The sequence below is a fragment of the Callithrix jacchus genome, chromosome 3, assembly GCF_049354715.1.
Source record: "Callithrix jacchus isolate 240 chromosome 3, calJac240_pri, whole genome shotgun sequence".
Classification (NCBI taxonomy): domain Eukaryota; kingdom Metazoa; phylum Chordata; class Mammalia; order Primates; family Cebidae; genus Callithrix; species Callithrix jacchus.
Genome location: NC_133504.1, coordinates 30,448,191 through 30,509,138, shown reverse-complemented (window position 1 = coordinate 30,509,138; position 60,948 = coordinate 30,448,191). Strand labels below are relative to the sequence as shown.

The 60,948-nt window shown below is 41.0% G+C and overlaps 1 long non-coding RNA gene and 1 pseudogene across 1 annotated transcript; one reads left to right on the top strand and one right to left on the bottom strand.

The window, feature by feature from the left end:
- Positions 1-1,065: 1,065 nt before the first annotated feature.
- Positions 1,066-27,721, bottom strand: LOC108590037 (uncharacterized). The gene is made up of 5 exons (XR_008479882.2): positions 27,341-27,721; positions 22,073-23,101; positions 20,532-20,661; positions 10,395-10,536; positions 1,066-3,112 (listed from the first exon to the last, which is right to left on the bottom strand). It is a non-coding gene; the product is annotated as an uncharacterized LOC108590037 (long non-coding RNA).
- Positions 27,722-33,125: 5,404 nt separating this feature from the next.
- LOC128931484 (tripartite motif-containing protein 60-like) lies at positions 33,126-42,788 on the top strand (annotated as a pseudogene).
- Positions 42,789-60,948: the final 18,160 nt, after the last annotated feature.

The window sequence follows — 60,948 nt, the reverse complement described above, 5'->3', positions numbered from 1 at the left end:
ACTGGTGCGTGCCTGGAGTCCCAGCTAAACGGGAGGCTGAGGCAGGAGAATTGCTTGAAACCGGAAAACCGAAGTTCAATTGAGCCAGGATCACACCATATCACTCCAGCCTGGAGATAGAGCGTCTCAACAATAACAACAACAACAGAAAGGCTGGGGGGGAGGGGAGGGAAGGGTCAAAACATGAAAGGGACCAGCCTTTACAATTTTCTTTGGTCCACCACCCTTCATCTGGTCTTCTCACTGACTCACCTCTGGGATCCAAATTGGGGTGGCACCATTACTACTGATCCCCTTAACTATCATGACGAAGCTGTGTAAAAAGTATCTTCCCTTGCGTTCTGAAAATGTTGAAAATTACAAATAACTTTTTTAATAGAAAAATAATTAAGCTGAGTGTTGTTTCTCACCCCGGTAATCCTCGCATTTTGGAAGGCCGGGGCAGGCAGATCACCTGAGGAATTTGAGATCAGTGTGGCCAACGTGGTGAAACCCAGTCTCTACTAAAATACTAAAGTTAGCTGGGCGTGGTGGCAGGCACTTGTAATCCCAGCTACTGAGGAAGTTGAGGCACCAGAATCTCATGAACCTGGGAGGTGGAGGCTGCAGTGAGCTGGAAGCATGCCACTGCGCTCCAGCCTGGGTGACATAGTGAGACACCGTCTCAAAAAAAAAAGAAGAAAAGGAGGAGGAGGAGGAAAATAATTTTAAAAATACCGACTCAAAATATTTAAAGAACACAGATTTGGTCCCCTTCTGGTCTCATTCACCTCTCAGTGAATAAAGATAGCTCTATGTCAAGGATCTGTTCTGATATGTCAACAAGTGTATGTGCGCTGGTTATTGAGTTTGGTAGACTTTGGAAGAATCTTTGGCCTTGTCATGATAATGTTGAATTATGTCAAATATCTGCAGTGGTAAGGGATGTATCAAGGCTGTTCGGTCTTAAATGCCTCAATTAATAGCAATAAACACTGGAAACAGAGACTGGTATCAGGAACGTTTCTACCATGCTATACTCAACACCGAATATTTCTTATACAAAGTAAGGACAAATAGACATTCAAATCACTGAGTGCTTTATTGCACAATTAAGAAATGTGTAACCACTTTATTACTTTACAAGGGTAAAACTGATCTGTAACTTTTACGTGAATGTGCAAATTTGCACTTGAAAGTTTAGACTTCTATTGAACAAGATGTATCTTGACTGTATCTTTTTTAGTGCAAAATATACAAGCAAGCACATGTTTTAAATATAAATATAACTGAGAATAGTCTATGTTTCTAGTCAAATGCACTTGTGGAAAGTACCATTCATCCACAAAGATGCTTTTAATAAGCTTTGAAAGGGAGACAACTCCACAGTGTTGTCAGATTTTCCATTTAAAATTACATATATAGTAACCCCAACCTTTTATTTTAGAAAAATAAGGGTTAATGGTTTATGGTTTCTTCTACTCTGTGATGTTTACAAAGTAAAACTTCTACTCAAGAGATGAACTTGTGAAACAGCATAGTGGCACATGCCTGTAATCCTAACATTTTGGGGGACCACGGAGGCAGATCACTTGAGCTCATCAGCCTGAGTTTGAGACCAGACTGGTCAACATGGCAAAACCCCATCTCTACAAAAAAATACAAATTTTAGCCAGGTGTGGTTGTGAGTGACTGTAGCCTCAGGTACTCGGAAGGCTGAGGTGGAAGGATCAGTTGAGCCAGGGAGATGGAGGTTACACTGAGACTAGAATGTGCCGCTACACTTTAGCCTGGGCGATAGAGCCAGATCGATCCTAAAAAAAAAAAAAAAAATCCTTTAATAAATACAAATTAAGAGAGCTTGCTTTACATCTGGAAATACCTAGTGATCAACAAAAATTAAATTTAGACAGGACAGTTTCCTTTTTGAGTAATTACATCCCTAAATTCCTTCTGATTTTATATTTCCACAACTCAGCATCTCAGGATGAACAGCACCAAGACAAAGACTACTAGGATGATGAGCTCTCATCTTTTAGATACAGATATCACCCTGAATTGGACTTCACTGGCATAACTGTATTTTAGATGTCAACTTTAAGTAAGCCTGTTAAAGGAATTATCTATACAAATTAATAAAGGATACAGCAAAACTTCAAAGAAAATCAAACATTGGCTTCTTATAATTAAATGATGAGAAAGGTTCAAAAATGAATGGTTCCGGCATGAGTTCAAGACCAGCCTGGGCAACAGGGTGAAACCCCATCTCTACAAAAAAATACAAAAATTAGCCAGGTGTGGTGGCGCACACTTGCAATTTCAGCCTGTATTTGGAAGGTTAATACATGAGAATCTCTTGAACTCAGGAGGTGGAGGTTACAGTGAGCCAAGAGTGTGTCGCTTCACTCTAGTCTGGGCAACAGAGTGAAACTGTCTCAGACAAAATAAAAACCAAAAAATGGTTTCATTTTAACATAAAATGAACTGCAATTAGGACTTTATGCTTTCTTTTAACTTCAAATGAACAACATTACTCATTAAATCAAAGACTTATACTTTCATTAACATTAAAGCCTATCATAAAATTGGTAGCAATTAATGGCTTTTATTAGTCTTTCTCTCTATATAATCAATGAATCAATCATTTTCTCCTTATTGTACATAGCCAAATGGTCAACGAAATTAATTTCAGATTAAGCAGTTTTTAGAAAATTACTGAAACATATACAAAGTTAATACTTAGGGAGAATTATAGGAGTATAAAAGGAGCATCTTAAATTCTTGCACTTTTTATCATGAAAAAATTCTAAGACACTAAAAGTTTTTTTCCTTTTAACCCATAAGAGAATAATAATGTGCAGGAAAAGATATTTTTGTTATGTAGGCCAATAATTTGGGCTTCAGATTGGAATCCTTTTGAATTTATGTTATTTTCCCTCTCAAGAGAAACCAAGAAGAATAAAATTCTGTGAAACTAGTAAACCATCCCAGATGCCTTCAAATGCTCCTTGTTTATATAGGAACTTCCAGGCAATCAGGCTGCTGCCATCATGAAGTGCTTTTGTGTGGCTGGGTATCTTTCCTTCACTCTTCTTCTGATAGATCCAGTAAAGTTAGCTAGAGAGATCTATATCTGGGAGGCAAGCAAGAAACAAATAAATTAAAGAAATATTATCAGGAACAACAATGAACACATGCTTAATTTTTTAAAAATAATGTTTTGGAAGTTTGCCAGTGTTTTTCAGTGCTGAAAGCAACTTTATATATTCTTACCTTTCAATAGAAATGCAGCACTTATGTGTCTTCAAAAGGCTGAATTTAACTTTTATTTTATCTTATTTTATTTATTTACTTATTTATTTTGAGACAGAGTCTGACCTCCTTCTCCCAAGTTCAAGCAATTCTCCTGTCTCAGTCTCCCCAGGTGCTGGGATTAAAGGCATGAGCCACTGCTCTTGGCCTGAATTTAAGCTTTTAAGAGACTTTTTACATTAAATTTTTTTTTACCTAATAATCTTTATTTGCTCAGTGACCCACATTAGTAATCTCAATCATTTCTCTTAATATTTGGGATTTTTATTCTTGATGTTTGTACCAACTACAAAAGCTACATGAAGCACACTAACAAAAAGAACCAAAATATTAAGTATTTTATTAAAGAGATAAATGTTTCCTAGGTACCTTTTAATGCTGTTAGACTATTTAATAATTATTGTTTAGCAAAAAGTTTTAAACATATATTAGTGGCAAATATAATTATCTAATTTTCATTTAAGAGTAAAAGGCAGGCCAGGCATGGTGGTTTATGCCTGTAATCCCAGCACTTTGGGAGGCCAAGTCAGGTGGATCACCTGAGGTCAGAGTTTGAGACCAGCCTGATCAACAAAATGAAACCATGTCTCGGCTAAAAATGCAAAAATTAGCTGAGCGCAGTGGTACATGCCTGTAAGCTCAGCTATTTGGGAGGCTGAGACATGAGGATTGCTTGATCTTGAGAGGCAGAGGTTGCAGTGAGCCGAGATCATGCCACTGCACTCCAGCCTAGGTGACAGAGCAAGACTCCGTCTCAAAAAATAAAAAACAGTAAAAGGTTTCCAAATGTGGTGGCTCACTCCTGCAATCCCAGCACTTTGGAAGGACACAGCAGGAGGATCACTTTAGCCTAGGAGTTTGAGACCAGCCTGGGCAACAGCAACATACAGTAGGACCTCGTCTCTAAAGATAATTTGTTTTTTAATAAAAATAAATAAGAGTAAAAAATGATCTTTTATGGGAGGAGAATTATTAGTGTCACTAATTCCCTAGGTAGTTTTTTTGGCCTCCTCCTGAAGACATGAAGGCATCTTCTTGCTTTATTTCTGGAAGCTTCCACCTCCCTTTCGCTGCACATCTCACAGTCATGGTGAGGTGTTAACTATGATTAATTTAGCAATACAAATACACAGATGCCTTTTCTGGAATTATCTCTCTCAACTCAGACTGCTTAAATTGGAACATAAAAATGAAATGGGACCGGGCATGATGACTCGCACCTACTGGGAAGGCTGAAATGAGAGGAAGGCTTCAGCACAGAAGTTTAAGTAAGACCAGCCTAGAAAACATGGCAAAAACTCATCATGAAAAAACATTTATGTGTGCCTGGCATGGTGGCTTATGTCAGTAATCCCAGCACTTTGGGAGGCTAAGGCTGGTGGATTGCTTGAGCCCAGGAGTTTGAGACCAGCCTGGCCAACACGGTGAAACCCCATTTTTAACAAAAATACAAAATTTAGCCTGGCATGGTGGTGCACACCTGTATTCCCAGCTACTCAGGAGGCTGAGGCATTAGAATTTCTCAAACCCGGGAGAAAGAGGTTGCAGTAACCCCAGATCATGCCACTGCACTCCAGCCTGGGTGACACAGCAAGACTCCGTCTCAAAAAAAAAGAAAGAAAAGAAAAGAAAAAATATATATGTGTGTATGTGTGTTGTGTAAAAAGAAATGAATAAATGAAAATGAGATGAAGTTTTTTGCTTATTAAACTTGCAATATATACATATTTGTCACCCAGGCTGGAGTGTAGTGGCATGATCTTGGCTCACCACAACCTCTGCATCCTGGCTTCAAGCTATTCCCCTGCCTCAGCCTCCTGAGTAGCTTTGATTACAGGTGTGCTCCATAACACCCAGCTAATTTTTTGTATTTTTAATAGAGATGGGGTTTTGCCACATTGGCCAGACTAGTCTCAAACTTCTGATCTGCAGTGTTTCACCTGCCCCAGCCTCTCAAAGTTCTGAGATTACAGGCATGAACCACCATTCCCAGCTAAAAAATTGTTAAATAAATTAAAGTATTACACAGCAAACTATTCTTTATCTTTCTTCCTTTTTTTTTTTTTTTTTTTTTTTTTGGTGACCAAACAAAAAATAGACCCAAGAAAATATTGATTTAAGGCAAAGAAAGCAGAAGAGAAAGAGAGGAACAAAAAAAGACAGGAGACATATAGAAAAGAAGAAGAAAAATTGCATACATAAGTTCAACCATGTAAATAATAATATTAAACATGAACTCTTGAAATAATCCATTCAAAAGGCAGATACTCTCAGACCGGATAAAACAAAAACAAAGAAACATGATCTAATCATATATTCTTTGTAAAGGCATATTTCTGATTCAAGGACAAAAATAGATTGGAAGTCAAAAAATGGAAAAAGACATTATGCATGCAGCAACTGTGGGAAAGCTGAAGTGGGTATACTAATAATGTCAGAATTTAAAAAATTAACACAAAAATGGTTACTAGAGTCATAGAAGGACATTTATAATACTAAAAGGGTCAGTTGAGGAAGACAGAACAATTATGAAGATATATATACCAAAAAACAGAGGCCTAAAATATGTGAGGCAAAATCTGGCAGAATTGAAAGGAGAAATAGATGATTCAACAATGGAGTCAAATTAGAAATCAATAACAAAAGAAATTTGAGAACTTCTTGAATATGTGGAAATTAACAACACACTTCTAAAGAACTCCTAAAAGACTCACAAGGGAAAAAGAGAGCACTTGGAGATAATTGACAGTGAATACTTAGGGAATACAGCTAAAGTAGGACTTAGGGAGAAAGTTATACCTATCAACGTCTACAGTAAAAGAGAAGAAAGATCCCGATTGGATACCTAACGTTTCACTTAAGACACTAAAAATATAAGAAGAAACAAAACCTAAATCAAGCAAAAGCAAGGAAATAATAATGATTACAGCAGAAACGAATGATCTGGAGAGTGGAAAATCCATAGCAAAAATCAACAAAACCAAAGTTTTCTCTTTGGAAATAGCAACAACATTGATAAACTTTATTTAGGCTGACCAAGAATAAAAGAGAAAAGACTCAAACTACTATTCTGAAATGAAAGAAAGGACATCGCTATTAACCTTACAGAAAAAAATAACAATTATAAGAAAATACTATAAACAGCCAGGCGCGGTGGCTCAAGCCTGTAATCCCAGCACTTTGGAAGGCAGAAGTGAGTGGATCACGAGGTCAGGAGTTCGAGACCAGCCTAGCCAACATGATGAAATCCTATGTCTACTAAAAATACACAAATTAGCCGGGTGTGGGCACACACCTATAGTGTCAGCTACTTGGGAGGTTGAGGTGGGAGAATTACTTGAACTTGGGAGGCGGAGGTTGCAGTGAGTTGAGACCACAGCATTGCTCTCCAGCCTGGGTGACAGAGTGAGACTCCATCTCAAAAAAAAAAAGAAGAAAAAAAGAAAGAGAGAAGTAGATGTAAATCTTTGTGATCTTCAACTAATTTTTTTTTTGAAAAAATATATAATACCTAAAAAACAAGCTACCCAAGAAAACATAGCCTAATTTGACTCCAGTAAAATTAAAAATATTTTTTCGTGCCAAGGACAACACCAGGAAAAGACATCCACAGAATGGAGGAAAATATTTGCACATTACATTTCAGATAAGGGCCTTGTATTCAGAATACACAATATACAGACAAATATTCCAACTGAAAAATGGGCAAAGAATTTGAATAGTCATTTCTCCAAAGAGACACATATATTTCATAAGCACATGAAAAGATGCTGAGCGTTTTTAGTCATTATGGAAATGCAAATTAAAACCACAATAAGTTGTCCTTCACAGCCTCTGGGATAGCTACAATAACAAGTGTTGGCAAGTATGTGGAGAAATTAGAGCCCATATCTACGGCTGGTGAGAATGTGAAATGATGCTGCTTCTGTGGTAAACACCTTGGCAGTTCCTCATATGACCCAAGAATTCTTCTCTTATATTCCCAGAGAATCGAAAACATATGTTCCAACAAAAACTTATACACTAATATTTACAACAGAATTATTCATATTTGCCAAAGAGTGGAAATGACCCAAATACTCATCAATAGATGACTGGAAAAACAAAATGTGGTTTTTCCACACCATGGATTTGTATTCAGCCATAAATCGGTGTGGAGTACTGATGCATGCTACTACATGGATGGGCCCTGAAAACATTAAGTGAAAGAAGCTAATCCTAAAGACCACATATCACAGGATTTCATTTATACGGAATATCCAGAATAGGGAAATCTATAGGGACAGAAAGTAGGTCAGTGGTTGTCTGGCACTGGAGAGCTGAGGAGAAATGGGAAGTGCCTGCTAATGAGTGTGGGGTTTCTTTACGGGATGATGAAATGTTCTAAAATTGATCATGGTGATGGTTGCACGACTTAGGAGTATAGAAATAGCCATTAAATTGTACACCTTAAATGGGTAAATTTTCTGGTGTATAAATGATATCTGGAGAAAATTAAATATGCATGTTCTCACAATTCTAATTCTAGGAAAGTTTTGTAAGAAAATAAGTGAGTGTATGTTCGAATATGTATTCATGCCTTTTCACTGCAACATTGTTCAAAATAGCATAAATACTACAAAACATAAATATTGATCAATAAAGTCAAGGTAAACAAATTAAAGCTATCCATACAATAAAATGCACTCATCCCTCAGTATCCATGGGAACTGGTTCTAGGATTTTCCGTGGATAAAAAAATTCATGGATGTTGAAGTCCCTTATACAAAATGGTGTAGTATTTGCATATAAATTACACCCAGCCTTCCGTATACTTTACACTGTTTCCAGAATTCTTATAATAGCTAATGCAATATAAACAATATGTAAATGGTTGTTATACTGTATTGTTTAGGGAATAATGACAAAGAAAAAGCTTGAACATGTTCAGTACAGATACTACCATTGTTTCTCCCCCAAATATTTGCAATCTGCCATTGGCTGAATTAATGAAAAACCCATGGATATGGAGGGCCGACTGGACTAGTGTCATTCAAAACTCCTGACACTTAATACCCAGGTGACATGTTGATAGGTGTAGCAAACCACCATGGCACATTTATGTAACAAACTTGTGTGTTCTACATGTGTATCCTGGAACTTAAAGCAGAATAAAAATACAACTAACTCACTGTCTCCATATGTACAAATAAATACATCTAAATAAAAGATAAAGCAGTAAATGGATTTCATATATGTTTAAATAATGTGTATATATGTCATATTTGTACACATATAATTTTTGTGTATATAAAAATGTTGCCATTAGAAAAAACCATGAAGACTAAGTAAAAAAATTAACTAAACTCCAGCACAATTTTGATATAAGTGAAATGTGATACCTAGAGAACTTCAATCCCTCCATATCCCCCACCCTCACCCCCATTCCCATCCCACCCCAGCAAGGTTATTTTGGCCAGTGTAATAAAAAAAGTTATTGGGAGACTGAGGCAAGAGAATCACTTGAACCCAGGAGGCAGATGTTATACTGAGCCAAGATTGTGTCATTGCATTCCAGCCTGGGTGATAAGAGCAAAACTCTGGCTGAGTGCAGTGGCTCATGCCTGCTATCCCAGCACTTTGGGAGTCTGAGGCTGATGGATTATCACCTAAGATCAGGAGTTCAAGACCAGCCTGATAAAAATGGTGAAATCCTGTGTCTACTAAAAACACAAAATTAGGCAGATATGGCAGTAAATGCCTGTAATCACAGCTACTCTGCAGACTGAGACTGGAGAATCACTCAGGAGGTGGAGCTTCCAGTGAGCTGAGATTGTGACATTGCACTCAAGCCTGGGAAACAAGATGGAAACTCTGTCTCAAAAAAAATAAAAAAGAAGTTAGATATGGTATACACACACATACAAACACTCAAGTGAAGTGACACTCAATCAACATTTTGATTGTGTAAGAAAAAGGTGAAGAGTAGGAAAAAAAGCATGTCTAGGGAGAGAAAATAACGTAGTGGTAAGGAACATACATATTTGACAAACTCACAAAGAAGCACTTTTGCGGTTTACAGTCAGAATTTTATTTCAATTGTAGGAGTAATGAGCAATTACTGAAGGACCTGAAGCAGTATGGAAGCCATAATATGAAGATGGAAAAAAAAGAAGCAGAAGAAAATGTGAGGAGTTTGCTGCAAGATAAACAGTAGTTGAGTTCGTGTGACATGAACTGGTGACAAATTGGGAACTGGGAGACTGAACATGTACAAGTGTACAGTGGCCAGATCCTGTATTAATGCTTTGACCCACAATCTGCAGCAACCAGCCCAGGAAGCCAAATCACAACCTCTGCAGCAGCTGGTCCCAGATGGTCAAGATTCCGTCAATAACCACCAGCTTCCTTTTCATCCCTCCTCCCTGGATTCTAACTTAGGACTAACTGGAGAAAACCACATATGTTCCGCAAATTAAATGGAATATCCTGCTTCTAGATAGCCTGGCTTCAGCTTTCCCATGCCAATGATCTCCTTAGTCACATCATACCGAAAGCCTTCCCTTTTTCTCACAATGAAGCGTTCCTGCTTCTCCACATGTCTTGGTCCTCTGCCAAACTCAAGTGATGCTGGCTGACTCCCTTGCTATGTACACTCTGAATAAATAGCCCTGGCTTGATCTCATTTGAGTGGTCATCTTCTTTTTCTTTTGTCTCAGGAGTATGATAATTAAGTGTAATGAGGTAATTGGGGCTACAGAATAGGATGTAACAGAGCAGGAGAGAGTGGAGATACATTTTATTATACCTTGCAAGGTAGAACAGCTTGCCTGGGAAGCAGAGGATTAGGTGAGAATTTAGTGGAAATAAGTAAGTATGGTGCCCTGGAATTGAAGGAAGAACTTTAACTGGCTGAGTACCCAGTTGCTAAGTTCTATTGTGAAATCAGGGAGAAAATGAAAATTTGTCAATTGTTTAGACAGATCAGACCAGGCACACTTGCTCAGGCCTGCAATTCCAGTACTGTGGGAGGCAAAGCCAGATGGATAACCTGAGGTCAGGCATTGGAGACCATCTTGGCCGACATGGTGAAACCCTGTCTCTATTAAAAGTACAAAAATTACCTGGGCGTGGTGGCACATGCCTGTAATTCCAACTACTCGGAGGCTGAGGCAGGAGAATCTCTTGAACCTGGGAGGTGGAGGTCGCAGTGAGCCAAGATGGCACCACTGCATGCCGGCCTGGGTGACAAAAGCAAAACTCCATCTTAAAAAAAAAAATTAGAAAGTAGGATTATTCTAAAAGAGGTGTAAGACAGATTAAAGTGGATTTAGATGTGAAGACAGATTAAAGTGGATTTAGATGTGAATGCAAAATAATGGATTGAGGACAGTAAGTGCAGAAAAATCATGAGACCATTGACTGAGGGATACGTGGATGTATGTGGGTGTATTGTTTGTTTTAGTATATAGGCTTATCACCATCTAAACCTCTAGGTAAATAAGATGATCCAGAGAGGGAAGATAAAGTGAAGGTATAAGTGGCAGCTTGTAATTCCTCAGAAACCTTAGGGAGAGAAGGGGACCCACAGCACATATGAAGGAATGGCCATGCCTTCCATAATATCAAGAAGGAAGAGGAAGATGGGGGTGGGTAAGGTGGGGAAATGGATTAGATGGGATTCATGCTAAAAATACATTTTAGATTCCTGAACATCATGGTAGAGAACAGCTAGTTTAGCTATCTATAGAAAGAATTGTTACATATTTTGTAAGAAGAAATGTGTTTTTAAAATGAAGACAGCTGGCCAGGCATAGTGGCTCACACCTGAAATCACAGCACGTTAGGAGGCCCAGGTGGGTGGATCACCAGAGGACAGGAGTTTGAGACCTGCCTGGCCAACAAATGAAACCCCATCTCTACTAAAAATACAAAAATATTATGTAGGTGTGGTGGCATAGCCTATAATCCCAGCTACTCAGGAGGCTGAGGCAAGAGAATCACTTGAACCCAGAAGATGGAGGTTGCAGTGAGCTGAGATTGTGCCACTGCACTGCACTCTAACCTGGGCAACAAGAGAGAAACTCTGCCTCAAAGAAAAAAAAGAAAGAAAATGTTGAAACTTTAGAACATTGTATACATCTATGAAAATATCCAATTATTATAATACCTTTTTATTATATAAACATCACATTTATGTATTTGATATATAAATAAATATATTTATTATTAAGGCATTATAATCTTTTTCTTATATTTTTTTAGATGGAGTTTCACTCTGTCCCTCCGGCTGGAGTGCAGTGGTGTGATCACAACTCACTGCAGCCTCAACCCCCTGGGCTCAAGCAATCCTCCCACCTCAGCCTCCTGAGCAGCTGGAACTACAGGTATGCATCACCATGCCAGCTAACGTATTTTTTTAATAAACATTTTTAAATAAATGTTGCCCTGGCTGGTCTCAAACTCCTGTTCTTAAGTGATGCTCTCACCTCAGTCTCCCAAAGTGCTGGGTTTACAAGAGTGAGCCACTGTGGCCAGAATGCATCTTATCTTTACGGAAAAGTTTTATTTAATAATTAAATTAGGGGCATTAAATTTGTCTTCCAAGCATGACCTTTGGACACTGGACTGTGATTAATTTAGAAAACAGTAATTTTCTGTATTTCATTTAGTTTTATGCAATATGTCCTGCAGATATTTCAGTCCACACAGGAATGCCCATATTTAAGGCAGTTCTTGGGCCATTAACATTAAGCAAAGGCTTGTACATTAAGCTTTAGGGCCTAAACCTTGTCTTCACTGAACTCGCAGTTTAATACTGATAAAAATCTAAGGAAATAAAGTAGAAAGTGACAAATGGCTTTAAAAGCCTGCTGATAAAATGGCTGTGATTGTTATCAGGATGACGATTATTGTAAACTAACTGAATAGGGTGGGCCTCATGAGGAAAATGAGCTTTACAATGACTCTCAGGGTGGGAGAGAGTTTGGATTGATGAGACAGGGAATTCCTAGAAGAGGAAATACCTCCACCACAGAGATAGAAAATCAGAGTTCCATTCTAGAAATATTAGAAAATAAATCTGAAAATGCATGTTTGTGTCTAGTGAGAACAAGGCTTAAATTTATTATCTTAAATTAAAAGATAAGTAAAAGCTTCATTTCATCTTTTTCTTTTTAAAGAGACAGGGTTTTGCTCTGTCACACAGGCTGAAGTGCAGTGGTGTGATGTCAACTCACTGCAACCTCCGCCTCCTGGGTTCAAGTGATTCTCTTGCCTCAGATTCCCATGAAGCTGGGGTTACAGGTGTCTACCACCACACCCAGCTAATTTTTGTATTTTTAGTAGAGATGGGGTTTCACCATGTCTGTCAGGCTGGTCTCAAACTCCTAACCTCAGGAAATCCTCCTGTTTCATCCTCCCAAATAGCCAGGATTACAGGTGTGAGCCCCTGCTGCCAGCCCATTTCATTTCTTTTAGCAGCATTTATGAGACTGGGCATGATGGCTCATGCCTGTGATCACAGCAGTTTGGGAGGCGAGGCAGGCAGATCACTTGAAGTCATGAGTTCGAAATCAGCCTGTCTGACATAGTGAAACCGTGTCTCTACTAAAAATACAGGAATTAGCTGGGTGACATGGCCCACACCTCTAATACCAGTTACTCGGGAGGGTGAGGCAGGAGAATTGCTTGAGTCCAAAAGGCAGAGGTTGCAGTGAGCCAAGACTGCACCACTGCACTCCAGCCTGGGCAACAGAGCACGACTTTGTATCAAAAAAAAAAAAAAAAAAAGCCTAAGTACCTGCTGTATTGCAGACACTTTGTTTGATGGAAGATACAAAGATGAATAAGACCCACTCTCAGGCTTCAGGGAATTTACAGCATGCAGAGGGAAGAGGGGAGAACTACAGACAGTTAACACATTCTAATGCCTGGAGTTAAGGACTTCAACAGAAGTATGTAAATAGTGATCTGAGAGCAAAAGTGGGCATATCTATCTATTATAATTGATAGGGCCTTTAAAATTAGGAAAAGTTTCCTAAAGGATGAATGATACTGAGCAAAGAAGTGAAAAGGTATACATTTGAGGTAAAAGGGTAGCTTGAAGAACAGTTAAGAGGCAAAGAATGGACTGCTTTTAAAGTAATAATGAGGCTAACTACTATTTATTTAGCACTTACTATATGCACAGTATTGTGACCATAGGGTAAGTGCCGTAACAAGTTTCATCTGACTGATCTGGCAGTGGAGGGAAGCTTAGAGAGAATAAATGACTCACCAATGATCACCAGAGAGTGAGCTGTGTGGCCAGAGCTTGAATCCAGTTGGTCCAAACACAGACTTCACTTTTATCCCCTCTGGGACAGGCAAGGGGGAAAGAGTGAGATAACAGATGGGACTAGAAAGGTACATGTTGTAACGTGTTGTTTGTGAAATTATTATTGTTTTGTGTTCCATTTGATCTACAGCGAAAGAACTGAGATGAGGACTGAAATATGTTCATTGGATTCAGAAGAAGAAAATCATGATGAACCTTCCCCAGAATGAAAAGGGGAGCCATGTGTTGAAAATAGATGGGAGGAAAAATAAAACGCTGCCTTTTCAAAAGATGTGTCTGTGAAGAGATGAAGAGAGCACGGGCTGGTCACTAGAGAGCACTGTGGGGTCAAACCTGGAACTCGTCTTTCTTGTCTTCTCTTCCTCCCTCTTTTCTTTTTTTATTTTTCTTATTTCTCTCCCTCTTTTTTCTTTCTTCTCTCCTTTCTCTTTCCCTCTTTTTTCCCTTTCTTTATTTCTCTTTCCTTCCTTCCTTCTTTCCATCTTTCCTGTTTCCCTTTTCTTTTCTCTTTTATTCTTCCCTTCTCTTTTTACTCTTTCTTTCCATTTTTTCTTTTTTATTTCTTCTTTCTTTCTCTGCTTCTGTCTTTCTCTCTTTCATCTTTTATTTATGATGCAATAGGTCAGCATTGACATATTGAACATTCTGGTGGAACAAGGGAGTATAATTGCTGGATCAAAGTCCTTGATGTGTAGGGAGCTTTCCCATGCCCAAGAGAGGTGTCTTTTATTTAATAATTGGGGCCACACACACAGGCTCATGCCTGTAATCCCAGCATTTTGGGAGGCCAAGGTAGGAGGATTGCTTCAGCCCAGAAGGTCAAGATCAGCCTGGCAACAAAGTTAGACCCTGTCTCTACAAAAAATCTTAAAATTAGCCAAACATGGTGGCACAGACCTGTAGTTTCAGATACTTGGAATGCTGAGGCAGGAGGATAACTTGAGCACAAAACTTAGAGGCTATAGTGAGCTATGATCACGCCACGGCACCCAGCCTGGGTGACAGAATAAGATTCTGTTTCAAGAAAGACAGAGAGAGAGAAACTAGAACGGAACATAAAATAAGCATTGTAGATGTAGATGTCTGTAGTTTTGAGGGAATGTGTTCTTTTTCCAGGGTCCACAAGGGGGCGTAGTTTTAAGGGTAAGAACTTCCCAGTGCCATATTTTCTCCCCCTCGCATCCATCTTCATCTGGGTGTACAGTTTGTGTTTAAATTTTGCGGGCGTGTGAAGAAACTACAAGTCAATCACTGTAGTGGAAGTTCTAGGGAACTCCTTTCATTGGCCAGGGGTCTTAGAGAAGGTGGGGTTCCTCCCAGGTTAAAAGTCCCCTTCTTCCACACCCCTTTGGACTCCATGTTTGGGTCCCCTTCCACGAACACGCTGTCGTGGAAGCTGCTTTTCCTCTCCTAATCTCCATCTCTCCCTCTCCATTCCCTTCCACTCAGTGTGGAAGCTGTCTTTCCTCCCCTGGATTCCATCCTCCTGGATTCTCTCACTCGCTGTGAGAGGATCTTTCCTTCTCTGGTTTTCTCCCCCTGGGAACCCTTCTCACTCAGTGTGAGAGAAGCTTTGCTTCCTCTCACTTCGTGTGAGTCTTAGCTGTTTCTTTCTCTCTCCTTCTCCTTTTTCTCTCTTTGCTTTAAATAAAATCATTTACTACAATCACTTTTGAATCCGGCATTTACTTTTATGAGTGCACTGTGCCGTGGTCTCCTCTCTCATTCTAAAGGAAGATAGACCAAGAACCTAGAGAAACATCCTCTCAGGGGAACTGAGGGCACCCCTGACCCCCAATATAACAGTTTGAGGTCAGGGTTGGATTTTGAGATTTAATAACCTCCTATTTCTTTCCTTCTTTTTTTTTGGTGGGGGGGGTAGAGTCTTGCTCTCTCATCCAGGTTAAAGTGTAATGGCATGATCTCAGCTCACTACAACCTCTGCCTCCCACAGCCTCCCAAGTAGCTGAGGCTACCCGTTCCCAATACCATATCGGCTGTATTTTTTAGTAGAGACGGGGTTTCACCGTACTGGACCGGCTGGTCTCAAACTCCTGACCTTTTGATCCACCAGCCTCAACCTCCCAAAGTGCTGGGATTACAGGCATGAGCCACCGCACCTGGCCTGTATGACTGTTTTTAAGAGCTTCATGAGATGAATTGGCTACACAGTGTTTTCTCTGAGCCTTTATGGTATGTCCTCATTTACTTTTAATAGTGAGTTAAACACTGTGACTTTTTTGTTATGATAATTTTGCAAAAGAGAAAATAGACTCATATTAATAGAAATCAAGTAACTTCTAAGACATCCAGCTAGCAAATAATAAAGCTGAGATCACACAGCTCAGCTCAAGCTAAGTCTGTTTTCCTTGTAGATGGCTTGTTTCTAATTTTTCAATTTGACAAATATAGCTTGCTTGGAAATATTATAGATCATAATTTCCTCTTCGATGAGGATTTTTGAGGGGAATATTTGAAAGAGATAGGATGTTGTGGCATCACAGAGATGTGACGTTGCAACCCTGTAGGCCTGGGTGAGCTGTCACTTGTCACTCTAAGCCTTCCTTTTTACAAGGTCCTTTTTTTTTTTTTTTTTTTTTTTTGAGACACTTCTGCTCTGTCGTCCAGGCTGAGTGCAGTGGCATGATCTCGACTCACTGCAATCTCCACCTCCTGAGTTCAAGTAATTCTCATGCATCAGCCTCCTGAGTAGCTGGGATTACAGGCACTCACCACCACACCAGCTAATTTTTGTATTTTTAGTACAGACAGAGTTTCACCATGTAAAAGATGCTGGTCTCAAACTCCTGACTTCAAGTGATCCATCTGCCTCAGCCTTTCAAAGTGTTAGAATTACAGGCATGAGCCACTGTGCCTGGCCCCTTATGGTATTTTCTATTTAGTCTCAAAACTGACCACAAAAAGTGAAATATTTGTGCTGACAAAGGAAGATTTCTAAAACCACCTTTTAAATGAACATGAGGAGGAGGGAGAATGTGAGTTACTAGAACTATGGTTGTGATCTAATTTGCAGTTTAAAAGGGGCACTGGACATACACATATGTCCTTATGTGCACAGAACACTTCCAGGCCATACCAACAGCTGGGAACACCACAGCTCTGTGATCTTCACACGTGGGGACTAGAAGTGGCTAGACTGGATGTCACTGTTTTATTTTTGATCAACGTAAGAATTTCTTTCCTTCTTTTCTTATGCTTTTTTTCTTCTTTCTTTTTTTTTTTTACGCAGTCTTGCTCTGTTGGCAAGTGTCGAGTGCAATGGTGTGATGGGCTCATTTCAACCTCCGCCTCCTATGCCTCAGCCTCCTGAGTAGCTGGGACTATAAGCATCTGCCACCACACTTGGCTATTTTATTTTATTTTATTTTATTTTATTTTATTTTATAAAGACAGGATTTCACGATGTTGGTCAGGATAGACTTGAACTCCTGACCTCGTGATCCGCCCGCCTCTTCCTCCCAACGTGCTGGGATTACAGGCATGAGCCACCGCGCCCCGTTCAACGTAAAGATTTCTAAGCATGTGATTTTGGTTTTTCAGAAGCTTTCCAGCAGATGGTGCTACACACTATTCAGTGGCTCAGTTCTGGACGGAGGTATCTGCATTTCTGAATAAAAGAAAAGCCAGGCGGGCGTGGTGGCTCACGCCTGTAATTCAAGCACTTTGGAGGCCGAGGCGGGCGGATCACCTGAGGTCAGGAGTTCAAGATCTGCCTGACCAACACGGTGAAACCACGTCTTAAAAAAAAAAAAAAAAAAGCCTAGGGCCAGGCACTGTGTCTCATGCCTGAAATCCCAGCACTTTGAAAAACCAAAGCAGGTGGAACACCTGAAGTCAGGAGTTTAAGACCAGCCTGGGCAACATGGTGTGAAACCCCATCTGCACTAAACATACAAAAAATAGCTGGCCGTGGTGGTGTGAGCCTGTAATCTCAGCTGCACGGGAAGCTGAGGCAGGAGAATCACTTGAACCCAGGAGGCAGAGGTTGCGGTGAGCCGAGATCTGGCCAATGAGTTCCAGCCTAAGCGACAAAGTGAAAATCCGTCTCCAAAAAACAAAAACAAAACAAAACCACGACAGCCTAATCCTCTTACCTGAATGGAGCGCTTCCACATGGATCCCTTCCACACTGAAGCAGGGCGCAGGCTGCGTTGCTTTATTTCTGCCTCTTTGCCTTGGTCTGCCAGATGCCCGGGTTTACATGCTGTGGCTGTTTTCTCTGCGATCCAGGATCTAATGACTCATTTATTAAGTGAGCGCTTCTGATTGGTTGAGTGGATGACTACAGGAACGAACTTTCAGGGGGTGATGGATTTATTAACAAGATCTTGGCAAAGATCAGAGCTGAAGGTCAAGATTCAGCAGCTCTTATTTCCTGGGTGGCAGCTGAAAAGGAAATCCTCTACAAGATTTGAAAGCCTCAGGCTAGGTGGGGATTGGGACATTGGATATGTGGCGACTTCGGAAATGAAAGAAAAAATGCGTCCGCTCTCAGAGAAGGGAGTGGCGATCATCCCCAGGAGCCCTCAGTCCCTGAGCAGAGTCCCCGCCCCGCGGACAGGAGGGCCGCTCCCCGCCTCGCCAGAACACAGCGGCTAGTGAGCCCGGGCGCGGGGGAGCGCGGATGGACTCGAGCTGGGATTGGGAAACCTGGGAGGGCGCCTTCTCATGGTCTCAGAGTGGGGTCTTCAGAGTCTCCTGGAAAACAGGAATGCAGCCCCCAGACCCCAAGCCTCCTGGAGAGAGTCGCCCTTGCAAAGAAGCTCCCTTACAGCGGCTCACGGAGGCGAAGTCTGGGGATTACTCCCTGCACAGAAGCCTGCATTGTAAGAGGGATGTTTACAAGGATAACACCTACAGCAAAAACCACAACAAAGATCTTACATAAACAACATAACTTTATTCCTTATGGGACTAGAAAAGAAAAGCAGTAAGCTCAAAGTTAGCAGAAGGGAGAGACAATAATAAAGTTTATAGGAGAAATGACAAAATAGCAAATAGAAAGGCAAGAGAAAAAGAGTAACTAAGAGTAGGTTTTCTGAAAAGATAAAGTTGGCAAACTCTCAGCTAGACTAACGAAGAAAAGAGAGGATGCAAATAAATAAATTCAGAAATAAAAGAAGAGTCTGGGCGTGGTGGCTCACACCTGTACTCCCAGAATTTTGGGAGGCTGAGGCCGGCAGATCACTTGAGTCCAGGAGTTTGAGACCAGCCTGACCAACGTGGCAAAACCCAGTCTCTACTGAAAATAAAATTGAAAAAATTAAAGGAAAGAGAAGAAAGAAAAGAAAAGCCGGGGTGTGGTGGTGCATTCCTATAATCTTAGCTACCAGCTACTTGGGAGGCTGAGCAGGAGAATTAGTTGAACTCAGGTGGTGGAGGTTGCAGTGAGCAGACATGGTACCAGCCTGGGCAACAGAGTGAGACTCCATCTCAAAACAAAAACCAAACAATCAAAAAGAAAGGAACAACAAAAACCTAAAACTAAATAAAGAAAGAAAAGAGATTATGACTGATGGCACAAAAAACAGACCAAGAAATAGTATGGGCCGGGCACGGTGGCTCAAGCCTGTAATCCCCGAACATTGGGAGGCGGAGACAGGTGGATCACGAGGTCAAGAAATCGAGACCATCCTGGTCAACACGGTGAAACCCCGTCTCTACTAAAAATACAAAAAGTTAGCTGGGCATGGTGGCGCATGCCAGTAATCCCAGCTACTCAGGAGGCTGAGGCAGGAGAATTGCCTGAACCCAGGAGGAGGAGGTTGTGGTGAGCCGAGATCGCACCATTGCACTCCAGCCTGGGTAACAAGAGCGAAATTCCGTCTCAAGAATGTAAAGAAAATTTGAATTTAAGAAAATATTGAATTAAAAAAATTTTTTTGAATGTAAGAATGTAAGCCCTAAGAATTAGGGCTTAAACATGAATTTTCAAAAAGATATTAATTTTGGGGTGACACACATATTTGGTGCCTGTCACCATGCCTGGCTAATTTTTGTATTTTTAGTAAAGATGGGGTTTCACTCTAAAAACTTATAAATACAGCTTAATAGAAGGAAAGAACACATTGAAATAAGCAACAGGGAAGAATTCTCGGAAGATAGAGAAGTAGGAAAACCAGGAACCTTTTTTCCCTACTTAGCCATCAATTGCCCTAAGAAAATCTCACTGACAAAACTGGAGTATTTGGAGTTTTGGAACTCTGGAGTATTTTTTTTTTTTTTTTCTGAGACACAGTCTCCTTCTGTCACCCAAATTGAGTGCAGTGGTGCTATCTCAGCTCATTCCTACCTTCACTTAACAGGTTCAAGCAATTTTCCTGCCTACAGGCATGCACCACCACACCCGGCTAATTTTTGTTTGTATTTTCAGTAGAAACATGATTTCACCATATTGACCTGACTGGTCTTGAACACCTGACCTTGTGATCCTCCAGCTTCAGCCTCCTAAAGTGCTGGGATTACAGGCATGAGCCTCTGCACCTGGCCTCTGCAGTCCTTTTAAGGCTTGTACATTCCAGGGGAAGTCTTGGAGGATAAATTGCCATTAATGTCAGTCAATTTTAGCTTTTGTCTTAGCATCAGCTATGCTCGGAAATAATGAGAAACAAAAATGCTATACATCCTTTAGAAAACAAATAGTTAAATAACAAAAGTAAATCCCCTCTAATTTATTATTTTAAATGTAAATGGCTTAAATTCTCTATTCAAAGGCAGATTGGCAGAATTAAATCTAAAATGATTCTCATGTATATGGTCTAAAGGAAATTCACCTTGAATCCATAAACACAAACATTGTGAAAGTGAATAAGTGAAAAAGGTATTCAATGGAAACAGAAGCCAAAAGAGAGTGGTGGTCATCAGACAAAACAGACATTACATCAAAAAGGCATTTACATACCAAGTAACAAATAATCTGGCTGGGTGCAGTGGCTCACACCTCTAATCCCAGCCCTTTGGGAGGATGAGGTGGGTGGATCACAAGCTCAGGAGTTGGAGACCAGCTTGGCCAACATGGAGAAATCCCATCTCTACTAAAAAAAACAAAAATCGACTGGGTGTGGTGGTGGGCACCTGTAATTCCAGCTACTTGGGAGGCTAAGGCAAGGTGGGAGAATCTCTTGAACCCGGGAGGTAGAGGTTGCAGTGAGATGAGATCATACCATTGCACTCCAGCCTGGGCAACAAGAAAGAAACTGTTTCAAACAAAAAAAAAGATCAAAATTGATGAACACTGACAAAATAGAAGAGATAAATACACAAATAACAGTTGAAAACATTATTAATAATAATGTTTTTGAGATAGAATTTTGTTCTTGTTGCCCAGGCTAGAGTCTAGTGGCCTAATCTTGGTTTAATGTAACCTCCACCTCCTGGTCTAAAGTGATTCTCCAGCCTCAGCCTCCCAAGTACCTGTGATTACAGGCACCTGCCACCAAGCCTGGATGATGTTTGTATTTTTAGAAGAGATGGGGTTTTGCCATGTTGGCCAGGCTGGTCTCAAACTCATGACCTCAGGTGACCTGTCTGCCTTGGCCTCCCAAATTGCTGGGATTATATGCATGAGCCACCTCACCTGACCACTTCCCTGTATAATCTTACTTCTCTATTCAGAGATAAACAGAAAAAAAATTTTTTCCTTTTTTTTTCTTGCAACCCCAGCTGTTGTAAAAAAAAAAAAACCTTTTTAAAACAAATTTATAGCTAATCATCAGGTATTTATATTAACAAAATATACGTTTTATAAGTTTTTTACACTACATTTACCATGTGTAACCCTTTTCAAAGTGCTTTAATTCAGGAAAAATAATTTAGTCATCATGTAGCAGGAGTGGTCCTGGAAAATGGATCTCTCAGACACCGAATACAGGAGGAAGGAGTTTATTCGGCCAGGAGCAAGGTGGCATAGTTGCCTAACAGCCAAGCTCACCTAACAAAGGAAGGTTCCTTCTTTATCTAGGCTTATACTTTAGATGTTACCCATGGAAGAATCTTAGGTTTATAGCTTAACATATGAAAAGGGTCTTGGTTTACAGTCTCAGGAATTACATATGAAAAGGGTTTCGGTTTACAGTCTTAGGAATTACATATGAAAAGGATCTTGGTTTATAGTCTTGGGAATTACATATGAAAAGAGCTTCAGTTTACAGTTTTAGGAATGAAAAGGGGAAGTTTACAGTCTTAGGAAAAAAGGGGGAAGTTGATCTGAGATGCCTGGGTCTCCCTCTTCATCAACCCCTGTGAGACCCTCACCACTTTATAATATTAGTGAGAGGTCTCAATTTCATTCTCACTTTTCAGATTTTCTGAAGAAACCGACTGAAAATGTTTCATATAATACACTTATGATGTCATTTTTTGGCTAACTGCAGTAGTAATGAACCCCCTAATCATCTGAAGGAACAGGGGGAGTAGACAAGGGAGCAGCAAACAAACACCTACTATTATTAGAATACTTATGATGAGGGTTTTGAATCCTTCCAAGGATGAGAACCAATCTCCAAATAAGGACTCAGGGATAAATCCGTGCCACACCTGAACAGGCACGTGTGCCAGTTTGGTCCTGTCTCGCACAATATCCTCTGCTGCTTGCCTCTGGTCATCTATGTGCAGAAGGCAGTTGGTTAGATTGAATTTTCCACAGACTCCCCCTTCAGCTGCTAGCAATTAATCTAGGGCCAGCCAATTCTGATAAATTGCATTCTCATTTGAGTTTCTTGTCAGACCAAGAGGGACAGAGCTTTGCCCGTTTCATTGGTGAATATTTTCAAAATAGCTTGCAACCAGATGATCAAGTTGAGCATGTAAATATGGGTCCGGTATCCCCATGAGCCATCTTTAGCCCATGTGGCCAGCCCATAGTACTCAATAATTATCTCCGGTGGCCACTCATCACCTGTCTAATTCCCTAGTTTTAGGTGTCTCTTCACCCTAGCAGAGTAAACTGGATGCTTTAACAGCTCACATATCTTAACAGATAATAGGAAGAAAGAGGGCTTAATGATGCCTATGACACAGCCACCTGTCCATCTCATGGATCACACACCTTATATTGAGTACCATTATACACAGGTTCCCTTCTGTGTCCCCGTATATTTATAAGAACTGCAGGACAAAAGAATGGCAGTAACTTTTACGTCCTACCTGGTGTACATACTGAGGGTATTCTTCAAAATTAGTTAATGTTCCTACTGTGCAAGTCCAAATATTAAGAAGAACAAGTCCCACAATAAATCCAGCCAGTTTCCGGGACATGGCTGGAGCAAGGCTTGTTGTTCTTTTAAGGTGATTCTGCAGTCTTTGCCTTGGTCTAAGTCTCAGCTGTTACTGGTTTTTACACAGCTGTGGTGGATTCAGGCTGGGATTCCCTCTACCTTCACCGCTGTGGGATTGGTCAGGATCAGGTCTGAGGTCCTTTCCATTGTGGCTTTAGAGGGGCTGTACTCCCGTCCTTTATCCACACATGATTACCTAGTGAGAAAGGGTGAACTGGGAAGAATAAAGCTTACAGGACATTTGTTATTTACTTAGGTTGAGGTATCCTAAGCAATTCTCCTTAGAGCTGGTAACTAGCATCCTAACTCAATCTCTCCCCACTCCCGAGGAGTTTCTAGGAGTGCCCAAAGTAGGAGAGGGGGCCTATGGTATAAGACTTCATAGGGGAATATCCTGTTTTTCCTAAAGGGGTTGCCTCTAATTTTGAATAACCCCAAGGGAAATGCCTGTTCCCTGACACACTTTCCCTAAGCTGTTTTTGCTGGTTCAGTTTATTTTTTTCCCCCCACTTTTCTGGAACTCTGAGGTCGGTAGGCAGTGTGCAGTTTCCAGGTGATACCCAAGCCCGTTGCTGTTTTCTGGACTAAATCTACCACAAATGCTGGTCCACCGTCTGCTCCGATGTGCAGTGCTAGTCCAAACCTGGGGATAAGATCTCAAAGCAGCACACAGGTGACTTCATGGGCTCTTTCAGTCCCATCCAGAGTATGTGCACACCAGGACCAACAAATACTCATGTCCTCCACAGTTGGACATTTCAATAAAGTCTACCTGGAGATCTTCAAACGGAGCCGCTCCATAGCTTGAATTCCAGGGGGATAGTTGGACCCTGCCTCGAGTTGTGTTGCTGACATGTAATGCATTACTGTGCCACAGTTTTGGTCAAGGCTGCTAAGTGTGAGATGTAAAAGTACCAGCCCAACATCTTTTCAAGTGACTCTTGACCTAAATACGTGGTCTCATGTACGGCTTGTACACCTACTGCCCCCAGCAGCTGTGGTACTGCTATTCTTTCATCTGGGAGTTGGATCCATCCTTCTTTAATCAGTTGCCCCCCTTCTGTCTGGAGAAAGTCTCTTTCCTTTTTAGAGTAAGTAGGTGTTAGATCAGGGATCTGGGGAATCAGCAGGGCTGTAACTGCCGTTCAGTAGGGGGTAGATGCTGCCTTACGAGCTGCTGAATCCACTCAGGAATTGCCCAGGGTGACGTAAGTGTGGGCCCACTGATGTCCTCAGCAATGCCACCCTCAGTGGCCTCCAGACTGCTTCTAGCAGCTGCAAAGCTTCATGCTGATACTTCATTTCTTTTCCACCTGAAGTCAACAGTCCTCTCTTTGTACAGTGCTTCATGTACTTGGACAGTCGGGAAGGCATATCAAGAGTCAGAGTAAATGTTTACAACCTCATCTTTACTCAGCTCTAGGGCTTGAGTTAAAGCAATGAGTTCAACCTTCTGAGCTGAAGTACCCTGAGGCAGGAATTTAGCCTTGATTACAGTGTCCAGAGTTACCACGGCGTAGCCTGCACATCTCTCCCCTCGTGCATTGACAAAGCTGCTCCCATCCACATACAACTCCCAGTCTACTACTGTCCATGGCTGATCCCGAAGATCAGGACTGCTGGAAGAGACTGTGTCCAGGACTTTAAAACAGTTGTGTTCAACGGGACCCACTGACATTGGGAGCAAAGTGGCAGGGTTTAAGGTGTTGCAGACTTCAATGGCAATGCGGGGATTTTCACATAGCCGGCCCTGGTATTTGGTCAGCCTAACATCTGATAACCAGTTGTGCCCTCCAGTATTCATTAGAGTCACTACTGTGTGAGGTGCCTTGATATTTATATTATGTCCCAGACATAGTTTATCTGCTCCTTGTGTTAGCAGAGCAGTTGCTGCCAGGGCCCTTAAGCATGGGGACCATCCTTTGGAAACTTCATCCAGCTGCTTGGAGAGGTAATCTACAGGCCTGGGCCAAGGTCCTACTGTTTGGACTAGGACCCCAACTGCCACTTTTTCTCTTTCTGCCACATATAATGTGATGGGCTTTGTTAAATCAGGCAGCCCCAAAGCTGGAGCTGACATTAGTTTTGTTTTCAGTTCCTGATAAGCCTGATGCTGCTGGGATCCCCATTCAAAGGGCTCCTTATCTCCCCACTTTGTCACATCATAGAGAGGTTTGGCTACTACTGCGAAGTTTGGAAATCCACAATTTACAAAACCCGCCACTCCCAGGAGCTCTCTCACTTGCTGTTTAATCTCAGGTTCTGTCACTTTGCAAGCAGCTTGCTTCCTCTCTGCTTCTAGGCTGCTTTCCCCCTTCCAATATCCAGGTGAGCCTCAGATATTGCATTTGCTTTTTGGCGAATCTGGTCTTTCCTTTTAGACACTTTATACCCACAGTCCTCCAGGTGCTGAAGTAAGGCATTTGCTTGCACACCTGACTGCCGTGGGGTGTTCCAATAGAAGGTTATCAGCCTACGGGGGGAAGCATTCAAGCAAGAAGCTTGTGGGGGGTGCTCATGGGCTGATGCCTCCTCAAGGATGATGAGAGTTTTTGGAGCCCCTGGGAAGCTGGATCCAGGTGTGTTGAGTGGTTACACCTGCTCCTGGGTTTCTGCCATGAAATGCAAATAGTTTTTGACCCTCTGAGGCCAGTCCAATGCTAAAGAGGTATTCTTTAAGTCCAATTAAATAAACCAACTATCCTCTGCTGGCAATAATCCCAACTGCGTGTATGAGTTGTGTGCAAAGCCACGCGAGCCCTGCACGGGCCTGGGTGATAATATCAGTCTTCTGCTTCTGTCTAGGAAGACTCCACCCTCCTTCCTAAGGGACAATGAGAACCTGGATGACCCCTACCCGAGGCATTTTTAGCTGCAGGGAGTCTCCTTTTTGAATGGGATAGTGGCCCTCGATTTGCACAACAAGTTTTGCCAGAGAAGGAGAAGGGGTGTAGGGGCAGTCCTTTAAGTACAAGAAAGTCCGTCCTCTTAACACCTCAATAGCTCTAACAATATTGGTTCTGTTGTTTTTCCCATGGGTGGGTTACACAGCTGTTTTCTGGACTGTGGGCTCTGGGGGCATATGAGTCTGGCCCCCCTCTCTTTTAGTCTAGTGGCCCTTCCATTAGATTGAACATTGCCCCTTCACTTTTTATCTGGATCCTCGTTCTTAGGATCAACCTGTTCTCCCATTAACTGTGGGCATTTTTTTTCCAATGTTCTATTTCTTGACAAAATGCACACTGATCGCATTGCAGGCACAGGTGGGCAGACTGTGGGGCTTTCCAGGGACACCCCTTTTTCCATGCTCTTGGGGGCTTTCCTCTTATAGCAGCAGCTATTAAGTCAACCTTCCATTGAGCCTGATGTTTCCTTTCCCTGTGATTTTCCCTCTGGCTTGCCGCCTCTTGGTTTACAAATGCCTGGTTAGCTACTTCCAATAACTGAAGTATTAATGCATGCAAATCCTGCCTGTTTCTGCCACTGAATTTGCCTGGACTTGGGAGTCCACATTTCTCAGCGGCAAGGGGAATGGTGGTTTCTAGCAGTCTATCCCTTGGCTACTGAAACAGTCACTGCCAGCTCTCTTAGCCACTTCGAAGGGTCTAACACTAGTCTATTCATAGAAATTGATCAAGGTGTTCTTGCTCGCCATATATAACCTCATGCCTTACTTTGGAGACAAGGGGCCTGTCTAGGGTCCCCTCTGGGGGCCAACCTACACTAAATGCTGGCCAATCTTCCCTACATAAAAACCCTTCATTTTTCTGGTGTCATAGTTACTTTATAATTCCCACTAAATCCCTTCTTAAAATTTCTCAGCATGGTTTCTACAGGAGTGGAATGGCTATGGGAGTGAGCCATATTAACAATTCAAAGAAAAAATTTCCACACTTAGGGGAGTGTTAGCTCACTCACAGCAGTTCCCCCCTAGCAAGACGCAGCACAGAGCACTTTCCAATTTACATTCACTTCAATCCTTTTACAACGCCCAGAGGCTTCTTCACTCAGCCATATGTGGCTGTCTCTAATTTTTACAAAATGCTCTATGACACAGACACACATCCACACACACAGACACAAATCCAATTGCTCTCCTTCCAATTCAAGACCATAAGCATAAGCTTCCAAGGTTACAGATAGCTACCTTCCAACGTGCCAATGTGGCACCCGTGGGTGATCAGGCCACACTTCCACCCAAAATGGGGTGGGCTACTTTCCCGGGTTCAATCTTACCAAATTGCCCAATGACACAGACAGACATTCATGCACACAGACACACATCCAATTGCTCTCCTTCCAATTCAAAACCATAAGCAAAAGCTTCCAAGGTTACAGAGAGCTACCTTCCAATGTGCCAATCTGGCACCCATGGGTGATCAGGCCACACTTCCACCCAAAACGGGGTGGGCTACTTTCCCAGGGTCAATCTTACCAAATTCAATTGTCCAGACTTCCCCAAATGCTTATTCCTCCTCGGTGTTCAGCCACTGGGTGGATGCACACGGCAGGTGGATGCACACGGCAGGGCCTCCCTGCTTCGCTGTGGCGAGGCTTTTCCACTGGGCAAATACCTGCCTGAGAGCACTCGCAGGATGTGTCACCCCAGCGAGCACGAGTCCCCCTGCAGGGATGCTCCACAGGGCTACGCAAACCACCTAAGAGACTTTTTCCCACTGTCTGCTATCCGGGACTTGCTTCCTGGCCAACGCACCAAAAATGTAGCCGGAGCGATCAATTATGGGAAATGGATCTCTTGGACACTGAATACAGGAGGAAGGAGTTTATTCTGCTGGGAGCAAGGTGGCATAGTTGCCTAACAGCCAAGTTCGCCTAACAAAGGAAGGTTCCTTCTTTATATAGGCTTATACTTTAGATGTTACACGTAAAAGCTTAGGTTTATAGCTTAACATATGAAAAGGGTCCCGGTTTACAGTCTCAAGAAGTACATATGAAAGGGTTTCGATTTACAGTCTTAGGAATTTCATATGAAAAGGGTCTCAGTTTACAGTCTCAGGAATTACATATGAAAAGGGCTTCAGTTTACAGTCTTAGGGAAAAAAAGCAGAAGTTGATCTGAGATGCCTGGGTCTCCCTCTTCAATCATACATCTAAAATGTAAGTTAAACTGTTACTGCCCCATCCCTCCTTTTTATTTACCTAGATGAGAAAAGCAGAAAAGATAACTGCTAAGGTCACACAGATGGAAGAGGACAGAGCATGGATTTGAACCCCTGGAAGCCTGGTTCTAAAGTGAAGCGTTCACCACCACTCTTTACTTTCTTTCTCTAACCTGCAGGAGTACACAGGCACACACATGTGTACACACATATACACGTACATACATATTTCAAACTACCTGTGAAAAGTCTGTCATGTGTCCTTGCAGACCTTTATATATATACATATATTGACAGGAAGAAGGAGAGTGACCTGCTAAATCCAGATGGAACAGACACAGAGCACGGCTACAAAGCATCTTAGAATGTGATGGGCATAAAAAATATGCCTTGGCTGATGATTGATAAACTTGGCACAGGCTCAGTGGATAAGTAAAAGTGAAAGGGGATTGATTCTAAACTCTTCTTATAAAAAAGAAGAAAATTCTTATGAGCAACTGCTCCAGAAAAATACTTAAATTACATCACTTCAGGTTAATTAGCATCTAGCAGGTGGACCCTATGCTGTTAAATTATGCTGTACCCAGTGAGGTATAGTCAGCCTTGCAGGATTCAGTGTCATATTGAGGGGTTCCTATATTAAGTATGTATGTGTGTATGCATGTACCTATTTATTTATTTACTTGGGACCTCAAGAGATCATCCACCTCGGCCTCCCAAAGTGCTGGCACTGCAGGCATCAGCCACCATGCCTGGTCTCAAGTAATTTTTTTTTCTTTTAGTTTTACTTCAAGTTCTGAGATACATGTGCAGAATGTGCAAATTTGTTACATAGGTATATATGTGCCATGGTGTTTGCTGCACCTATCAACACATCATCTACGTTGTAAGCCCCTCGTATAGTCGGTATTTGTCCTAATGCTCTCCATCCCCTCACACTCAAACCCCAACAGGTCCTCATGTGTGTTGTTCCTCCCTGTGTCCATGTATTCTCATTGTTCAACTCTCACTAATATGAGTGAGAACATGCAGTGTTTGGTTTTCTGTTCCTGTGTTAGTTTGCTGAGAATGATGGCTCCCAGCTTCTTCTGTGTCCCTGCAAATGACATGATCTCATTCTTTTTTTTATGGCTGCATAGTATTCCATGAGGAAATGTTCCAGATTTTCTTTTTCCACTCTATCACTGGTGGGTACTTGGGTTGGGTCCAAGTCTTTGCTATTGTCAATAGTGCTGCCTTAGATATGTATATGTATGTATCTTCACAATAGAAACATTTATGAGGCCGGGTGCGGTGGCTCAAGCCTGTAATCCCAGCACTTCGGAAGGCCGAGGCTGGTGAATCACGAGGTCAAGAGATCGAGACCATCCTGGTCAACATGGTGAATCCCTGTCTCTACTAAAAATACAAAAAATTAGCTGGGCATGGTGGCATGTGCCTGTATTCCCAGCTATTCAGGAGGATGAGGCAGGAGAATTGCCTGAACCCAGGAGGCAGAGGTTGCGGTGAGCTGAGTTTGCACCATTACACTCCAGCATGGGTAACAAGAGTGAAACTCCATCTCAAAAAAAAAAAAAAAAGAAAGATTTATAATTATTTGGGTATCAAGTAATTTTTAACGCCACATACTGTGACAGGTAAAGAAACCACTGTGACTGGCTGCATCATTTCAATTTAAAATATATTATATAAAGACTGGGCATGGTGTCACATGCCTGTAACTAATACCAGCACTTTGAGAGCCTGAGGCAAGCGGATCACTTCAGCCCAGGACTTTAAGATTTGTCTGGGGAACCCAGTGAAACTCCTGTTTGTAGTAAAAACACAAAAAAACTGGGCATAGTTCTGCAAATCTGTAATCCCAGGTACTCGGTAGGCTATTGCGAGAGAGTCACTGGAACACAGGAGGCTGAATCTGGGAGGCAAGAGTTTGCAGTGATACAGGGTGGTGCCATTGCACTCCAGCATGGGGGAAATAACAAATAAATAAATTTTACACTCACCCATGGCAAAGTAATATGGGGGAAGCTGCTGCCCCTAGTATCTCTTTTCCTTTTTTTGTCAGGAGCCACTGGAATTTCAAAAAGTTGACCAACCAGGACTTTTCTTTATCTGTTGATTGTCTAGGTCACAACTCTACTCAACTGTCCACAATGCACCCTTTCTAGGATCTATTAAAGGTATCAACAGGCCTTTTTCCTGAATTGTAAACAGTCATTATTTCACCATTCCAATCTTATTACGTATGTTTCAAATCCTTCACTGGCTTTTCTTTGCATTTGACAAAAACCAAAATCCTCAACTTTGCCTAAAGTTCCTCGCAGCATTGATTCTTGCCTATCTCATAAGCCTCACAAAAGCCATTTTCCATCTTTTCTACTTCTTGCAACTCCCCACATTTTAGTGTCAGCCAAATGACCTCGTTCAGTTCCTCTTCAACCAAGTTTTAAAAAATTGCCATTTCTGGGGCAGGGCGTGGTGGCTCACGCCTGTAATCCCAGCACTTTGGGAGGCCGAGGCGGGTGGATCACGAGGTCAAGATATCAAGACCATCCTGGTCAACAAAGTGAAACCCTGTCTCTACTAAAAATACAAAAATTAGCTGGGCATGGTGGTGTGCGGCTGTAGTCCCCGCTACTCAGGAGGCTGAGGCAGGAGAATTGCTTGAACCCAGGAGGCAGAGGTTGCCGTGAGCTGAGATCATGCCATTGCACTCCAGTCTGGATAACAAAAGCGAAACTCCCTCTCCAAAAAAAAAAAAAAATTACCATTTCTGGCTAGATGGGATGTCTCACAGCTGTAATCCTAGCACTTTGGGAGGCTGAGGTAGGTGGGTTGCCTGAGCTCAGAACTTCAAGACCCGCCTGGGCAACATGGTGAATCCCCATCTCTACTTAAATACAAAAAAAAAAAAAAAAAAAAAATCTGGGCATGGCAGCGTGCACCTGTAGTCCCAGCTACTCAGGAGGCTGAGGCAGAAAAACTGCTTAAAGCCAGGAAGCAGAGATTGCAGTGAGCTGAGATCGCACCACTACAACCAGCCTGGGCAACAGAGCGAGACTCTTTCTCAAAAAAAAAAAATAAATAATAATAATAATAGTAAAGCATTTTGTTGCATAGGCACTGTCTGGCTATGTTACTGAGACTTATCCTGAAGTCCTGGCCTCAAACGATCCTCTCACCTCTGCCTCTGAAGGGGCTTGGATTACAGGTGTGCACAACCATGCTCGCCCTGTACTAATTTTTTTTTAAAAGTGAGGTTTCACTATGTCAATCAGGCTGGTCTCGAACTCCTGATCTTAGGTGATCCGTCTGCCTCAGCCTCCCAAAGTGCTGGGAGTACAGGCGTTAGCCACCTCACCTGGCTCTGTACTAAGTTCTTTAATGTTGAGAGTCTCCACATTTGCTCTTCTTTCAGCCTTAAAGACTTTGACCATGGAATTTGTCCAACAAATGCCTCTTCAGCCCTCAAATTCCAACTGAAATGTCACTTGCAGAGGTGAACCTGGGTTAGTAGAGTGGGGCACAATCCCACAGGGTGTGAGGGATCCACCCAGTCAGCCACTGTGATGCAAACTGATCCACAGGCACCTCTGTTCCTCTTTCAAGGATGGAGGATACTCAACGACTCCACCCTGTGACCCCAGGCTATGGGAAGCACTTCACCCTGAAAAGCACTCCCTTCCCTCATCATCTGGGAGGGGAGGCTGTGCTGGTGAAGCTTTTAATCAGCTTGCAGCCTCACTTGGACCCTCAAGTTTGCTCATATAAATAAAAAATTGTAAGAATCCGAAAAGATAGCCAGGGGAATTAATTGCCACTTGGGGCCAACTGGGCCCTGATCATGGAGGAGGTCACCCCAGCTCTCATAAGCTTCACATTGTCCCTGCACCCAGGGTCACAGAGCATGCGCAGGCCCTCCCCTCTCACATCCGGAGGACACGCCAACCACCGCACAGGCTGACCGCCAGGCAGGAAGGTGTGCATTTGCTGGCGTGGGGTCTGAGTCCTTCCTCGCCGGTGCTCAGTGACTCTTAGGAACCCCCTGGCCAGGGTCACTGATCTGTCTGCTCAAGGAAAGCTGGGAAGGCCACAGGAAAGGTCTAGGAGGGCCTCGCCAGGAGGCTTCACAGGGTAGGGGCTTCCGGATCATTCTCTGTGCCTAAACCTCTGAGTGGCAGCTTGCCAACAACTGGATCACCTTGGTCTCCGGCGAAGGTCTTGTGAAAAATTCAAGATTGTAGAGTTAGAAGGGGGTTGGGGCCGCATCAATTAAGCTTTAAATGTTATAATCTGAATTAGGGTTTATGAAGTGGCCATATTATTTTCAAATAATTAATGTAGGTGTTTGGGTGTGTGGGGGGGAGTTAAAGGAGCGAAATGGTAACTGCCAGTTGAGAACCCACCAGCCTACATCACCTGCACCCCTGACCTATGGAAGCATCCTTTAATCCTCACGAGGGTCACATAGGTATGAATTATCATTTCACCGTGGTAGATGGTGAATTATCATTTCACCAAACATGCTTTAGCTGAAGGCACGATAAGTATGCACCTAAAGCGTGTTAGGTGCATCCAATATGACCATGGTTGAAACTGAGATATTGGAACCTACCATAGATTTTATTGATTCCTGAGACAAGCTAGAAACATACTTCCACCTAAAAGCTTGCTGCCTAGTGAGGGATTTTTGCACGTCAGGTAAAGAATTGCAGAGTAGGCCGGGCGCGGTGGCTCAAGCCTGTAATCCCAGCACTTTGAGAGGCCGAGGCGGGTGGATCATGAGGTCAAGACCATCCTGGTCAACATGGTGGAACCCCGTCTCTACTAAAAATACAAAAAATTAGCTGGGCCTGGTGGTGCGTGCCTGTAATCCCAGCTACTCAGGAGGATGGGCAGGAGAATTGCCTGAACCCAGGAGGCAGAGGTTGTGGTGAGCCGAGATCGCGCCATTGCACTCCAGCCTGGGTAACAAGAGTGAAACTCTGTCTCAAAAAAAAAAAAAAAAAAAAAGAATTGCAGAGTAGTTGTAAAATTACATTATAATTGTGATACGTGGAAAGACGGCGAGCTAGGCAAAAAAATTTGGACTAGACCTTAATGGATCTTTTTGCTTTGTTTTCCCTCACAAAGTGCAGTCTGCAGGCCAGCAGCATCGTCTGGAAACTTAGGGAAGAAACCAGATCTACTGAATCAGAAACTGGGGAAGTGGCCCAGGCAATCTTTTACCAGCACCTCCAGGTGATTATAATGCAAGGTAAGGTTTGCCAACTGCTTCCATAAAGTAGTAAAAGACCAGTGGAATGTTTTCTGTTGCAAGATGAAATAATGATATTTGTACTTGAAAAGATCAATTTAGCTACAGAATTAGGAAATTGGAGGCACAATTGTGTATGTAGGAAAGAGACCTAGGTGGCTTAAACTAGGGTGGTGATCCTGCCTACAGAGCTGCTTAATGTCCTGATTTTAAATAGTAGAGAAGACTGCTTTGTGTGTTATATCGCACTCAGCACAGAAAGTCAACACCAGAACAAAAGAATGCCAAATTACAGGGTTTATTGCCGGCGACCACGGAGGACTCACGTCTCTCCAACCCGTGGCAGAGAAAGAAGAGTGACAAGAACTTTTTATACCCACAAAACCATGTTGGGAGAGGGGGTGAGGAGCGGAGATGGGAATGAAAGCTGTCAATCACCTCCTAGGCTGAGACGAGGATGAGGGGGCTCCAGATATTCCAAGGGCCAGGGAAATTTTGTCATTCTGATTGCCACTTAAGTGGTTTACAGAGGTCAAGATAAACATTAGTTTATACACTATTTGGACAGGTGTGGGGTCCACATAATTTTAGGTTACTTGGCGCCAGGATGGAATTATCTGGGGGTGCTTACTTTGGTAAACAAAGGGCAGCAATTTTGGCAGTTACAGATAAGAGAAAGTATGCAGCTTGTCCTTTCTTTGCATTTTGCAAGGTAATCTTAGTAGTTTACAGAAGCCATGGCTAGTAGTCATTGTGAGGAGAATGGAAACAGTTTTCCCATTTTAAAATGGCATTGTACTGGATCTAATTCTAGGCCAGCTATATCACATGTGTGTGTGCTTGGAGGAGGGGTGGCACAATGATGCCTGGAGCCTGGAGTGAGTACTTCTTCTGTCCTTAACACGGTGCGAGAGTCCTTTTTGTATATGTTTTCTTTTCTTCCTTTTTTTTTCTTTTTCTTTTTTTCTTTTGAGACTGAGTTTCGCTCTTGTTGCCCAAGCTGGAGTGCAATGCAATGGTGAGATCTCTGCTCACTGCAACCTCCACCTCCCCAGTTCAAGAGATTCTCCTGCCTCAGCCCCGGGAGTAGCTGGAATTACAGCCACCACAGCCGGCTGATTTTTTTCTGTTTTTACTAGAAACGGGGTTTCACCAGATGGGCGTGATGGCTCACGCCTCTACTGCCAGTGTTTTGGGAGGTCAAGGTGGGTGGATCACGAGGTCAGAAGATGGAAGCCATCTTGGCCAACATGGTGAAACCGCGTCTCTACTAAAAATACAAAAATTAGCAGGGTGTGATGGCGCGTGCCTGTAGTCCCAGCTACTCCGTAGGCTTTGGAGAGAGAATTGCTTGAATCCGGGAGTTAGAGGTTGCAGTGAGCTGAGATTGTGCCGCTGCACCCGAGATTGGCAACAGAGCACGACTATCTCTTAAAAAAAAAGAAAGAAAGAAAGAAAGAAAGAGAGAGAGAGAGAAAGAAAGAAAAAAGAAAAGAGGGGTCTCACCATGTTATCCAGGCGGGTCTCCAGCTCCTAACCTCAGGTGCTCTGTCCACCTTGGCCTCCTTAAGTGCTGGGATTACAGGAGTGAGCTACTGCTCCCTGGCTGTTTTATCAAAACTATATATTTTCTTTTGATTTTATAATTTTTTCCAAGGATGCTTTGCAGTTTACTATGTGACACTGATAAAGATTTTTTTTTTTTTTTTTTTTTTTGATGGAGTCTTGCTCTGTCGCCCAGGCTAGAGTGCAGTGGCGGAATCTCGGCTCACTGTAATCTCAGGCGATTCTCCTTCCTTGGTCTCCCAAGTACCTGGGAATACTGGCGCCTGCCACCGCACCAAGCTAATTTTTGTGTTTTCAGTAGAGACAGGGATTCGCCATCTTGGTCAGGCTGATCCTACTGACCTCATGATCCACAAGCCTCCCAATGTTCTGGGACTACAGGTATATATATATATATGGATGACAGTATATATATATATATATATTTCCATTTTTTGTGATTTTTATATTTTTTTTATTTTTTATTTTTTTTGTATTGCATGTTAGATTTTGGGGTACATGTGAAGAACATGCAAGATTGTAAAATTTTGCTCTTGTCACTTAGGCTGGAGTACAATGGTACAATCTCAGCACACTGGGACCTCCACCTCCCAGGTTTCAGTGATTTCTCCTGCCTCAGCCTCCCAAGTACCAGTGACTACAGGCATAACACCATGCCTGACTAATTTTAGTATTTTTAGTAGAGACAGGGTTTGATCATATTGTCTAGGCTGGTCTTGAACACCTGACCTCAGGTAATCCCTCTGCCGTGGCCTCTGAAAGTGCTGGGATTACAAGTAAAAGCCACCACACCTCAACATGAAGGATTCTTAAAACTTCTAAAGCCTCAATTTTTCCAATCTCTTAGTGTCCTATGCAACCTCACCTCATTACCATGCACTTTCAAACTTTCTTGTTCTGCTCAAAAGTACCCATTTGAAAGGACTAAGCAAGTATTGGGAGTCACCATAGCCACACGTAGTGTGGGCAGATGGGAAGAGCAATTTGTAAGAGAAAGTGTTCTTTATATTTGTTTTTATTTCTTTGGTAGAGATGGAATTTTTCCATGTGGCTCAGGCTGGTGTCAAACTCCTGGGCTCAGGCGATCTGCCCACCTTGGCCTCCCAAAGTTCAGGGAATACAGGCCTGAGCCACCATTCCTGGCCATTAGTCCATATGAATGCTCATGATCAGTGGATGGAGATTCTGCATCTCAGGAATATGTATTTCCCATTCTTTGCAAAGTTGATTGCATTAGTGGATGCTGAACTAGTAGAATCGGAGGGCTATTTAGAATAAAGAATGTATTTTAAAATTCGGAAACTTGGGTTTTATTCCACAATTAGTATAGGAAAATTTTCTGAAGCACACCATTATCACACTGAGCCTTTGGAAGTTACTACCTTTACTAATCATTTGAGGATTAACACCTTATAAGACATAACAGCTTTTAGGTTGAAATGTCAATGTGGTTTTTTATTGAGATGGAGCCTTGCTCTGTCGCCCATGCTGTAGTGCAGTGGCAAGATCTCCACTCATTGCAACCTCTGTCTTCCAAGTTCAAGTGATTTTTCTGCCACAGCCTTCCAAGTAACTGGAATTATAGGCATATGCCACCATTGCCAGCTAATTTTTTTTTTTTTTTTTAGAGAAGGGGTTTCACCATGTTGGCCTAAATGGTCTCTTGATCTCTTGATCTCTTGACCTCATGATCCACCTGCCTCAGCCTCCCAAAGTGCTGGGATGACAGGCGTGAGCCACTGTGCCCGGCCTAAAATGTTTCATTCTTTTTTTTTTTTTTTTTTGAGATGGAGGCTTTTTTTTTTTTTTTTTTCTCTGTTGCCCAGGCTGCAGTGCAATGGTGCTATCGTTGCTCACTGCAACCTCTGCCTTTCAGGTTTAAGCCATTGTCCTGCCTTGTCCTCCCTAGTAGCTGGATTACAAATGCCTACTACCAGACATGGCTAATTTTTGTATTTTTAGTGGAGACAAGGTTTCACCATGTTGCTCAGGCTGGTCTGGAACTCTTGACCTCAGGTGATCCACACACTTCGCCCTCCCAAAGTGTTAGAATTACAGGCATGAGCAATTACACCTGGCCTATACCAGCTAATTTTTTTATTTTCAGGAGAGATGGGGTTTTATCACGTTGACCATGCAGATCTCGAACTCCTGACCTCAAGTGATCCACTGCCTTGCCCTCCCAAAGTGCTGGGATTACAGGTGTGAGCCACCACACCTGGCCCAATATGCTTTTTGTGTTGGTTTTTTTGAGACAGTGTTTCTTTCTGTCGCCCAGGAGTACAGTGGTATGATCACGGTTCACTGCAAACTCCACCTTCAAGGTTGAAATGATTCTTCTGCCTCAGCCTCCTGAGTAGCTAGGCTTACAGGTGTGAACCATCATGCCCAGTTAATGTCTTAGCATTCTTTTTTTCTAACCACCCCAGTTAAGACTTTCATATGGAATGTTTTCTTATATTTCGAAGGCATGAGGTTTCCTCGTGTTGGTCAGGCAGGTCTCAAACTCCTGACCTTGTGGTCTGCCTACATTGACCTCCCAAAGTGCTGGAATTACAGGCATGATTCACACACTTGGGCAATGTGCTATGTAAGCAAATAGAAATATCTCTATATATGCATGTATTAAATGTAATAAATAAAGGACACTGGATAAGGTGGCTCATGTGTGTAATAGAAATATGTGGATTCAGCTAAATTTGTATGACTTCTTGAGAGATTTTCTGAGATAGTCTATTTTTTTTTTTTTTTTTTTTGCGACCGAGTTTTGCTCTTGTTACCCAGGCTGGAGTGCAATGGCACAATCTCGGCTCACCGCAAGCTCCACCTCCTGGGTTCAAGCAATTCTCCTGCCTCAGCCTCCCAAGTAGCTGTGACTACAGGCATGCACCACAACACCTAGCTAATTTTTGTATTTTTAGTAGAGACGGGGTTTCACCTTGTTGACCAAAATGGTCTCGATCTCTTGACCTCATGATCCACCCGCCTCGACCTCCCAAAGTGCTGGGATTATAGGCGTGAGCCACTGCACCCAGCCCTGAGATAGTCTTATGAACACTTTTTATTGTACATGTGTTAAATGCCAAGGACTGTGACAAATGTCTTACATTATTTATTCATTTATGCTTAAAACCTGACATAGTATTATTTCCTACTTTCTGAAAAGTGAAACTCAGAAATTAACTTGACCAAGTACATGTAGGTAGCAAAGTGTTAGAGTTGGATGAAAACCCTGTTCTGTTAGGTATTGTTAGCTTTCACTGAAAATGTTACCTGTTTTTCGCCATTGTAGTGTTGGACTAGTAAGTGCATTATTCCCTGTTAAATTATTTCGGAGACATTATTAAGTATGAACAACTGAGCATATCAAATATGAAAGATGTAAGGTGGTTTCATATAGAGAGATGCATAGGCTGCTGTGGAAGTATAAGGAAGGAGCGCTACGACTTAGTGATTATCATGCCAGTGGCTATGCCAGTCAGCGAAATGATGGATAAGCGTGTTCAAATTCTGGTGGATGCAGCATTTACAGCTCTAAGTAAGGATAGTAGCTCCTAACTGATGGAGTTGTTCTGACGGTTTGGTTGAACCTGTGACTATACGGAAGATCCTTAACATAGGCCTGACATATAATAAAATATCCTTGAGAACATGTCACTTGGGCTGAGTCTCTAGTTGCAAAACAGTCCTAGGAAAGAAGTGAGAGTAAGGTAATCTAAGCAGAAAGTAGTTTGTGCAGAAGAGGGAAAGCAAGATATCTATGTTTGTTTGTTTTTGTTAAGTACCTTAGGGGACTGTAGCCAGATGAAGATAATGAAATACAGAAGCCTCTGAATGGTGAACTCAGGGTGAAAAACTTTGTCATGACTTATGGGGAATTATTAACAGGTTGTAAAGAGGGGAAACATGTAATTTGTTTAAAAAGTGAAAGCCTGAGGTACAAATTAAATGATATCAACAAGCAATAGGCATGTCGGGAGTGGTGGCTCATGCCCATAATCCCAGCACTTTAGGAGGCCGAGGCAGGCAGATCACCTGTGGTTCAGAGTCCAGACTAGCCTGAACAACATGACAAAAACCCATCTCCACATAATATGCAAAAATTAACTGGGTGTGGTGGTGTATACCTGTTGTCTCAGCTACTCAGTATGCTGAAGCAGGAGAATCACTTGAACCCAGGGGGCAGAGACGGTAATCAACCAAGATCCTACAACTGTATTCCAGACTGGGCAACAGAACAACGCTCTCTACCGGATTAAAAAAAAAAAAAAAAAAAAGGAGAACCAGTAAAGCAATTGGCAAATCTTGAATTTAGGATAGTCTAGGACATAGGTGGGGGCAGGGAACACTCTTCTAGATTAAAAAAGATTTAAAGGAAATAAACAAATACAATTCAAGGTTCTTGTTTGGTTTCCGATTATAAGACATTTAGCAGAAAGTTCCTTTGGCCAGGAAGAGTGGCACATACTGGCTACAATTTACATCATATAATATATATGTAAAGACATAGTTTCACCCTTGTCGCCCAGGCTAGAGTGCAATGGCATGATCTTAGCTCCCTGAAACCTCTGACTCCTAGATTCAAATGATTCTCCTGCCTCCGTGTCTGTAGTAGCTGGGATTCCAGGCATGCGTTACCACACCGGGCTAATTTTGTATTTTTAGTAGAGATGGAGTTTCTCCATGTTAGTCAGGCTGGGTTAGGTAGCTTGCAAGGTTTAATGGAGGAATCTGACTCGCTTAAAATCAGGTACCTGTAGGTGCCTTGAAAGCAAGGCAGGAAGTTTTTATACCTTACTTTTGTTTTGAAAGTGTCAGACCAACAGAAAGTTTGAAAGGGTGAGTACCCTTATACTTTTTCCCTGGATTCACTCCATTGTTAACTTTTTGTCACATTTATGTTTTCTCTGTTTATATATATTTTTGTTTGTTTGAGACACAGTCTCACTCTGTCACTCAGGCTGGAGTGCAATGATGCCATCTCGGCTCACTGCAACATCCACCTCCCAGGCCCAAGCAATTCTCCTGCCTCAGCCTCCTGAGTAGCTAGGATTACAGGCATGTACCACCACACCCAGCTAATTTTATATTTATAGTAAAGACAGCGTATCTCTATGTTTGTCAGGCTGATCTCAAGCACCCGACCTCAGGTAATCTGCCCACCTTTGCCTCAAAAAGTGCTGGGATTAAACGTGTGAGCTACCATGCTTGGCTATGTATTTTGTTAAATTTTGGAAATTTCTGAAAGCTTCAGATTTCCAGATGGCTTGCCACTGCTTATCAATATGTATCTCCTAAAAATGAAGCCATTTATTTTTTACTATAATTTTATTGTACCCAATTTAACACTGGTAGAGCATTATGTGAGATAGAGTCCATGCTAAGATTCTCACATTTATTTTTTCCCAATTTTTTTTTTCCAGATAGATTTTTCACTCAGGTGTCCATGGTGTAATGCTGTTCTACAGTTTTTTCTAACTGCAACTTCTACCTCCCAGTGTCCAGCGAAGTGATCATCCTGCCTCAGCCTATCAAGCAGTTGGGAGGCATGCACATCCACCTTGCCCAGCTAATGTTGTGTATTTTTAGTAGAGGTGGGGTTTCACCATGTTGATCAGGTTGGTCTTGAATCACTGGCTGCAAGGGAGTCACGAGGCTTGGCCCCTCAGTGTTGTGGTTACAGGTGTTAGCCACCATACCTGGCCTGTTTCCAGCATTTTTTAGTTCTTTGTTATTGTTGTTAAATTTCAAGATTTCAGATCCAATCAGGTATCACATGTTGTATTTTTCATGTTTCTTTTCTCTCCTTAAATCTGGAAATCTTTTTTATCCTTGTTTTTCCTATAATTGACAGTTTTGAAGAATACATGCCAGTTTTGTAGTAGGAATGCTTCACACTGAATTAATTTTCTCATGGTTAGCTTGAAAGTCAATATTTTGGAAAGAATATGATATGAGCAATGCTGTAAACTTGACATTGCATTCTCTCAGGAAGCACAGAAGTTTGTTCCACATTTTAAAGATATTGTGTATGTGTGTGTGTAAGTAATATACATTGTGAATCTCTGCAATATGAATATCTTGTTTTTCCAAGAACATCCACCCAGTGATTTCAGCATTCTTTGATGATTCCTGCATGAATGTTTAATACATTTGTGATTATGTAATCAGATTTGTAACATGGTGTCCTTTCTCACTCATACGAAGGATTCCTTATCTTGGACCTCAGTCTACTTTCTTAAAGAAATCTTGACTTTATTTCATTAAGTGGGAAGAGCTGCAGCCCAGCTAATATGTTGAAATGTGCAAGAGGCTGCAGTGTGTGAAGTATTTACTACGGCCGTAGACTCTGAAGCTAAGGAGCTAAGAAGTTTCTAGAAGCTGCAATCGACATGCCAAAGCAGTAAAACTGAAAGCCAATTCAAAATTCAAGGTCTGGAGGAAGATATCTACTGCTTACTGAGACTTGAGGTCTAGAGAGCTAGGTCTTATTAAAATAATTACTTTACCTACCATCTTTGTTCTAGGCTCAATGGCTGACCTTCAAGCAGTGGCTAGCTGTCCCATCTGTCTGGACTACTTGAAAGACCCAGTGACTATCAGTTGTGGGCATAACTTCTGTTTCTCCTGCATCATTATATCCTGGAAGGATCTAGATGATAGTTTTCTCTGCCCTTCTTGGCACTTTTGCTGTCCAGAAAAAAAATTGACAAGCAATCGTCAACTGGGTCGTTTGACTGAAATTGTAAGCAACTCCAGAAAAGCAGCAAGAGAAAGTGGCAGGAAGAGAAGCATGTATGTAAGAAGCATAATCAGGTTTTGACCTTTATTTGTCAGGAAGACCTAGAGCTTTTATGTTTAAGGTGGTGCAGTTTCTCCACTGATCACCAGCTTCACTGTGTTTGGCCCATAAAGAAGGCTGCCTCCTATCACAGAAAAAAATTGAAGCAATACAATGCACCATGGAAGGAGGGAGTAGAATTAACTGATAAAATCATTACCATATAAACCAGAAAATCATTAGAACTGAAGAAAAAGGTAAAATGTAAGAAAGAAGAAGTCAAGTCTGAATTTGAGCAACTTAGGTTATTTCTCCAAAATGAGCAAGAGACTGTTCTTGGGCAATTACAAGATGAGATGGATATTTTAGCACAACTGAATGAAAGCCTAAGAAAATTCTCAGATGATACCTCCTTGTTAAAATATCTACTAAAGGAGATACAGAGCATATATATGAAGTCAGGACTGAATTACTGGCAAATGTTAAGGACATCTATCACAGATACAAAAATTTCAAATTCCCTGAACCTTCTCCATTCATATTAAAAGAATATGGTTACCGTCTGCCTCCACAATATTCTGGCCTATACAAAATTATCAAGAGGTTTCAAGTGGATGTAATTCTAGATCCTGAAACAGCACATCGTAAACTTATAGTCTCAGCAGATAGAAAAACTGTGCGCTATGGAAATACAGTGCAAAACTTACCTCCAAGCCCAAGAAGATTTTATCGCCTCCCAGCTGTTGTGGGTTCTAAGGGCTATAGTAGTGGCCGGCAGTACTGGGAAGTAGAAGTGAAAGACAAGCCTGAATGGATCCTTGGTGTCTGTAATGACTCTCTTCCCAGAAGGAGGAAGCATCCACCAACATTAGTACAGAATGGATGGTGGGGAATTTGGCGATCTGGTCAGGATAATTATATTGTATTGGGTAATAAGGAAATTAATCTGCTGCCAAAAGTAAGACCTAGTAAAATTGGCAATTTTTTAGATTATGAAATGAAAGAGGTTTCCTTTTATAATCTGAATGATAGCTCTCTACTGTATACTTTTAATGATGATTTTACAGGATCACTTTTGGCTTATTTTTATATTGGAATGGACTCAAAACCTCTTAAAATTTCTAGAGTAACAGATTGTGAATAAATAACTATTGGAAAACTGTCGTTTTCTGACACCTAGCAAACATAATAGAGCCAGTGAATCTAGTTTTGGTAATTCTGTATTTTGTCCTATTTTTCCCACAAAAGAAACCCCAGAATTGTTTTTATCTCAGTGTCAGCACTAAAAAATGTGATTATAGGACCTACTTTATAACCAATTATGGGGTCAAAGACAAACTAATTTAGAAATCCTAAAATAAAATACTAAAAATATGTACTACTGGCCGGGCACAGTGGCTCAAGCCTGTAATCCCAGCACTTTGGGAGGCCGAGGCAGGTGGATTATAAGGTCAAGAGATCGAGACCATCCTGATCAACATGGCGAAACCCCATCTCTACTAAAAATACAAAATATTAGCTGGGCATGGTGGTGTGTGTCTGTAATCTCAGCTACTCAGGAGGCTGAGGCAGGAGTATTGCCTGAACCCAGGAGACGAAGGTTGCAGTGAGCTGAGATGGCGCCATTGCACTCCAGCCTTGGTAACAGGAGCGAAACTCTGTCTCAAAAAAATAAATAAATAAAAATAAAAATATGTAGTACTAAAGTAATGTATTATGTAAAAAAATTTATTATTCCATTTATTGCCAGTAGCAGCCCAAAAATGTTTCTTCAGTATTGCCTGTGTATTTTTTCTTTAAGAAAGATTAAGTCGGTTGGGTGGGGTGGCTCATGCCTATAATCCCAGCACTTTGGGAGGCCAAGCCAGGTGGATCACGAGGTCAAGAGATCAAGATCATCCTGGTCAACAAGGTGAAACCCCATTTCTAGTAAAAATTCAAAAATTAGTTGGGCATGGTGGCACACACCATTGCTTAAACTCAGGAGGCAAAGGTTACAGTGAGCCGAGGTTGTGCCCTTGCACTCCAGCCTGGGTAATGAGCAAAACTCCATCTTAAAAATAAATAAACAGAAAAGATTAAGTCTTTATTTATCACTGTGTTGCCCAGGCTGTAATGCAATAGCACAATCTCAGCTTACTGCAACCTCTGCCTCCTGGATTCCAGTGAGTCTCCTGCCTCAGCCTCCTGAGTAGCTGGCATTACAGGCACACACTGCCACACCTGGCTAATTTTTGTATTTTTAGTAGGGGTTTCACCATGTTGATCAGGCTGGTCTCAAACTTCTGACATTGTGATATGCCTGCCTCAGCCTCCCAAAGTGCTGGGATTAGAGGTGTGAGCCACTGCACCTGCAACTTTTATTTAATTAATTTTTTAAAAAATTTTTATTTTGCCCAGGCTGGTCTTGAACGTGTGACCTAAAGCATTTCTCATGCCTTAGCCTCCTAAAGCACTGGGATTACGGGCATGAACCTCCATGCACAATGCCACTTTTCCCTTTCATCTGTCTACCTCAATATATCTAATTATTTTTTATTCAGTGTGTCTTTGTCAGGACTACCTTAGTTTTATAGAAAATGAGATGGTAGCTCATGCCTTTAATCCTAGCATTTGGCCACCAGACTGGCCAAAATGGTGAATCTCTATGAAAAATACAAACACATTAGCCATGCATAGTGGCACATGCCTGTAATCCCAGCTATTCATTAGGCTGAGGTAGGAGAATTGCTTGAACCCAGAAGGCAGAAATTGCAGTGAGTTGAATTGTGCCATTGCAATCCAGCTTGGGAAATGAGTGAAACTCTGTCTGAACAAAAAAAGAGATGGCACTCTTACATCTTCCTCTGCCACACACACATACTGTACACACATACTGAACACCCACAATCAGAACATCTGTTCTCCTATTCCCACTGGACAGAGTACCCTCTAGTGTAGTCAGCTACTGTCCTTCACTTCTCTTTGGGAACTGATCTCTAGGCTCAGAATCTGTATTAACTTAGTTCCATATTTTCCTCCTTAGGTTTCTTTGGTTAATTCAGGGATTAATATCTTTCAATAGATGAAAAATATGTAACTTTTAGAAAAAATTGTGTTAACAAAAAAGACTGGTATGATTTTGATGGGATTATTTGTTGTATCTTATTATATTAGTATGGAGAAAATTAACATCTTAACATGTCAGCTAGTAGACATAACTGAGTGAATCTAGTCTATTCCATGAATTCTTACGTAATTATCTAAAATTTGTAATTTTTGTACACGTGTTTAACATTAACATCTTTTGTCAAATTTGTCCTTAAGTATTTGATATTTTTTTGTCGATTATTTCAATTCTAATCGTTTATTACTAGAATATAGAAAATTGATTTTTGTGTGTTCATCTTATTTTCTATAAGGTTGTTAAACTCATTTCTAGGAGCTCTTATGTAGGTTCCATTGGATTGTCGGCATAGATAATCATGTCATAAGCAAAAAAATACATTTGTAGTTCTTGTGTAACCTAATTTTTTCTTCCTTCCTTCCCTCTTCTTTTCTTCCTTCCTTCCTTCCTTCCTTCCTTCCTTCCTTCCTTCCTTCCTTCCTTCCTTCCTTCCTTCCTTCCTTTTCTCTCTCTTTCTCTCTCACTGTTTTAAAATGTCTCTGTCTCCATTCCACTCTGTCACCCAGGCTGGAGTTTAATGGTGTAATCTTGGATCATTGCAACCTCTGCCTCTCAAGTTGAAGCGATTATCTTGCCTCAGCCTCCCATGTAGCTGGGATTACAGGTACTCACCACCACACCTGGCTAATTTTTTTATTTCTGGTACAGATGGTGTTTCACCATGTTGGCCAGTGTGGTCTCAAGCTCAAGACCTCAAATGTCCTGCCTGCCTCACCAAAGTACTGGGATTACAGATGAACCACTGCGCCCAGCCCAAAACCACAATGTTTTAAAATCTGGATTTAAAGTTTCAATTATTGTTTACAACATTTATTTGAATTACAAATATTTCTTTCAAACCACTTTTTACAGCTTTTCAAAGGTAGCCACGTTGAACGTTTCAGCTCTTTTATAGTCACTGAATCACATTTTAATAATTATGGACTTCATAATTTGAAGCATTATTGATATAAAATAATATCTCACTTTGGAAAGTCAGAATTTGGAACAGCCTGCACCCAGTGGCCCTCTTCTAATAGAATTTATGATTTTTGTCTTAGAATATTCTCTCACATTTATTCTACTATTTCAATCCCATTCATTTCTGAGCCATGTATTGTGCAATGGTTTTTATTCTGTTTTTTCTATAACTGTTCTCTGTAGTTAATACTTTTTTCATTTTCAATATGTTTTGTTTTCATTTCAAGTTTTTTTTTTGAGACGGGGGTTTTACCATGTTGGTCAGACTGGTCTCAAACTTCTGACCTCAGTTAATCCACCCACCTTGGCCTCCCAAAGTGTTGGGATTACAGGCATGAGCCACCACGCCCGGCCTCATTTCAAGTTTTAAAGCTTGTATACAAGACTACTTTATTCCTGCACCTTCTCAATTGTTTCTTCCTGATTTTTGCCCTTTTCTATCCCTACTTGGTGAGATTTGGCTTTCTGTTCAAGGATCTTTTGTGGTCTCTGTGCAGTTTTAGCCTAGCAATAATTACCTTGCTGGGTGAATTCCTACATGGACAGTTGTGCCATTAGCCTTTTCCACTGCACCCATTCACTGTAGATGACATTTCTTTGTAAACCTGAACAAAGTACTGCTAAGTTGCTGATGTTTATAGAGTCCTACTACAACCTGAGCTGCATTATTCTTTTGGGTGGGCATAGATGGAATGTTGTACTTCTGTCTCAGCTCTATGGAAAGAGGGGAAGACATCATCTTCCTGCAAATGTGGAAAGGTGCATTGGAATGCCTTTTATTGTTCTTGTTTCAGTCAGAATACACAAAGGGATTGAACTTTATTTTGGCCACTTCCGCTTCAGTGATGTCCTCAAAAGGAAAGAGCTTCATGTTCTTATTCTTAATTCATTTCCAAACTGTCCCCTGCAGTTGTCTAATTTCCTGAGTTCATTAGCTGTCTAATAACGCACATGAAAAAGAAAGTTTTTGAGACCTATGTATCTGAAAATGTCTTTGGTTTATCCTGACATTTAACCAGAAGTTTTTTAGAGCCTGTTATTACAGTTTTAAAACATCTTACTCTTACATATTTTTAACCTTTTAAATTGGGAAATATATATTACAAAAAATAAAAACGGGAAACAAAAATAAACAGGGAAATATATTGTTATGATATCCACAATATATTATGAAATATATTAGCATAAATGTGCCGGAATTATGAGATTTAGTCAATACGTTACACAAATTCAATCATAAACTCACACCCAAGGTCAGCTGGCATTATGGTGGATAAATTTAAGCTCCAGGTACTATTTTAATGCTTCAGCCTTCGTATTCTTTTGAGATGGAGTCTAGCTCTGTGACCCAGGCTGGAGGGCAGTGGCATGATCTCTGCTAATGATAGCTTCTCTCTCCTGGGTTCAATCAATTCTCTCACCTCAGCCTTTAGACTAGCTAAAATTAAAGATGCATGCCACCACAGCCAGTCAATTTTTGTATTTTTAGTAGAGACATAGATTTCCACGTTGCTCAGGCTGGTCTTGGCTCCTGACCTCAAGTGATCTACCTGCCGTAGTGTCCCAAAGTGCTGGAATTACAGGCATGAGCCACCATGCCTGGCCAGATATCTTTATCTTGCACCAATCCAGAGAAAACCACACATCTCCTAGTTACATTCCAATAATAAATTATAGGAGACATCAAAAATAAGATGACATTGGCGAAATAAGTGTTATTAGAGATACATGGAATGACTAAAATATTTGAGAATCTGTCAACTCAGTGACTCCCTTGGACAAGAAAACAATCAGAGCTTAAAGACAATTATTTCTGTAAGTGATAAAAGTTTCACAAATAAAAAATATAATTATGTATTTCCAGCATCTCTACTCTGCACTCCCCGTGCCAGTTTCTGGCTATATAACTTTCCAGCACCAACCTTGTGTTCCGAGAAATCATCACTTTCCTTCCTCCTACACAGTAAGTATTCTTTCTACTTGTCCTGTCTCTTACTCATTGCCAAAACTAAGGCACTGAGATGGTGGAAAGAGCAGACATTTGAAACTCCATACTAGGCCAGGCAGTTTGTGGTCATTATCAATTTATTGCCTTTATTTTTATCTTTTCAACAAATCACCTTTGGTTTCGATTTTCTGCCTTGTTTTCAACTTTGGTTTTATTAATTTCTGCTGTAATTTTGTCCTTCTGCGTGCTTCACATTTAAAAGCTTCACATTTGCTTTATTTGTTTCTAGTTTTCTTCTTTTTTTTTTAATTGCATTTTATGGTTTCTGGTACATGTGAAGAACATGCAAGATAGTTGCATGAGTACACAAGTGGCAGTGTGATTTGCTGCCTTCCTCCCCTTCACCAATATCTGTCATTTCTCCCCATGCTATCTCTCCCCAACATTCCACTTCTAGTTTCTTAAGTTAAAAAGTTAAGTTACTGATTTTAGATTTTTTATAATACATGTTTTAAACCTAATGCTGCAAATTTTTCTGTAAACACTATTTTAGCTACGTTACCCAAACACTGAAATACTGTATTTTTGTTTTGCTCAAAATATTTAATTATCCTGAGACTTACTCTTAGAACCAAGGGGTATTTAGAAATGTAGGATATTTCACCAGGCACAGTGGCTCATGCCTGTAATCCCAACACTTTTGGAGTCCAAGGCAGGCAGATCATCTGAGGTCAAGAGTTCAAGACCAGCCTGGCCAACATGTATAAATCTTGTCTATATTAAAAATACAAAATTAGCCAATCCCAGCTACTCAGGAGGCTGAAGAAAAAAAATTACTTGAACCCAGGAGGTTGTGGTGATTCAGATCATGCCACTGCACTCCAGCTTGGGTAAGAAGAGTGAAACTCCCGTCACACACACAGAAAAAGTGTTCTGGATCGATTCAAGATGGCACAGTAAAAACAACTCAGGATTGCAGCTCTCAGTGAAGACACAGAGGGTGAGTCAAAGCTGCTTTTCCAGACAGATCTTTGTTGCCCATAAAACAAGGAAATTCCCAGGTGTAAAAGAGACAGGGGACACCAGCGCAGTTTTTTTGGCTGGTGGGGCCACTTCGGCTGATGTCTCAGCACAGTGGCACTCCACCCACACCGCATAAAATGCACTGGTCTGGGTGCCCTATTAAACTGGCAATCTGACACTTGGGAGGGCAGATTAGCATATCCATCTGATTAAATGGGACTTGGACAGTGAGCCAGAGCAGGAGATAACTGGGAAGCAGCATTTGAGCCAGAGAAGTGGGTAGCTGCACAGGAAATCACACAGATCCCGGTGCCCTATCAGCAGGCAATTGAAACACCTGGGAGAGAGTCAATCATTCAACCTAAAAAAAAAAAAGAAAAGTGCTCTGAGGCAGGGAGCCAGGTGATCAGGCTCAGCAGGTTTCTCCCCTACAGGAACAAACAAAATGGTGATTCGAAATGCTCGAGGTTGAGAGTTTTACTGAGGGCACAGCTGAACCCAGGATGGTGCAGCTCAGTGCGGAGGGGCATCCACCATTACTGAGGCAATCAGCCCCTACTGAAGTACACTCCCATTGCTGACGCAGCCTGCCATTGCTGAGGCAACCCACCACAACAGAGAGACCCCCGCCACAGGTTGGAGCCCGCAGAAGCAGGGAGAAACCATGCCAGCAGGGTGGAGCCTTGGCAGGCAAATAGTGACTAGACCACCTCCTTGCTGTGCAGGAGAGCACAATGGATACTCATAAAAATAGCCCGAACCCCCTGAGACAGAGCATCTGAGAAAAAAAGGGGTTTTATCAGTTCTGCTGCAGTAGACTTAAACGTATCATCCTAACAGCCCTGAATGAACAATGGAGCTCACTGCTCAGCACTTGAGCTCTTATAAAGTTAAGACCATCTCCTCAAGCAGATCCCTGACCCCTGTACATCCAAAGAGGCACCTCAAAAAGGACTAATCAGACTGACATTTGGTGGGCATTATTCTGAGACAAAGATAGCAAAAGAAGAAACTGGTAGCATCCCTCATTGTTCTGCAGCTGCTACAGGTGTACCCCCAGACAAGCAGGGCCTGGAGTGGACCACAGCAGTCGTACAGCAGAGGAGCTAGACAGGTAGAAGAAAAACCAAGTAAGAGAAATACTTCATCATCAACAATCTGGGTGTCCACTCAGAGACCCAATCGAAAAGTCAGCAACTAATCAGATGACAGGTGGATAAATCCACAAAGATGGGAAGAAACCAGCTAAAAAGGAGGAAAACACCTGAAACCAAAACATCTCACCTCCTACAAAAAACCAAAACTCCTCACCAGCAAGGGAACAAAGCTGCATGGAGAATGACTGCGACAAAATGATGAAATAAGACTTCAGAAAGTGGGTAATGAGAAACTTTCGTGAGCTAAAAGAACATGTTCTAAATCAATGCAAAGAAACTAAGAACCTTGAAAAGAGATTTGAAAAAAGATTTGAAGAAATGATAACAAGAATGGACAACTTAGAGAGGAATATGAATGAATTGAAGGAGCTGAAAAACACAACACAAGAACATCGTGAAGCATGCATAAGTTTCAACAGCCGAATTGACCAAGCAGAAGAAAGAATATCAGAAGTCGAAGATCAACTCAATGAAATAAAATGAGAATCCAAGATTAGAGAAAAAATGCAAAAAGGAATGAAAAAAGTCTCCAAGAAATGTGGGACTATGTGAAGAGACCTAACCTACGTTTGATAGGAGTACCAGAAGAAGACAAAAAGAACGAATTCAAGCTGAAAAATACTCTTCTGGATATTATCCAGGAAAATTTCCCCAACCTAGCAAGGCAGGCCAACACTCAAATCCAGGAAATACAGAGAACACCACAAAGATATTCTGCAAGAAGAGCAACCCCAAGGCACATAATCGTCAGATTCACCAGGGTTGAAATGAAGGAGAAAATACTAAGGGCAGCCAGAGAGAAAGGCCGGGTAACCAACAAAGGGAAGCCCATCAGATTCACAGCAGATCTCAGCAAAAACCCTACAAGCCAGAAGAGAGTGGGAGCCAATATTCAACATCTGTAAAGGACAGAATTTTCAACCCGGAATTACATATCCAGCCAAACTGACCTTCATAAGTGAAAAAAAAAAAAAAAAAATCCTTTGCGAACAAGCAAGTACTCAGAAATTTTGTCACCACCAAGCCTGCTTTACAAGAGCTCCTGAAAGAGGCAGTACACATAGAAAGAAACAACCAGTACCAGTCATTCCAAAAACACACCAAATACTAAAGAGCATCAACAAAATGAAGAATTTTCATCAACTAGTGGACAAAACAGCCAGCTAGCATCAAAATGGCAGTATCAAATTCACACATAACAATACTAACCCTAAATGTAAATGGGCTAAATGAACCAATCAAAAGACACAGACTGGCAAATTGGATAAAAAGCCAAAACCCAGCAGTGTGCTGTATCCAGAAAACCCATCTCACATGCAAGGATACAAAAAGGCTCAAAATAAAGAAATGGAGGAATATTTACCAAGCGAATGAAGAGCAAAAAAAAGCAGGAGTTGCAATTCTCATCTCTGATAAAATAGACTTTAAAACAACAAAGATCATAAGAGACAAAGAAGGCCATTACATAATTGTAAAAGGATCGATAAAACAAGAAGAGCTAACAATCCTAAATATATATGGACCCAATACAGGAGCACCCAGATACATAAGGCAAGTTCTTAATGACTTACAAAGAGACTTAGACTCCCACACAGTATTAGTGGGAGACTTTAACACTCCACTGTCAATATTAGACAGATCAACCAGACAGAAAATCAACAAGGATATCCAGGGCTTGAACTCAGACCTGGAGCAAGCAAACCTGATAGACATTTACAGAACTCTCCACCCCAAATCCACAGAATACACATTCTTCTCAGCACCACATCACACTTACTCTAAAATTGACCACATAATTGGAAGTAAAGCACTCCTCAGCAAATGCAAAACAATGGAAATCATAACAAACAGTCTCTCAGACCATAGTGCAATAAAGTTAGAACTCAGAATTCAGAAACTAACTCAGAACCACACAGCTTCATGGAAACTGAACAACTGACCCTTGAATGTTGACTGGGTAAACAATGAAATGAAGGCAGAAATAAAGAAGTTCTTTGAAACCAATGAGAACAAAGACACAACATACCAGAATCTCTGGGATGCATTTAAAGCAGTCTCCAGAGGAAAATATATAGCAATAAGTGCCCATATAAGAAAAGTAAAGAGATCCAAAATTGACACCCTATCATCAAACTTGAAAGAGCTAGAGGAGCAAGATCAAAACAACTCAAAACCTAGCAGAAGACAAGAAATAACTAAGATCAGAGCTGAACTGAAGAAGATAGAGACACAAAAACCCTTCAAAAAATCAATAAATCCAAGAGCTGGTGTTTTGAAAAGATTAACATAATAGACAGACTACTAGCCAGACAGATTAAAAAAAAAATAGAGAACAACCAAATAGATGCAATAAAAATCGATAAAGGGGAAATCACCACAGATTCCACAGAAATTCAAACCATCATCAGAGAATATTACAAAAATTCTATGCACATAAACTAGTAAAACTGAAAGAAATGAATAAATTCCTGGTCACCTGTGTCCTTCCAAGCCTAAACCAGGAGAAAGCCAAAACTATGAATAGACCAATAACAAGGTCTGAAGTTGAGGCAGCAATTAAGAACCTACCACACAAAAAGAGCCCAGGTTCAGATGAGTTCACAGCTGAATTCTGCAAGACACACAAAGAGGAGCTGATATAATTCCTTCTGTAACTATTCCAAATAATCCAAAAAGAGGGAATACTTCCCAAATCATTTTATGAAACCAACATCATTCTGATACCAAAACATGGCAGAGACCCAACAAGAAAAGAAAACTTCAGGCCAATATCCATGATGAACATAGATGCAAAAATCTTCAATAAAATACTGGCAAGCCAATTGCAACAGCACATCAGAAAACTTACCATCACAATCAACCAGGATTCATCCTGGGAATGCAAGGCTGGTTTAACATACACAAGTCTATAAATGTAATTCAGCACATAAACAGAACCAAAAACAAAAACCACATGATTATCTCAATTGACACAGAGAAGGCATTTGACAAAATTCAACAGCGCTTTATGCTAAAAACCCTCAATAAACTCGGTATTGATGGAACATATATCAAAGTAATAAAAGCTATTTACGACAAACCAACAGCCAATATCATACTGAATGGGCAAAAACTGGAAGCATTTCCTTTGAAATCCGGCACTAGACAAGAATGACCTCTTTCACCATTCCTATTCAATATAGTACTGGAAGTTCTAGCCAGAGCAATCTGGCAAGAAAAAGAAATAAAGGGTATTCAAATAGGAAAGGTGGATGCCAAATTGTCTCTATTTGCAGACGACATCATAGTATACCTAGAAGACTTCATCGCCTCAGCCCAAAAACTCCTGAAACTGATAAGCAACTTCAGCAAAGTCTCAGGACATAAAATCAATGTGCAAAAATCACAAGCATTTCTATACACCAATAACAGACTTAAAGAGAGCCAAATCAAAAATGAACTGCCATTCATAATTGCTACAGAAACAATAAAATACCTAGGAATACAACTTACAAGGAACGTAAGGGACCTCTTCAAGGAAAACTACAAATCACTGCTCAATGAAATAAGAGAGGACAAAACAGATGGAGAAACATTCCATGTTCATGGTTAGGAAGAATTAATATCATGAAAATGGCTATACTGCCCAAAGTAATTTACAGAATCCATGCTATCCCCATCAAGCTACCATTGACTTTCTTCACAGAACTGGAAAAAACCATCATGAACTTCATATGGAACCAAAAGAGAAACCGCATAGCCAAGTCAATTCTAAGCAAAAAGAACACAGCGGGGGGCATCACACTACCAGATTTCAAACTATACTACAAGGCTACAGTAATCAAAACAGCAAGATACTGGTATCAAAACAGAGATATAGACCAATGGAACAGAACAGAGGCATCGGAGGCAACACAACGTATCTACAACCATACGATCTTTGATAAACCTGACAAAAACAAGCAATGGGGAAAGGATTCCCTGTTTAATAAATGGTGTTGGGAAAACTGGCTAGCCATGTGCAGAAAGCAGAAACTGGACCCCTTCCTGACACCTTATACTAAAATTAACTCCAGATGGATTGAAGACTTAAACATAAGACCTGGTACCATAAAAACCCTAGAAGAAAATCTAGGCAAAACCATTCAGGACATAGGAATAGGCAAAAACTTCATGACCAAAACACCAAAAGCATTGGCAACAAAAGCCATAATAGACAAATGGGACCTAATCAAACTCCACAGCTTCTGCACAGCAAAAGAAACAGTCACTAGAGTGAATCAGCAACCAACAGAATGGGAAATAATTTTTGCAGTTTACCTATCTGACAAAGGGCCGATATCCAGAATTTACAAAGAACTCAAACAGATTTACAGTAAAAAAAATAACAAGCTCATTCAAAAATGGGCAAAGGATATAAACAGACACTTTACAAAAGAAGACATACATGAAGCCAACAACATATGAAAAAATACTCATCATCACTGGTCATTAGAGAGATGCATATCAAAACCACATTGAGATACCATCTCATGCCCGTTAGAATGGTGATCATTAAAAAACCTGGAGACAACAGATGCTGGAGAGGATGTGGAGAAATAGGAACACTTTTACACTGTTGGTGGCAGTGTAAATTAGTTCAACCATTGTGGAAGACAGTGTGGCGATTTCTCAAGGCCTTAGAAACAGAAATTTCATTTGACCCAGCAATCCCATTACTGGGTATATATCAAAAAAACTATAAATCATTCTACTATAAAAACACATGCACACGAATGTTCATTGCAGCACTGTTTACAATAGCAAAGACCTGGAACCCACCCAAATGCCCATTGATGATAGACTGGATTGGGAAAATGTGGCACATATACACCATGGAATATTATGCAGCAATTGAAAATGATGAGTTCGTGTCCTTTGTAGGGACATGGTAGAATCTGGAGAACATCATTCTCAGCAATCTGACACAAGAACAGAAAATGAAATACCGTATATTCTCACTCATAGGCAGGTGAGGAAAAATGAGAACACATGGACACAGGGAAGAAAGTACTGCACACTGGGGTCTATTGGGGGGAATTGGGAAGGGACAGCGGAGGGGGGGGAGCTGGGGAAGGATAGCCTGGGAAGAAATGCCTAATGTGGGTGAAGGGGAAAAAGGCAGCACAACACACTGCCATGTGTGTACCTATGCAACTATCATGCACGTTATGCACATGTACCCCAAAACCTAAAATGAAAAAAAAAAAAACTAAAATAAAATAAAAAATAAATAAATGAATAAATTTTTAAAAAGTGTTCTAATTTTCACTTTTTTGTAGATTTTTCAGAGATTGTTAAATATAATTTCCAATCGTGTGGAGTCTGATAATGAAGTTTGTGTGATTTCTGTTATTTAAATGTGTAAGAGCATGTTTTATAGCCCATGATGTGATTCCTCTTGGTGAGTGTCCCGTAGTAACTTGAAATGAATGCTTATTTTGACTTCTTTGTTTGTTGTTTTTATTGGAGACAAGATCTCACTAATGTTTCTCAGGTGGTCTCCAACTCCTGGCAACAGCTGATCCGCCCACCTTGGACTTCAAACGGGCTAGGATTAAGACAGGGTTTGAGTACATTTTTCAGGCTGATGTTCAATAGCTATTCACAGGCACATTCATAACCCACTGCAGCCCCAAATTCCTGGGCTCAAGAGATTCCCCTGTCTCAGCCTTCAGAAAAGCTGAGACTACAGGAGCACACCACCAGGCTTGTCTTCTCTGGGTTTAATCAAGCATGTTTTACGATTACATTTTAATCTCTCCTATTAACTTTTTTTTTTTATTTTGAGATACAGTGTTGCTCTGTCACCAGGCTGCAGTGCAGTGGCCTGATATCACCTCATTGCAACCTCCGCCTCCCATGTTTAAGCGATTCTTCAGCCTCAGCCTCCCTAGTAACAGGGACTACAGGCACGGGCCACAATGCCCAGCTAATTTTTGTATTTTTAATAGAGATGGGCTTTCACCGTGTTGGCCAGAATGGCCTCAGTCTCTTCCTTGTGATCTGCCCGTTTTGGCGTCTGAAAGTGTTAGGACCATGCCTGGCCTTCTTATTTTATGCATCTTTTACAATATATTTAAGGGTTGTCACAGGAGTTTATAGTATACATCTTAAAAGAATTTGAGGCCTCTTTAAATGAAATTATACTGTTTCCATTTTAATATAAAAACCTCGTAATAGTATGTTTCCAATTCTCACTGATCCTTTGTGGTCCTGTAGTCATATGTTACTTTTCCATATGCTGGAAAAATACTATATATTATTATTATTGTTTTAAACACCTAGTTATCTTTTAGAGCAATTACCTTTATTTTTTTGTACTTTATTTCTTGGTGTAAACACAAGTTTCTGACATATATAATATTCCTTTCATCTGGCGTATTTTTATTAACATGCTTGCAGTGTCTGCTTGATGGAAATGAATTTCCTCCATTTTATTTTACCTAAGTATTTCTCCATTGCTTTTCATAAATATGCTAAATGGTTATAGAACTGTGAGTTGGCAGGGGTTATTTTATTTACAGTAACCACTGACTCTTTGGTGTCACATTTTCTGATGAGAGGTGTGTTGTAATTCTTATCCTCCCTCCTTTGTCAGTAGTCATGCGCTGCATAACAGTGTTTCAGCCACTGGCCACATACACGCCAGTGGTGCTATGAGATTACAAAACTATCTTTATGGAACTTTTATTAGGCTTAGATATGCTTAGATACACAGATACTTGCCACTGTGTTAACGGTGTCTGTAATATTCAGTACAGTACCTTGTGTACAGGTTCATAGCCTAGGAGCATTAGGCTATACCATACAGCTTGCAGGCATAGTAAGCTACACGATTGCAATCTAGGTTTGTGTAAGCATACTCCATGATGTTCACAGAATGATGGAATCATCCCATGATGCACTTCTCAGAACATATTCCCATAGTTAATGCATGCATGGCAGTAATACATTTCTTTACCTGGGCTGCCTTCAAAATTGTGTTTTTGATTTTAGTTTTCAGCAGTTGATTGATACACCTATATTTGGAGATGTGCTGTCATTTCTTTCTTGTTTTGGGTTTCTTTGTTTTTTTTTTTTTGGTGTGTGTCTTTTGATATTCATCATGTTTGATGTTCTCTGGGCTTTTTGTTCCTAGAGTTTCAGGGTCTTTAACTAAATTTTTGACCATCATTTTTTAAATATTTCTTCTGTTTTTTTTCTTCCTGAAATTGCAAGTATCCACAACTGACACTGTCTGATACTGTCCTACAGTTTTTAGATTCTCTGTATTTTAATCTTTTCACTTTATATTTAAGTTTGGATAGTTAGTTTATGTGCCTTTATGTTCACTGATTATTTCCTTAAGTGTGTCGAGGGTTCTAATGAACCCATTGAAGGAATCTTCATCTCTTTTCTGTGGTTTTCATCACTAGCATTTTTACTTAACTTTGTTTTTTTGATGGAGTCTCACTTTGTCACCCAGGCTGGAGTGCAGTGTCACAATCTTGGCTCGCTGCAACCTCTGCCTCCTGGGTTAAAGCAATTCTGCTGCCTCAGCCTCCTGAGGAGCTAGGATTACAGGTGCTCACCACCAAGCCAGGCTATTTTTTTTTTTTCTATTTTTAGTAGAGATGGGATTTTAATATGTTGACCAGCCTGGTTTCAAACTCCTGACCTCAAGTAACCCACCTGCCTCAGCCTCCCAAAGTGGTGTGATAGGGTCCTGAGCCACCATGCCAAGCTTTTCATTTGATTTTGGTTTCCAACTCTCTGTTAAGATTATCTATCTCATTCTGCATATTGTCTTTATTTTCCACTGAAGCCTTTGACATAACAATTACAGTTATTTTTTCTTTTATGCCTGAGAATTTCTACATTTGTATTATAGCTTAGTAGAGTTCTGATGTTCATTTTGCCTCTTCAGAGTGTGGTGTATATTCCTTTTACATTGTTTCCTTTTACAAATACCTTTGCCTTGTAGGTCTTTGTTTGTTTGTTTGTTTTTGTTTTTGGTAAAAGCCAGACACGTATAAAAAAATATATACTGAGGTAAACATTTTTATACTTGTAGATTACATTTGTTTTGGAGGGAATACCCTAACAAAGTATCATAAACTGGGTGGTTTACATAACAGAAAATTTATTGTCTCACAGTTCTGGAATCTGAGTCCAAAATATGGGTGTTGGCAGGAATGGTCTGTTCTGAGTGCTGTGATGCATTTCTCCCATGGCTCCAGGTTCTAGTGAGTTGCTGCCAATCTATGGCTTTCCTTGACTAGCAGACGCATCGCTCCAATGTCATTTCCCTGTGTTTCTGCACATAAGCATTGTCGGTGTGTATTTTTATGTCAAAATTTCATCTTTTTATAAGGACAGCAGTCATATTGGATTAAGGCAGACCCTAATAAACTAATTTTAACAAATTGCTTTTTTTTTTTCTTTTTTGAGACAGAGCTTTCACTCTTGTCACCCAGGCTGTAGTGCAGTGGCACCATCTCAGCTCACTGCAATCTTCATATTCCAGATTCAAGAGATTCTCCTGCCTCAGCCTCCCAAGTAGCTGGGATTAAAGGTACCCACCACCACAGCCAGCTAATTTTTGTATTTGTTCTAGAGATGGGGATTCACCTTCTTGGCCAGGCTGGTGTTGAACTCCTGACCTTAGATAATACACCCACCTTTTCCTTCCAAAATGCTTGGATTACAGGCATGAGCCACCACAACAGGCCTTAATCCATTACCTTTGTAAATACCTAATTTCCAAATGAGGTGACATTTGAAGTGCTGGGTTAGCACTTCCATATGTTTTTGGGAGAACACAACTCAACCAATAGCAGAGATTAACTTGTTTCCCTTCTGCTAGGCGTGTAGTAACGGTGTGTTTTTATTAATCAAGCCAGGAGTCAGGCAGAGGGTGATGTTTGTTATTGCTATGGTTATTTTTAGTGCAATAAAGGCTTCACACTCCCCTAGTGATATGTCTCTTTCATTTGTCAAACTGGATTCTACTGTTATTTTTACTCAACTCTTGTTAGTGTGTTATTGGGAATGGGGAAGTCAGTGTTTTCCATGTTCTGATTGAGCATGAGTCATGAGTAGGGTCTCTGAACTTCAGTCTCAGGCATGTGTGGCCTTCACAGATATTCTTGACCCTCCTCCAGATGCAATGCAGGGCCTAGCACACATTCCCACACCTCACAGCACAAAGGGAAATGACTGGCATGTCTTTCAGGTCCTTTTTTTCAGGGAATTACCTGGTGATATGCTCGCCAAAGGAAGGGAAGAAAACTAAGAATTAAAACAAGGGACTCAGACAACAACATCGTCTGTGCACATTTTAAAACCTCCGGACATAAGATAGAAGAGAAAAGATAATTCTTAGGGTTACAAAAACATGAAAAGCCTGGGATGACAGCTGTGCATCATATCACCAAACTTCAGTTCATGCTAAGAGGAAAGAGGGCTTCAGGGGTGGGTACTACAAAGAAAATGAATAGAATCAACAAATTACAAGCTGAGTTTACTTTTATTGAGAGCAATTTTAGAAATTAGCAGATATGGGGCTGAAAGAGATAAGCAAAAAATGCAGCAAGTAAGAAATCAGGCAATTTTAATCATAATAAAACAAAATTTGTGTACCATAGAAAGTATAAAGTACCTTACTGGCTCACCTGTGAATAATTATATAGTCATATGAACATATTAATTAAATTACATTAATATATTTGGATATTTGTGGGAAAAAACAGAGTGTGTGCCTGGGTGGTAGACTAAATTCTTAGTTGACCTAATACAATGTTAATTTGAAATATCTAGCATCAGACATATTACAGCCATGGAGAAATAGCAAGGTCACTAGAATAAATCATGCCTCTGTTTACCAGAAATTTGGCATAGGAAGGCATGACCCAGGAGATTTTTGCTTTTATATAAGCCTGTTTTGTTGCTGGACTGAGCTAATAACTACGTAATTTTGGTAAAAATCATAATGTGGAAAGCATTTAAATATTGATTAAGTACACTATCTTTCATCTTAGAATATCAAAAGTACTTTACAATTTATTCCTATTACATTTCTGAAGAGTAGGCCTTTTTAAATAATATTTTATTGATAGTTGCTTAAATAATAAAATAAAATGTCTTTTCTGCTTATAAGTGGTAGAGACAGAATTCAGAATTTTAGAGCTTCTCCCCTAAATAAAATAGAAAATAATTTTTAAATAATTTATCCTTCATAATCTATTACTATACAGATTATATGACATTATAAATCACACCCAGTGGGAAACACAGCCTAAACAGAGTCAGAAAAATATCACTTGAGAAAAATATATGAGACCTGGCATTCAAGCTATAAGATTAAACCTCACCCACTTCATTGTCCAGAAAAATCCTAATATTTCTGGGTTTTACTTTTAGCAGAAGAACTCTTGCCACTCTGCCTACTGTAATGGCTTCGGCGAAATGATTACATTTATGTCTCTGAACACTAAAGAATAAATCCTATCATGATGGCGTCTTTTTCCATCTCCTGGGAAGACAGTTTTTACAAACAGCACTGGTACGTCTATCCCTTTTGATTTTTCTCTTTCTCTATTTTTTAGTAATAGTCTTAGTCTTACCGGGCCTGATGGCTCACATCTGTAATCCCAGCACTTTGGGAGGCCGAGGCGGTTGGATCACGAGGTCAAGAGATCGAGACCATCCTGGTCAACATGGTGAAACCCCGTCTCTACTAAAAAATACAAAAAATTAGCCGGGCATAGTGATGCGTGCTGTAATCCCAGCTACTCAGGAGGCTGAGGCAGGAGAATTGCCTGAACTCAGGAGGCAGAGGTTGCGGTGAGCTGAGATCGCGCCATTGCCCTCCAGCCTGGGTAACGAGAGCGAAACTCCGTCTCAAAAAAAAAAAAAAGTAGTCTTAGTCTTAAGACTGTTACTAATAGTCAGCATTAGTTTTTTTTGGATCATGAGTCTTTAGGCTGTCTTTCCAAATCTGACTGTATTCTATCTTCAGAGATACAAGATGATGACTTGCTGTTTCAGGATCTAGTCAGATCTG